Raw genomic sequence first — 72,089 nt, 5'->3', positions numbered from 1 at the left:
TTTGTGTCAGGAGAAAGACTCATGCTGGTTGCTCATGCTCTGCTTTTTATAGCTGGGTTGTAGACCCTTGGGGCACTCCAGAGATACCAGGTGTTAGTAATGTCTGGTTATGATGCCAGCCTCTCAGTAGCTTCGGAAATCAGATTATGTGCCCTAGGTCCCTTCTGCACGTGAACTCTAAGCTTCATTTCCAGGGCCCATTTTTAACCTTGACCCAAGCTTATGCCTTGCTCTGAGGCACAGAGAGAACCTGTTTCTGAGCCCAGGAAACCTCAGATACCGATATCCTTCCCAATGCCATAACGAGTAGCCTCGCTCACATCAATTCTCCAGTCCCCAGTGACATGCAGATGGCCCATTAGACTGCATCAGGGTTGGAGAGGCGACTTTTATTTAAATCTGTCAGCCTAAGATCTAAGAATCAAGTCAGATTAGGCTGCCTGATCCAGAGCTAATGAGTCAGAGACGGCTGGGGGAATGAAAGTCAAAAATCAATAGCCTGGGAAGATCTGACGGTTTTACACGTGCCATCCATGTATTTACCAACTCTGTACAAGGAGCAGGGAAGTTTTAGGAGCCTCCCCTAAAGTCTGGTGTTTAACCCTTGTGGAGTCTCTCCCATGGTCTAGTTTTATTCTCCAAGACGCAGGTGCATTTTCACACAGTTTGCTCAAAGCAGGGTTGTTTTTTACCTGCATCCTCCCAGAGCCTCACATTTTCTCCAGAAAATGTGTGCTGGAGTTATCTGATTGCTTGGCTATCATGTAACTAAAAAAAATGTAAGAAAATTAGTTTCTCTTAGCTCTTGAAGAAGCTGGTGCCAGCTCAAACAGGAACTGAGGTTCCATTGCCCCAAAACTTCTTCCTAGCTTAAAGTGATTGAGAGGTCAAACGTCTTGGAAATGTAATGACTTTCATGCTGGAGGGCCAGGTCTCACAAGTACTAAAGTCCTCAGCTCCCATGTAAGTTCCCATGTCAGTACCTGAATACCTTTTCTTCAGGGTGCCTAGGAAAATCTTTCTCTACTGATTTTTGAAGAAAGGACAAATTACACTTTTGTTCTCCCTACACCGCTTCTGCTCTAATGTGAGTCTCAGGCTGGAGCTGGTTCTGCAGCTGGTGCCCTCAGCTCTCCCTGGGACTTCCAGCCAGCCCCTGCCCAAAGCTGTTCCATGGGAGGCGTCCCACTGTCCCTCCCTCTTTCCTTACCTCTTGTCCAGCACTGAGAGCAGGTGCTGCCCAGTGGTTTAAGCTGTGGGTAACTGTCCACCCCAGCAAGCAAGGGAAGATCGGGGCTTTCTCCTCAAAAGCTGTGATTAAAAGCACTCAAGTGATGCCACGGCTCCGCTAGCTGCTGGAGGGCTCCTCGGCAGGGCCTTTGCTCCTCAGCAGTCTGTGGACCTCAGTTGGGGAATTATATGAAGACATGTAGATTTAGCACTTTACACCACTCTTTGAGCCCTGCTGTGGGGCTCCCAGCCAAGATAGCACCCAGATCCTGAGCTGCCCCAGGTTGGGGTAATGTGGTTACTGCCACACAGGAGCTTTCCAGGCTCAGCAGAAGCTTGGCCCATTCTCCCTGCTCCTCACATTCCTGTGAGTACTGGCCAAGCACACCAGATGCCCATGGAGCTGTTTGTCTGTGTCCTGCTCTTATTGCTCCAGCTGTGAGGTGTTTATCCTCTTGGAAACTCCTGGGACAGGCTTGGAGAAGATTGTTTTCTGGCAGCAGGCTCCCTAAAATAGATCATCCTGAAGGCTTGGGGCAGGGGGGCAGAAAGTAAGCACTGATATCCAGGTGGCAGTGACAGGGGGGCTGGCCTATCTCTGTTTCTAGTAAGGCAAACTCATGGTCTTCATGCCATGCTGACTCCAGGCACATTGGGTGGGCCCATGGGGAATTTTTCCAAGTACTTTCCAAGTACCCCTAGCAAGCATAATGAAGGTCTAGCTACATTTCCCCACAGAGGCCTGGACTGCAAGTAGGGAAAGTATTTGCAAGAGGTAGACCTGAGACATTTCCAGCTCCCTGTGCCTGGTTCCTGGAGAGCCCCACAAAGCTGCAATCACCCGAGCATGGTTTGTGCTGCCTCTACGTTTGCTCTTGTTTGGCAAATCCAGCCCATCACAAGCCCTCAGTCAGGAGGCAGAACACTGCTCTGTGTGAGGCTCCAGGGCACTCAGCACCCCCTGCCTGGGAGAGGGTGGTCCTGAGTCAGCTTTTACTTCTTAGCAATTTCTCTGTGTCTTCTCAGGTGACCCGTTCCCTATGCAGACCCAGACAGAAGGAGAACAGACAGCAGAGAATAGCCGTGGCAGTTGGCTGAACTTCCTAGTCCCTGAGAACAAAACATGTGTTTTTGCCCTGGGAGCCATTAATTCCAGCTGAAGGAGAAAGCACAGCAAATGAGCATGAAAGCATCTCTCAGCGCTCTGCCTGGTGGTATGAAACCTCCTGAGCAGCTGCCACGAATGACTTGCTCCATGGAAAAGCAAGCCAGCTTCTCCTGCCTTTCTCTTAGTGGTTGCCAATGCTGGGGAGAGGGGCTGAGAGAGGAGCTGCTCCAGGACAGAAAGAAGAAAGCAACTGCACTGTGGCTTGGGAAGCTGGCCCCTACATATCTGCTCTTGCTGATGTTTAATCCACCCATTTTGTGACCATCAAAGTCACCTGAAGAATTAAAAATACCAGACCCCCTCACATCTATAGCAACAATCTGGGGTCATGTTTTCTGTCAGCCTGTAGTAAACATGGGACCCACTGTCAAAAAGCATTTGGTACTTAATATCCTAAATCCACTCAGTTGAAGGAGCATGAAGTAGCTGTGTCTTAGCAGAGGGTGGCTAAGAAGGTGGTATCTCCCCCATAAACATAGTGTCACCTTCTCTGCATCATGTGATAAGGAGGAGCACTGTGCCCCCTCTACAGCCATCATTCACTCCTGCACACATTCTTGCTCACGTCAAGGACCTGAAATCTCCCCATGATCTAGTGGCCAGTCTGATGCAAGGGGGGTTGAACCCCCCTTCTGTTGGGGTAGAGAGAGCTGAGGGTAGAGAGAGCTGAGGATATCAGCTCCAAATTCAGGGAGGTGCTGCAGTTAGCGCTTCGCATGCAAGCTCAGACCTTGCAGCCTGCACTGTGTTTAAAATAATTGCAAAATGATCCAGCCCAAAAGTGAGAGAAAAAATATGACTGCTGATACTAAATCACCCTGGTCTACATTTCCCTATGTCTGGTACAGCTCACAGCTATTTAGGGAAGAAAAAAAGAATGTATTTAGAAGCAATTTTTCTCCTGCCACTGTTTTTCTAACTCCCAGCAACTGAGAGCTTAGGGTGTCCCATGTCAGCAGGTTTGCTTGGACCTTATGGGTGCCTGCCCCAAATGTGTGTGGCCTCTGTCTGCTTGTGACTTTTTGTCCTGTGACAGTGAGTTCCCCAGCTGCCTTTTTGTGGTGTGTAAAAGCACTGCCTTTGATTTGTTTAAACCTGCTACCTGATGAATCATCCCTCTTAAATCCCTTCCTTCAGCTTCTCTGTGCTGTTCATTGGGGAGCCAGGTTCTTATATTTGGGATTCAGGATTTAAATCAGCCGGAAAGACTGAGAGGGAGAGAGAGCAAATTTTACATGCACATAACAAACACCTTGGCTAGCAAGGTGGATGGTATCTCGCATTTGTCCTAATAAGACTTATTGTCCTAAACCTTGTAAAAAATGTATTAGGTTATGTGTTAAAAAAAAGTAAGGGATGTACAAAATATTGCATCAGTAGAAATATTTTCCTGGGAAGTTAAATCAATGGTAAACAGTATATAGCAGAGCTATACAAGAACAGCCTGAATGAGCCCTAAATATTTATTATTAATACCCAAGCTGTTTATTTTTTACATATTAAATAGGTCATATATCCCATTTAATAAAGCCTCTGTGTATGGTGCTGGCTCTACTGGGCTGGAAGAAGATTTTCTTTTGAGGTCTGTGCAGACAGTGGGAATGTAAGAGTCCCTGCTTGGGCTGTGCAAACTGTGTTACTCAAAAACTTAGAGCCTTCAGTGAGATTTGCAGAGAGGCTGAAAGAATTTCCATCCTGCATGACTGTGTGACCTGTTCTGGCATCTCCCAGCACGTGGTCTAGAAATATGATCAAGGCACATGATCAGAGCAGGAAATGCAGGTTCAAACCTCAGCTCACCCAGGGATTCCGTGTCAAGATAGATAAACCACTTAACCTAGACTGTGCTTCAGTCTAGAGATGGGATGGCACCAACCTACCCTCCAGGATCCTAGAAGTGACTGGGAGGCACATGGTGACAGCAACTGCTCTGCTCCCTCTTCAGAGACATCATTAACAAATATCTGCAAAGCTTCCCCAGCTTTAGGAGCTGAAAGCTTGAAGTTAGCTGGATGCTTAAGTGCATCAGCCTTATTGCTGCCAAGTCTAGGTGTCAGGGGGAAAGAAGGGCCACACAAAGCCGCCTGTGTTTTAAAATCCTCATCCAACAGCATTAATCCCACATCACTCTACTTAGACCTTCGAAGAACTCATAAAAAAATGTGTATCCTTGTGGAATTTCCTTCCAAAAGCAGTAAAGTCCCTATTCCTGACCTCATAGGAACAGGAAGTATGGCACTGGACTTTGGAGCTGACTGTCTTCCCATTCTCTCACCACCGTCTAGGAGGGATTGGGCAAATCATATCCACCTTACATGCCTCACTTTCCTAGCTTCCAAATGAGAGATAGCCCCCCAGGCATCCTTTTGCTTTGAGAACTTGAGATGTACTCATAATGTTTCAATAGCAGGCCATGGCCTTTGCATGGGCCCAGGATTAGACTTGCAAGAAAGGAGAGGAGTAAGGCAGTGATATGAGGATACGAGCACTTGCTCATATTGGGATAAGAACAAGTCTTGTAGGATGGCAATCARTATTTGTTCAGTGACTCCAGACAGACAGGGGAGCTTCTGAAAGCAAGGTGTTTCCAGTAGATCTGAGCTATTCAAATTCTTCAATAGTGTGAGCAGCAGCTACTGAGCAGATTTGTCTCTGCTGCATCTCTGTGAATACCCAAGCTCAAGCTTGTTGCTGCAGGAGCATTAGTACAATTCACTGCAAATAGATTTGTTGCAATAGCAAAAGGTGGCAAAGGAAATCTGCAGACACTGAAAAGGTCAAGATCCCTCAGCTACATGTTGTTGGCAGTAGTGAAAGCTGTGCCTGGATCCCAAGGGATCCTTCTGAAAACTGCCATTTCCTTACAGCTTCCCCACTGCTATAGTAACACCACTGATCACTTACTCAGAAACAGTGTGGTTGTTCAGCCCCTCTGGTCCCACCTACTGAGATTCCCCTTCCTCTTGAGGGAAGCGTGTGCTCTCCATTCCTCACTGTGAAAGTCCACTCAGTAAATGGCCTTTGTTATTTCTCTTCTCCCTTTCTGCTTGACCTTAACCTAGAGGAGCACAGGAACAAGTCCTGGGCTCCTCTCAGCCAAAAGAGTAAAGCAGTCCTCCTGGGGTGGGCTTGCAGACTTCTGTCCTAGTGAAGACATGATGGATTTTTGCCAGTTCCAGTTTGCACCCAAAGTCCTTGCAGAGCTGTGCTTCTGGCCAGAATCACTTGTTTTCACAGTGGAAAATCCTCCAGGATCATATCTTTGCCTGAAAACGCCCATTCTTGCTGTGTCCACCACTGCAAGCAAAGATAAACTAATACCTTCTGAACTGAGAGCTGGGTCAGTATTTCCCTGCGCTTGGTGCTTTGCTGCTTGTAATAAAGGGACATTTTTCTTCAAAACACTGAAAAATCAAAAGGGTCCGGAAAAAAACAAGGACAGAATAGAGGAACATTGCTATCTTATGGTAAGGGTGGGAGGCTGAGGGTCTGCTGCCAGTTGTCTGCAAGAGAGCCAGATGAAGTTGCCTAAAGCAAGCCAGGGAGCGAGCTAACAGGGAAGCAGCATGGATACACATGCTGCCTCTGTTCTAGATGCAGATGTCCCATGTCCATGCAGACTGTTTACTCGTTAGCATGTTTACTGGCCTGGTTTTGCCTCTTGCATGTTGGTRCTCTTCAAGACGAGGCCCAAACAGAGTTTCTGGTGGCAGAGGCCAGATTCTGCTCCTCATGGGCAGTTCAGATTCAACCATCCTGTTTAGGAGAGGCCAAGAATGAACGTGAATTAACCATGTCATGCCACTTTGTCTAAGGGTAGGGACTGATCCCTTCCTGGGTTTATCTGGTAGCATAGATATATTCTGAAAGATAAAGTATCTGATTTTCAAGACTAGAAATCACATCATTCCCACTGCTTACAGCCAGCCCTGGGCTAGGCTCAGCACTGGGAGTATTTGCTCTCTAACCTTCTGGCCTGACTGCTGAATACTGCTTTTTGGCAATCAAGTCTGCGGATGACTTGCTTAAGGATCATACCAGCTGTTCTGGAGGTGTCCTCCAAGCAACCTGATTCCAGGGGCTAGATCTTTGTCCCAAGACCGTCTCCCTCTCCCATTGCCTAATTCTGAGATGGAGAAGGAATAATAATCCTCTGAGGTTATGGTGAAATTCATGTACTTTTTCTGAAGACTACTGAACCCCTCCTGAAGGTGCGTATGTTCCTATGTAAAACAAAAAGCACCTTTCCCACTCAAATCTGAATTCAACATGTGTGTTAGTCTTTGGCTCCTTGTCTTTGGAAAATGCATGCTCACTTCTGCATTTGACAGCTCCAAAGCTAGGACCAAGATCTTTTCAATGCACTGTGTAAATATTATTCACCGTGTATTTACATTGAACACATTGCCCCACTGTACATTAACATTTAAAACAAAATAGTCAGCCCCATCAAAAGCATCACTCTGAGGGTTGGCAGCACAGTGCAAACATCATGTAAGTAATTTGTTCAACATTGGTGATAATAAGCTACACAGAGCAATAAGAACATAAACACAGGCAGGGCTTTTTGTGAGCGTGTGTGTATATTTTTTTTCTCCCTTTTTCTTCTTCTTTTTCTTCATCTTTTTTTTTTTTAAAGGAACCTCTGAGGGGAAAAAAGAGACATGAATGATTCATAGATGGAAGGGGGGAAAAGACAGAGAGAGAGAGAGAGAGGGAGAGAAAGAGAGAGAGAGAGATTAAGAGAGAGGAGCTTCAAAGTGTCTGGAGCCGATTTGAAGTCCTGAGCGTTCCTGTGCTGGGTAGGCCAGCAATTCACCAGAGAGGTCCCGTCAAACTCCCCCCACTCCTCCACCCCAGACTCATCCCTGCTGCCTCCTCCTCCTCCTCTCCTGCAAACAGAGGCTCCAAATCACAGGTTCAAAGTTCACTATCATCTAATGATGTGAAGGCCTCCCAGAACCTCTGTGAGTGGCATCTGTTTATAGGCATGGCCCTTCCCTGGTGGTTTAGGCTGGCTAAAAAAAAAAAAAARAGGAGGAGGAGAAAGAAGGAGTGAGAAACAGTGGAATGAGATGCAGTGCTCCTTTTTCTTTAAATATGTATAAAAAATCTACTGGTAGTGAAGTGCATTTGATTCTGAATATTAAAAAAGCCCATTAGATTTAAATGTAATGAAAATACTAATCCTACTGCCTTGATTTGTATTCACTGGCTACCACAGATATACTATGGGAGAGCAAAAGAAAAATACAGCTCATGTCTAGATGGAAACTGTCTTTCTCAGCAGGGAGTGGTAAGCCCCCACGTCGGGGGAACAAAGGGAATTGGAAGGGGCACAGGAGATGACAGGACAGATTTTTTTTTTTTCCCCTCTTCCTCTCAAGTTCCCAGCCATAGGATAGATGGAGGCTTGGGGACTCCAGTGGGAAAAGAAGGCAGCCCTGTGCTGGTAAAACTGGTGGTATCACCACCAGTGAGGTTAAAAGTCAGTATTCTTTTGTAGGGAAATTCTGGCATTTTGGAACCTGGTTTTATTGTGCTCATAAGGAGATAAAGGAGCCTTGTTTACTGGGGAATGCAAGTCTTGAAACAATTTTCCCCCATTTCTTTAATGTGTCATTAAAATTTTGTTACTTTAATTTAATATTGTAATTAAATTAAATTGTATGATATCATGAAAAATCTGCAGTAGAAACAGAAAACATCTAGAACAAGTCCTGTAAGACCTGTTATTGGTTATGTGTCACAAATTAAATGATGAAATAATGAATGGCTAATACTCTAATTAGCATTACATACTCACTTTATTTTATTAACCAAAGACAGTAACATTTGCTGGCCTAATGAAGCCGTTTGATGTACTAATACTTTCAAAACAGAAAAAGAGATAAGGGCTCAGTACTAACTAGAGTAGCATCTGATTTTAGAAAAAAAATCTGAAAATATGTCCTGGCTAAAATAAGGATATCAAACACTGCAAATATTCCAGTTTATGAAATGTGAAGAATAGAAAATAAAATCAGATGCCCTTAAAATAATTTCAAAAAATAGAAGAAATAATATAGTTGGCTGTTCTCTGATATCAAAACATGTCATGACATGTCGTTAGTGCTAACATGTAATGAGGTATGCACCGCTCCGATAGAAAGGTAAATCATAGAGAACAAATAATGCTGTCACAATTCTTAGACTAAAAATTACTATTTAATTTCACAATGAAATTTCAGAGATTTCTTAATTATTTTTAGGAAGTCAACTGTTCTAAATCAAATTGAAATCCAAATCAAATGGAATTGCAAAAATGTTTCAGTTCTGGCTTTGGCATTTTTAGAATGAAAACATTAATTCTGATGTTTTCTAAAAGCTCCAATCAGAGAGCTGAGTATAATTGAAACCTCTAATGAATAGGGGCAGTGTAAGCAGTGATGAGCTCTTTAGAGTCATCCAAATGAAGCAAGAGAGGCTGCTCAAACACAGAATGGAGACGACAAAGAAGCAAGGAAAGAAATTCTGTGCAGGGGTTTCTCTTAAGTCTGAACTAGGGAGAGGAGACGTTCACTAAGGGGAGAGCTGAAGGGGAAAAACTCTCTTCTGAGCATGTCAGACAACCCTCCACTCATTGCTCTTGGAGATCTGGGTTGCTCCTTGGTCTCCCTTCCTTCCAGTCATCCTCTGCTTCGTCTTCCTTGCTCATTTTGCCATTTCAAGAAAAAAGGTAAAGTAAGTGCTTAATGTTTATCTTAGCAGTGATCACTCCTTGACACAGGATCCCATAAGCCATCCAAAGGCTAACCATGGCCAAGGGCTCAACTCTCCGCTCTGTTCTGGACAGATCCAAGTTTGGAGAAATAACTGGGGACCCCTTAACCTCTGCCAGCCCTTTGGCTTGAACCAAATGTTGCTTGATCTGAAGAGCAGGGACCTGAAAAGCTGTGAATTATTGCTCCACACTGCAGACACTTCCACAGTGCTTTCAAGAACATCAAGGAGTGGGGGAGTTATGGGTGTTTGGTACAGCAACATAGCTCCTCCATGCAGATGTCCCAGTGCCTGACTTGTCCATGGCAGGAGGAAGCAATGGGGACAAATGCTGCTGCAGCAGAAGGATCACAAGGAAAGGCAGCTGTTTCCAACTTAGAGTGCAAGTCCTGACCTACATTGTGAAAGACTGAGGATGGATGAAGCTGCAGTGGTAACAGGAGGACAGTGCTGTGTTCAGCTTCTCCTCGGCCTGTAACACAAAGGTGCTGTATCAGGCAGTGGCTATGGGGACTGGGGAAGAGGGATGGGGCTGTCATGCCTCTAGCCTTCCATGGCTCCTCCTTCCAGAGGAGGCTCAGGGTAGGAATAGCTCCTAAACCCAACTCAAAAATTGGATTCACATGGTTCTGGTAGCAGATGTGGGACTGGGGAAACTCTGGAGATGACAATGTTTTGCTTTTTGGCAGAATGAATACCAACCAGATAGCCACATGGCAGGTGTCCCTCAGTGGGGAGCTATGGAAGGCATTAGTCATCTGGCCTCAAAAAAATCAGCAAAATCAGGATTAGAGTGGGCTCAAAGCAGAACAATACAATTTTAGAGCAGCAATAGACACTGACTTGAATGGGTCCAGGTTTTCATTCACAGTTCTTAAATCAGTCTCAGAGTAGAGGGGTATTGCAAAGTAAGGGATAATATAGCATCCTCATGAGGTCTGGACACTACAGCAGTTGATCTGTTATCCCATGACCTGGCTCCTCTTCCTTGTTCTGTTCATGACACGTGAGACCTGGATGCCTGGCTATGAACTTCACCCAACCTACCTGCTAGGCTTCCTGTGAAAGATTCAGACACTCACAATGGTAGCTCAAGTGAGGATAGTGGTGAGTTATCCTAACACCAGACTATCCTGAAGTGGCTGAATTCAATGACTCTCGCCCAGCTTGTACTAGAAGACAGTCTAGGCCAGTATGTTGCCACTGCAGACTGTTATGTGATTTCCCCCCAGAGAAAAATTCCTGTTGCAATGCACAGACACAAAAGGAAGCACAATTAACTTCACTGGAGGAGTCTTAAGCCTGCTTTCCTTGAGTGTTGTGTAATTAAAACCTCAGCCTTGTTAATACATTAGTGAGATGTTTGCATATAATTCATCAAATGTTTATGAAAATGTGTAACAAATAAACCTGACAAACAAGTTGCTTAATTGAGATAAGGGATGGAAAGCCTTGTGAATTTTTAATAAAAAGAGGGAAAGAAAGCATACTATGTTAATCAGATGAAGTTATCTCATTCAATATTTTCAAGTGACTTCTGTAGTGCACATTTTATTTAATATTTATGCAAAAGGAATATCTTGATCTCCCAATGAGATTTGCATAGAAAATCCTCTCCTGCAACAAACATACCATTGGCTTAAGGCATTCCCAGCTATTGATCAAAATTTTTTTTGTGGTTGTTCTTGACAGATAACAACATTAAAACCTGCCTGGGACTTGCACTTTCTCTACCTGGAAGAGGAACAGCAAACACCAGCCAATGACTGTGTGTTTTTCACAATGTAGGTAGTTAACTCTGTCGTTTAGAATCAATTATGACATTGATACGTATAACATAGTGGCTAATTTAGTTTTGTTTCCAGCTGATCTTAGTTCACATAGAAGCAATGGCAGGCGAGCAGCCTTTCGCTTACTTCACTCATAACAACTGCCTGATCTTTTTTGTCTTTTTTCATTAGGACTAATGACCTTGGGGTGGTTTATCTCACCTAGCATGAGCTATCTGAAAATTAGACATCCAAATCCAAGCTAGACATCCCTTGCTGGTGGAGAAAAATGGGTCTCATCTGACCTGTCTTAGTTGCACATTTTTTTAATGAAACACATCACCGTCTGCAAGTTCAAAGGTCAACCTGAACTTTCTGATGATTGATTTAGCTTAAGTTTTAAAAGAAATATAATGGTTGAAAGAAAGAGGGATAAGGCTTGGGGATAGAGGAAAGAGAAAGAATGGAATAGAAGAGAAAAATGGATGGAAAAGCAGGACTTGGAGTAGGGAGAACCAAACAACTGTTACTGGTGTCAGTAAAGGTGAGTGGAGGATGGAGGTGTCAGATCTGTGGTGGTTAGAAGGTGGGAGGGTTGGAGAATCTCAGCCAAGGGACTTGGACCTCACGCTCAGACTAGCCCCTTTCTTGAGGCAACATTATCAAACTTTCATGCCACATCACTACTGCTTCAATTTTAAACTAAACTGAACATGGTGCTCCTGCAGGAGTAGTGTGGGCGCTGGAGAGAGATGAGAGCTCCCTGGCTCACCTTGTAAGCAGCTTACCCACCATTCATTTAAAAGCAGCTCCAACAAACTCTTTCACCTCCCTCTTCTTCTGTGTGGTCATGCTGCCATGAATCAGTGCAGGGTGCAGCTCTTCCTCCTCTTCCTGCTACCTTGGACATCCCTACTCCTCCTATTGTGTGTGGTACAATATTTTGGTAGTATTTTCTATCATTTAAAAGTGTGACATTTTACATTTTGAACCATGAAAAGCCACTGTTCAGTAAAAGTCCAGGCTCAGTGCTGTTTATTCTTATGCCGGACGTCACTGCCATCATTGCTTTACATTGGTGAGGTATCAGATCAGAAGTATCTATGTCTGGGGAGAGAATAAAGCGTTCAGTTTGTACACTGAGCCACCAAGTCTGGATTAGAGCGCCAGCACACAGTCTCACTTCAGTCAGCTTAGGTTTCCCTGCTGGACCCTTGTAACTACTGCACAATCCTGCTCTAGTCACAGTTTCTGCCATTGCCCCTGCCAGTTCCAGCTACCCGATGTGCCACACACCATGTGGGCTCTTCTCCTGCCAGTGGCTGGAAGCAGGCAGAGGGGAAGCTGCAATTAGGAGCTTGAAGAGAAGATTGCTCAGGGCCCTACACTGCTCACCTAAGATGTTCGACTGCACTCCCAAAGTACTCACACAGAGCAAGCCAGTGATGAAGAAACATAGACTACGTGGTTTAAAAAGCTCCCAGCCCAGAGTCAGCATTTCTGCCCTGACCTGCCTCATGTATTATTTAGCACTGGACTTGTTGATGCGCACTTATATTTTTTTTCCCAGTGGAGTTGATGATCTTCCTTCCCCTTAACAGCCTCACCACTCTCTCCCTGCACAGACACCATGATCACTGGACTGTGGATGGAGCAAGGCTGGGCTGGTGCTCACCACTCAGGAGTTAAGTATGTGGGGTTAGAGAATGGGCATCAGGGCCATAGCTGGCACTTGCAGCAGGAGAGGAAKAAGTGGGGGGCAGAGATGGGAGAGGGGTCTATGGGAGAAAAAAAAGGGGGAGATGTGCAGTTGGAAGTGAGTGGTGTTAATGAAATATTCAGCAGTGGTGGGCCTAGACGCATTGCCGAAACTGCAGAAACAGAGATGATTAATATTTAACAGGGTAAGCTGCCACTTGGCTGATTTCTACACACAGATTCCACCCCCATGTACACACACACACACACACACACACACACACACCCTCACACACCCTTCTTTCTCCTTCCCACCCTCTTCCTGCTCCCCCCAAACTCCTGCCTCCACCACACTTCATTGGCTCAAGCCAAAGACGCCCCCTGCCTTGCTGTGGTTGGGGGAATGTTCTCAGGCCACTCCATGTGGTCTGACCAAGGGAGGGTGGTCGAAGAGCTGCCTGGTGGGAAAAGCACCAGGAGGTGGGGGAAAGTAGTCAAAAGAAAGCACATCATTTATTTTTCATGGGGATGAGAGAGCAGGTTGTCCTATTTAGTCACATTAGATGCTCTGTTAACATAACAGGAAGAAAAAAAAGAGAAAGAAAGGATGAATAAATGCTTGTAGCAGAAGAAGGGTGCTCTCTGGTTGTCTGGGAAAACAGGGTCTTGTCTTTCAGAGGGTTAAGTGTTTTGGCTCCAGTTGAATCTCCCTTGAGGGGTCCCATGTAAATGATGGACAGCTAACAAGTCAGACTAGGGAGTGCATGAGGTTTTTCATAGGGTAGTTTAATGAAGATGGAGTGGCCCAGGGTATGGGCTGATACTTGGAACTTGCCCACCCACCCATCTGCTGCAGAGATAGGTGAGTCCCAGCAGACTGGAAGAGTTCCCTATAAGCATCCTCACAGCTCCCTCCCCGTCCTCTTGCAATCCTTTCCAAAACTCTTCTTTGCTTGGATGCCTTCTAAGAAACTGTGACAGTGGTCATGCTGTAGGTATGCTTACCATGCTGACTATAGTCTCCTTGGGTTGAGCTTTTTTTTTTTTAAACTGGTCTCCTTCTATCTGCTCCTTTTTGCTATGCATTTAGGTGGTTGCTCTTTGACCTAGGAGTTATCTCCATGTTCAGAATTTGCGATGCCCTTAGTAAAAATGAGTCTTAGCTCATTTGTGGATCTTCAAGGCTGTAACTCAACACAAATAAATAACAAGAAGATGTACGGCCCAGTTAGCCAGTGGAATCATTAATAAAAAAGTAATCTAGAGCAGATGAGGGTATGAGTATACATGGGGGACTTGGAAGGGTGAGCCAACTCTGACCTTGGCCTTTTGTTTCTGTACTATTGAGATTTCTGAGAGCAGGTTTGTGTCCCAGTCACCTAGGTTTGGAAGATGCACACAGAGAATAAACACAAGTATAGCATGGGATCAATAAGCTGCCTCCATACAAATTACTGCTAGTTTGAGAGCAAGATACGTTGCAGAAGAGCTTGTCTAAGCCAGCTCAGTCCATGAAATCAGGGATGGAGGATTCCAAAAGTAAAGTCTGAAGATTTCAATGCACTACTTTTAAAAGCTGATAAAAACAAAACAAAGGTGTGGAAAAAAACCTCCTCCCCCCCCCCCCAAAACGCAAAGTCACACCCGCGCTCCCGGCGCGGCGCCGGGTCCCCACCCCCCCCCAAAAAAAAACCCCCCGGGGGAAAACAACCCCCCCCCCCCCCCCCCCCATTCTGATCTATATTTGAAACCCTGGGGACAAATCTCCATTGAAAAAAGAGTTTGAAACATTTTGTTCCCTATATCGCTTGTTGTCTTTGCTCTTCAGCTCAAGGCAGAGCAGTGTCATCCTGGAGGAGCTCTATCGGCTTTAGTGAAATGATGTGGCTTTTTCCAGTCTGAATCTCACCATATGAACTAGAGGAGAGCATGGAGAGTGCCCTGGGATCCTTCTAGAGACTCTGAAGAAACAGAAGCACCTTCCAAGAGCAGTTCATGTCTTAGAGGGACAGAATCTACTGCTGACCAGAAAGGAAACCTCAGGCAACATGTCTTTTCAATTAATTATATAAGTTAAAGTAGGATGAGTCAGGACTATTAAGGAGATAAGATATAGTGGCCATTTGCTGGAGGTTTTAGGCCTGCACTGGGAGGGCCATGTCATCATCCCCTTATGTCACTGCACAGTTTGGCTAGATGAATGCCTCATATAGATCAGTGTGCATTTCACAAGCTGAATATCCATCATACCAGGTCTGTGACTACGGTTTCTCCACACCCTGGGAGGAGCCCAGCATCCGCCCTACACTGGAACTACAGCTACAGCAGATAAACCACAGGAATCACCACCAAAGAAGCAAGAAGTTGTGCACTGGGCTGTACAGTGTGCAATGCACAAGTGCAGATGAGCTACCTGCTTCTGCCAGACTCTCATCAGGGTGGCAGGGGTAAAAAAAACTTACCTGCTTTTGCCTTCTGCTGCTGCTGCAATATCATGACAAGGGTTCATCGGGACAAATGTAGCATGTGAAACTTGACTTGGGTAAAAGCTGGACCATCCATGGCAGAAGGAGGAACCACTGTCAAAAGTCCCAGAACTAGTGAGAACAGATGACTTGATTTCTATTGTGTAAGTGGGGATTTGTCCATGATGGTATAGTAACAACTAGAATTAGAAAGGAATAAAGAGTGAATTCTTCCTTCATCCCAAGTGTGTTCCCTCCAGGGCAAAGGTCAAGTGCATTGTGTGGCAGTGTTTGGATTCAGAATGAAATAAGTGACAAGGGCGAAAACCTAGGGCATGCACAGGGACTGAATAAAGAGGAGTGTGGGTTAGACACCAGAAACCACTCTCTCACCCAAGGGGTCATTAACATGTGCAATAAGTGACCTCATGACATAGTACAGGAGCAACAGAGACACTAATGTGAGTCATTTAAATGCTAGCTTGAGTGTATTCAGCTATTGATGAAAGAATATTTCTGAGCATAGCTATTGGTAAAGTGACCAGCTCTCCCAGTAAAATGGGGACTGGTTCACATGTTCATACAGTTTGCTGGGAGTTACTCTCAACTGTGTTTCCTATTTCTCCATGGAAAAATGGGCTTTGTCAGCTTCCGTCTTCAAATTCCCTCTCCATCCTGTATGCATTTCATAGGCAGCCCATTCAGCACTACCTGGAGCTAATGCTTTTGTGAAGGAAACAGGAAGCATGAAACACTCTCTGAGATCAAATTTGTCCAGACCTTTGCTGGAAGGGGAACTTAATGACCCAGTAAAATTATGGTAAATGGTGCTGAGTGGAGCCCTCAGAAAGTTTGTCCGTTGTTCTGAAGCTCAGTCAAGCCTAAACCACAGTTAAATGTCTGTCTTACTTGTTCTTCAGCACCTCCCACAGGTGACCTTGCCTACTGTCTGAACACAGTCTAGTCCAGTGCTGGCTGATTTGACCTGCTAGAAGCCTTTTACTTAAWGTCCAGTTTGATGGCACCAATGTAAGATACTACACAGCAGAGACTGTCTTTTCCTTGTCTAAGGAGGAAGCTAGGTGTCTCCTAGCATAATGGAAACATTTGCAGAAGAGGAGGAAGGGGTGGGCGGAGGGGGTGGGGAGTTGCAGCAGAAGTGCATTTTAGGCCAGGAGATTTTCAAACTGCCTAATACACGGAGCATGCCCTGGAACCTCTGCTGTGCTGCAAGTCCATATTGCATCTCTGCTGTCCTTAGCCCTGTCTTCCAGCATCTTCATGTGTGAAAGGGGGCTCTCAGATGCCAGCCTGTAGCCTTCTGAAATAAACTGGCTGAACCTCACTTTGTCTGAAATGAGTTCTCCACCGTGACCTGGCCCTTCACATACCCCTTTTCATCTGGAACAGGGCAAGGGACTCAGCCAAACTCCCTGAAGAAGGTCCTTCTGTCAGAGAAATGAGCACATACCCTACCTGAGTTGCAGGCTAGCCACAGGATTATGTAATTCTTAAGTGTGCTTTGGAGAGAGTAATTTGCATCTTTTCAAGCATTTCTGCAAGGAGTGAGCACGTCTTTATCTTAGTGTTCCGAACAAATTTGGTCTGTGTCATTTATGCCATCTCTGTGCACATGTACACCTGTCTGCCCCACCATAAAAATAATTAAACCTATAGGCCAAGCTCATCAGATCTGGCAGAAGTATACAGATCTCAACAATACTATATTCCTACATTTTTCATGGAAACTAGCAACCATATGGAGAAAAAGATTTTATGAAATAACTTGCTGAGGAAAGTACTAGAGTACTACAGAGACCCCAGCCCTCACCAGACACCTGAAAATCTACCCAACAGAGGTTCTGAATACCCCAATCCTTTTAGCTAATTAGACGACAGCAATTGCAATCACACAATGCAAATACATTGGAGAGCAGTGTTCATTTACTTGGTGGCTCAAAGAACCATTTGTTCACTTTGAAGATGTCATCACTCTTCATTTGGTGTCCTTGCAGAGTGAAGCACTCATCCTGCACGTAGCTTGAGTACTAAAGTGAGCCTTGCCTTATACTCTCCAAGAAGAAGGTGCCTGACTGGAGGCAGGAATATTTCCTTGTGATTGTGGTTACAAGAGAAAATGTTTTCTGTCCCATCCCGAGTCTCACAGCCTAGGACATGTTTTCACTACCATAAAACACACAGAAGGAACTTCTCTAGTATTCCATTGTGGCCTCAGGCTTGTTTCTTAAGAGTTCCTTAGAATATGGACTGGTATCATTTATTTATTTATTAGTCAAGGGTTCTTTTGACTTAATCTCCTGTCACCTCTTTCTGAGCAAAATTTCAGATAAGCTTTCCTACATCTCAGGCCCTTTGGGGCTGGTCAGTTGTAGAGATAAGTCTGAGCTTCAGACTCAGATCTGCAGCCGGATCTGGGTTTGGGATTTTGGCTCAGAGCCATTCCAAGCTGTGATACAGCCATTCTCAGAAAATTTGGGATGTTCTTGGGAGATATATACTCAAAATTATGTAGGATGGCTTCACTCATTTGCTTCAAAGCTACATGAAAACAGGATGCCAGTACTGTTAAATCTGGACCTAAAACAGTATCTTGTGACTACAACTCCAGAGTTGAACTGTGACCTCATCCAAACTCAGCATCATGCCTTTTGAATGAATACTTTGTTTTTTTCATTTGTTTCCTTTCCAGTCTATAATGCTCTTGATTCCTTTGACACTGTTCAGTAACCAACACCTCAGTGCCTCAAGGAAAACAAAATTCTGCCCAGCATATTTTTATCCCTCGGACAGATATGACAGAAATGCAGCCTCAAAGGAATGGAGCGTGCCTTTATTTTTGCTTTCTTATCAAGATTTTCATCATGACACATGGAGAAAGGCTTCTTGGGGGTCCTGATAGAGAGAAAACACAAGGAAAGTCTTAAAGAAGTGACTTTTTAACTCCCCTGGCCACAGCAACGATACTTCAGAGTGAAATGTTTGGAAACAATTGATGTGCTCTTATACCAAGATGACCTTTGAGTGTGCCAGGCATCTTCTACAGGGCCTGTAACTCAAGCATTAATAATGGATTACCAAAATCAACCAGCTGCAAGAGAACCGCTTCTCCCTGCTTAGATAATTCTCTTCCCTGAGAAGAAGAGCTATTGATTTTGATACTGATTCCTTCCTCCCCAGTGGAAGGGCTACACCCCACCATCGCCCTCTGTGACAGCAAGCTTTCTCCTGATCTGCGCACACTGTACACATGAGCCACATTACTCTGCTCCAGCAATAGAGGCAGCCCTCTAGTGCAACTGAGACTGCCATTAAGGCTATGTGCACTTTTATTTTCATACCAGAAGAGTCAGTCAGCTTTGCAACTCAGCATTTATTTCTATTGGGTCTGCACCAAATAACATGTCTGAGCACCTGAACCTGGCTAGACCCACACTCGCTTTTCAGGATCCACAGCCTAAGAGGTATGGATGAACATCAGCTTTGATCTGCTGCCTGTGTGCAAGTTGGACTGTGCGAACACCCTCACATATATACACCCTTGCTTCACCATCTTCATTCATTCTGTTCTCTGGAGTCCATGTTCACGCTTCCATGTGTGTGTTTTACCACACGTGCTTGCACTTGCTAGTGCTGAGAGGGAGATGGGTCTGTTTCTCTGGGTACTGTCATCTTTATGTCCTGCTTGCACTGCCAGTGCCCCATGGGGAGGAGGTAGGGAGAAGAGCATGCTTTGAGCTTGTTCAGAGTAAGGAAGTCCCCCACCCGTGGAGAAAGCTAAACATTTGTTTCTATTTGGTTTGGGACCAGTCTGAAAAGGTAGTCATTTGGAAGTTTCTGTCAGCTATAAATAAAATATTTGTTTTTAATCTGCTTTCCAAAGAAAAAAAGATGTCTGCAATCACAGTCTTTGTGYGTGCATCTAGCCATCTGTCTTTCCACCCAGCGACATATGAACTCACTGACCAGTTTCAACCACGTGTAACTGTGGCTGATAAATACAGTGGCTGATACATGCAGTCTAAAAGATACAATGAAATAAAGCGATTGGATGTAACACCATAGCCCTACTAACAGTCTGAAAGAGGGCAAGTCTGCAGGGTATGTTCAACCTTAATGAGACAGTGGAGAATCCACCTGGGAAAAAGCCTTCCAAAAGCCCTGACGTGCAGGAGCTTCTAGTCTGAGTTCATACCTCACCATACTTCAGAGAATCCAACTACAAGACAAAACTGTGCGGAACTGGATTTCATTAGTTTCTCTACTTGTGGAATAACTTGTTTTCTTGGCACCTTTCATCTCTTTTCAAAGGCAAGCAGTTGAAACAAGGGTCTAGATTCATGACAGGATTTAGGGTGCTGCTGCAAAACGGTGGGAGCAAGGGTCCTTTTTTACCTGGGAGTCTACTGGAATCCAGCAGAGAAAGGATCTGAGTCGTGGCTGCATGGATGRGTCCTGAGCCCTCAGACTAGTGAGAGAGGTGACACTCAGCGTGGTCTGGAAGGGGCATCTTGTGAATCCAACCTGAGACATACAAGCCCTCTTTCATTCTAGAAATGAGTCATTTGGGTAGTCTGAGTCTTGTTCCTGGGGTATAAAAATAGCTGAAATAACTCCATGTTGCAAATCAGAAGGAACCCTTGGAATTTGCTGTTTCAGGGCATAAACATTATTTCCTAAAAAACAACAACAAAAAGAAACAGATGCCAACCTTTCACGGGCCACAACAACCTGCAGCCTGCTTGCTTGCCATGCCTAGCTCCTGGTCATCCTGTGCTCCATGGACAAGTCTTCAGACTGAAAACCAGCTCCATCAGAAGTTTTATGTCAGCTTCATTATGAGGTTACCACAAATTTACCGCAAAGCAGCAAAACTGCAGCCTTAAATTCTAGAATCTGAAAAAACCCCTGTCCTTACCTGACCTCTGTCCCACCACTGAAGTGTCCAGTAAAGACTCACTCAAATAGCTCAGCTACTGGCTTACCACAAGCTTAGGTGCTTACCATTTGACAGAACACTTTGATTTGCAGAGAGCCAGCTAATATCTGAAATCCTCACTCAGAGTCAGGTGGTAAGATGGGAAATCCAATCATTTTATACCAGTCAGTGAGTGAGCATTGCTGAGCATATGGGTTAGTCAATAATTGACTTTAATTAAGTAAAAGTTATTTCATTAATATCAGTTTAAATGGATACTCTACAAAATCTGCCTGGGGGAATCACAGGGTTAGGAAAGCCTTACAACATATATTGTTGCAATATAACTGAATAGGGGCTCAGATAACAGCAGGATGAGCACAGGATAAATAACCAGAGTGACAGAGGGAGAGAAGGAAAAAACAGCAGCAAGGACAGTCTCATTAGCTGTTCCTGACGCAGGGGAACAGGAATATTAGCTTAACCCAACCCTGAATAACCCAGCAAGCCTTTTTGAAGGGAAAAGCACAGTCTGTGGCACAGATGTTAGAGAATATTGGACTGAGGCTGTCTAGAATTGATTGTTTAGCATAACTTGCTTAGCATTAGTAGCCAAATTTGCTGAAGCCTTAGGCCACAAGCTGTGAAATTTCTCCTAGATATCACCTAGTTATGTGAAAGAGGGCCCCAGAGCTGGTTCAAGCTGGAAAGATAAAGAAGTTACAACCAAGAGCAGAAGCTGCAACCTTGAAAATAGGATAAGCAGCAGCCTGCCTAGAGACAATGAAAGGGCCCAATGAAGAAGGGGAAGACCCCAGATCTAAATATTACTATTGGTCCGAACTATTGCATGAGGGGTGGGAAACTTAGATTGTAAGGGTATAATGGAATTTCTCTGCTCGGGGTCCCTCTCCAGAGGCACCTAGCTCGAGCTGTAATTATTGCACACATGTCATTAAAATTTATTTCATTCTGATCTAACTTCAAAGTTCTGCAGGAACCTAGGGTTGGACTCTGTTATGGTGGCCGGTGAGCTTAATTTTCCCTAACAATGGATAGGAACAGTTCCCACAGATTATATCTACTATCCATCTAATTTTCCTTGGTGAGTCCTGCAGATGCTAGAAACACCATTAAACCATGCCATTTACATCAGGCTCTGGATCCCGAATGTCCCATTCCACCCAGGAGTTTTACTTTGGTCCATGGGCTGAGCGAGGTGTTTCTTGGCTGTAACATGCCAGTGTCTGGCATGGGGCATGGTGAGGACAGCTTTTGCTCTGCTCTGTCTCTTGCCCAGCGATCTCTGCCATGAGCACCACCTCCTGGAGAGCAGTCCTGCTTAAACATGCTCCACAACCAGTGTTAAGGCCTCTAGGTCTGGGAGGCAAGGCCATGTGGCCCTTACTGCCTAGAGGTCTGAAGGCAGCACTTGCCATGCTGATGGGCACAGAGTGACCTGTATTTTCAGCCTGAGACATGTTAGGTTTGGTGAGATACTACGCTCCTGGGCACAAGGGCAAACCCTTTGACACCTCAGAACTTGAGCTGCTAAAACTGGGATGTCATTCTGGCTCTTTTAAGTTTTGAAGAGAACTTGAAATATCTAGTTGGGTTGTCTTTTCCTTCTTGTAGTCTAACTATTCCTCTACCGAGTAGTCCCAAATGCTTGTGGTGGTTTGGCTTGGTGCAGATTAAAAATCCCAAGCAAACTGTTTTTGTTACGCTCCCTGTCTCACTCCAAGTATTTTTGTCCTAAAACTATGAGCAATAAAACTGTTATTTTTATCTCAAAATGGATTTGGTTTTCAGGTTTTCTCTGGGCTGAGGCATGGTCATCACACTGGAGCTCCTGATAATCACACTACGCTCAAGCCTGGCTGTCATGCTTTGGAGAGCATCGAGCTAGTAAATGCGTTTTCCTCTAGTTTAAGCCAGTATTTTGGATCTTGTCACATGTACCACAAAGCTGAAGTCTGCTCCTGGGTGCCAGCATCCAGCCAGACAAAAAGTGCTGTCAAATCATATACTTGCATTTACCCTGGGGTTTGACTTATGGAGTTTTTGATCTTTCTTCCACGGGATGCAGAATGAGCCTGCAGGCTTCTCTGACTGAAAAGCTAAGCACCAGAGAGAGGGGCACTGCCCCAAGAACTGAGTACAAATGCTGGGAAATGACCCTGTGCGTGCACAGGGAGATTTTGAGGACTTGTTTGTGTAAGCAAAGTACACTGTTTTCAGGCTCTATTTCTCTTCAGATCCAAGTGGCAAGGACCGAACAATCTTTAGACTGCCGCTTTTGTTTTAAAGGGAAGGGTGTTAGGAAGTGTGTTGGCAGCCTCTTCTTTAGTATTGGCTGTAACAGTCCAGGAGTGGAAAGCTTCTGATTAACACATTGTGCACGTAACTGGACATGTTGCCCAGTTTTAATATGCTCTTTTATCAGGTCATGCAGTTCCTTTGAAGGTTCTTTGCATAATTCCAGAGCACAATATCTACAAACATCTCCTGCTTCCTCCTTTCTCAGTCACTTACACATGCGTTGACAATCTAAACAGTATATTGCCTGATCACCAGGAAGTTTCTCTTTTGACTTGTGTCTTCTCAAATTAAAACCAAAACAAAGCAAAACAGGAGGCTTTCACAGTGAGACTCCTACCCTGGAAACCATGGCCAACCAAAATCACAAATCTGGCAACTCCTTTCTCACAAAGTGATGCTCCCTTGACAGGTTCAGGGCTGGTGTTCACCCCAGTTTGCATTACCATAAATAACTGAAATTTTTGTTTCAACTCTCTTATTTAGTACATTTTTTTTAGAAATAGAATATTTATTTAGAAATATGACCTAAAACTTAACCAAATTAGGATATTTTATTCCCAAATGAGACTTTCTATACAACAAAATAATAAAGCATGAGTTACAGTGTGAGCAGTTACTGGGGAAAATATATGCATCACCCAGGGATCCCCATGGCTGTAGGCTTTCCCTGCATTATTCTGAATGGTAAGTAGATGCCATATGGAGCTTTCTGCATTTTCATCTCTACATACTGGTGTGGACATGGCCTTTGGCATTTTATCAAGGAAAGGCCAACTTCACTAAATACTGTTGATCAAGGAATGTGCTATTTATTAAAGTGATGCTTCAGCCAAACACAAACTATTGGGCTCAGTTCAGCAGTGAACAAATGAAACCCCATGGTCTGTAGTGTGGAAAAGACGGATGTATCTTCTAATTTTAGCCATGTAAAATGGAGAAGTCTGGGTTTTCATTACAGCTGATGGAGATCGAACAGTCCCTTTGGCAGGTGATTATTTCCATCCGTCTTGCAGATCTAATTCAGGGTGGGTGACTCAGCTTTGGACAGCACCACTGTCTCTCTCCGCTGATTCTAGAGGGAAACTTAGACTCAGATGCCTGATTTTCAGATGGCTGAAGCAGTGTGAGGGGTGTTTTGCCTGTGAGGCTCTAAGAGAGACCTCTGGCCTGCAGTCTTAGTTTTAGGGATGCGACTGAGAAGACATCTGGTAACCCTTAGCATTCAGTCTCCAAAACATACAGTTAGATGGTAAATGAATTTGCCAAGCCTCATAACAGAGTACACAAGATATGGATATATAGATATGGACTGTGCTGGTTTTCACTCCTCTTTTTACTGGTGCTACAAGAGAAGGTAAGATCCCACTAGGGACTGAGCAATAGCCCAGGAGAACAGAGCAGGTTCCAACTGGCACCTTGCATAAAATTTTGGAGTTCATATGAGGGCATCTGAACTACACCAAAAGCAACTGGGGGAGGGAAATGGCATTTTTGGCAAAAGTTGAGCTCCCAGACTCCCCTCATAAATTCAGTCATCTCTTGGCACATATCCCTCACTGATATGGGACAGTGCTGGTGCTGGGCTCTCCAGCAAGAGATGCTCTGTATATCTGTAGAAAGTCTGTTGCTGTCCAGCAAGCAGGAGATGTAACCTCATCAGGGATCCTGGGCAAGAAGGGCCCTGGTGCCAGGCAAGGAGGATGGGGGAGCTGGAAAGAGCAGAGGTGAGCCCTGGCAGTTGGTTCACCTCATCCTTTGGATACTGCTGATGATCCTTGCCTCTCTAAGGATCCCCTCAGCAAACCTGGACAGGTCGGTTCACATGCCCCCACCTTGAGCAAAGCTGGAAGCCACTCTCCCAGCTTATGAACCTCCCAAGCTGTAGAAATACTTCAGACAATGCTGCCCTCTCTTTCCACCCCCGTCTGGGGGCTTACTCAGCCCCCACAGCAGTGACCACCTCTTATGTTGAAAGCAGCTGGATTCTGGCATGCTCCTGTAATGAAAAAGAAATCTTTTTCTTTCCCCTTCTTCTTCTTCTCCTGCATTTTGATGGGGCTTGAGATCTCTCGGAGGAAGATGCTTTTCCCTTTTTATCAATTAGGAGCACACACACACTCTCTCTCCCACCCCTACTCTGCTTTCCTCCCAGCTCCCCTTGGCTGCCTGGTTCAGACAAAGATGTGTGAGTTCTTTGATCTGCCTGGCAGCCACCACTGGGGGATTGGCTTGGAGGTTAATTACACACAGGCTGTCTCCAGCTGTGGCAGGGAGCCATTCGGCTGGAGAGGGAGCTGTCCCTTCTCCCCCCCAGCTACAAACTTCAAGAGGACAGGAGGGCAAGGAAGGTACCACTGAAACCCTTTTGATATGACAAACGGGCTCCTTGCTTGCCTCTCTGGTTCTTGTTTTGTTTGTCTAACTGGTTTTTGAAATATGGATGAGCTCTCAGTCCTGAGGGCCCAGCCACTGTCTCAACAAAACCTTGTCTTCTTTCCTTCCTCCCCACTCCTTCCATCCTGGGCAGAACTGGAGTTTTGCTCTCTCGTCTGTCCATCTTGCCTTCCTGTTTGTCCTTGTCCAAAGAGCTCTCTTCCCACCCGCCCATGACTCCGCCCATTTCTCAAGGAGAAACAAGGGCTGAACCCTGTGCTCAGCCCAGTGGAGAGCAGTGCTCTTCAGATGTCACACAGACAGGAAACCATGTCCAGCAGAAGAGAGTTGTTTGAGTTGATGACTGACACTCTGGAGGCTTGAATTCAATCYCTCTCTTTGTGGCTGAATTGTTCTGTGATTATCTTTTTTTTTCCTTCTTCTTTTAAAGCCACTTAAATCCCTCCATGCCTCAGTTTCCCAGTCTTCATAATAAAGGCAAGAAACATTTATCCTCTCCTCAGGGTTGGATTGAGGCTGATTGATTTGCTCGTCCAACATCCTAAACAAAGTAGTGCTGCAGAAGAGAGCTGTTGATATAATCCCCTCTGTATTAACAAAATCCTTCCCACAAAGAGTTTAAATAGATGCTTCAAGGCAGGGTGTGGCTGGGTTTTAAATGTTTTTCAGTGATTCATAGGCTCCATTGGCTTCCAGGCTCCCCCAGCATACCTAAGTGTGGGGCTGGAGTCAGTGTCCTATGCAGTGAGCAGAGGGAACCTCAGGAAACGAGATCAATAATTCAGTAACATCAGAAGTTGGCAATAGTCTGTATCCTCAAGGGCATCATGCAGCTTAGACTGCACCCATCTGGGAGTGCAACCACGTGCTTGGATCTGGGCCCTCTTCAGAGCAGATTTAGGCAAGATCCGAATTCCTCATGCTAACCATTTCTATTGCAACTGACAACTACAGCTGGCTCTACTGTCTTGAGAATTTGTGTGAAGTCAACCTGCCATTGTGCTTGTCCTGGGAGTGAGTCAGAGCCAAGCAGATGGAGGACACATTTCTATGTGTATATTTTTACTGGCATGTAGAAGGCAAGTGTCAGCTGTGCATGGACCTGTGGGTGCATCCAAAGCCCCCACACATCATGATGGCATTTGAACTCTTTAGGTGCTGATTTGTGCCTATATATAATATTGGTATCTTGGTTAAAAAGACAAGGAGCTGTAGTTTAACCTCCTCCTTCATTCCCTGTCCCTTCCCTCACCACCCACACATTGCAGGGTTGAGGACACATTGCTTTGCTGAGCCTTTCACCCTCCACTCTTCCACATCGAGAGCCACCCACAGCTGCAGAGGGGTTGGGGTGCTCTTGCCAGGGCATTATGCATGCTGGAGGGAGGGCTTGCTTGCCCCTCAGATTGGGCCAAGCTACCTGCTCCCTCGATTGGCAGATGGAGTGGAGAAGCTGTTCCCATATGCAGCAGCAAAGTGATTGTTCTGTGCTGTGGACCTTTCACAGATTTGTAATGAATAGGGACACTGCTAACATTTTACAAAACGCTCTTTTTCCCTGGGAGATGGCCAGCACCGACACTTTGAAGCTATTCCAGAGTCAGCATATTCAAAAAGTGAGACTAGTGGAAGGAGATGGGCACATGACTTCCCACTTTGAGGCACGGGAGGAGGTGGCTTTTTTCAGCCTCACATGCTAGACAGATATGATGAGGCTAGGGGCTGTTTGGGTGAATTTCAGAATCCCATTCTGCCCTTGCTCATGACCTGGGCGGGGCTTTCCCTAGGTGGAGGTGAAGAGAGAACAGCAGAGGGTGGATGTGATGACTCACTGCCCCTGTCCATGATGTCCAGTCCTTCCTTATGGGTTGTGTAGAAAACAGACCACTAGGTCCAAACTCTCTTGGGGCTAGTGTGACGCCCTCCTCTAGCTCAAAATACCTATTTAAAAAGCCACTGTGTGGACAGGGGACACATCTGGTGCTTGAAGCCCCTCCAGAGACAGCACTTGAGGGGTAGCACCCATCACCTCTAAGTCCCCACTGTTCTTTCTCGAAAGGCTGAATTGCGAATGCTTGGCCAAACCAAGTGCCTCCAATCATCTGTCTGGGAGCAAACCCTTTCCCCTTATGAGGTCATCTCCCTTTCCAGTCTTTCTCCTCTCTCTTACTTTGCTCCTCTGTCACCCTCTGTCTCCTGCCCCTCTCCATCCTGCCAGCTCTGTCTGTCCTGTCCCACTGAGCTCCTGCCACGCCAAGGCAGGAGGTGGGGGAGGGACAGATGGGAACTCACTCTTCTGCTGTCTGAATCTTGGCCTGACCCTCTCATGATAAGGCTCGTAACAAGAGTCGTTGGATAATGAGGGAGGTAAGAGCTCCTAGAGGAAGTGAAAGGGAGACCACTGCCTTTTCACATCCTATTTATACTGAATTAAATTCATATTTCAGGGCTTCTGCTGGTCATTTGTAAGGGCAGGAAGGATTTTTTTTTCCCTTTCTGACTGTGTAGCTTGGCTTCTGGGTGGCTTTTCCCTGTTTTGCTCCAAAGATTCCCTGGCACAGTAAAGTAAATCCTAAAATCATAGCAGACAGAGGTGTAAGTCTGTATAAGACACATCAACTATTGTCTGGCCCCAGGGTATTTGTGATGCTTTCAGTCTTCCTTGCTCTCCTCCTGGAACACATGACTATTTTATGCAAGTTTTAAGCTCTTTGGAGGAGATTTGGGAAGCCTGCAGAAGAGCTGGTGTTTTTTGTGGGTATGGAGACGTGCAGTGTGGTCTTTTCCAATCATTACATGACCCATTACATGACTGCTTGCAGCCGAGCAAGGCTGAACCAAGCTGGGTGTCCCTACCCTTGTTTCCATTGCTCCTTTTGTCAGCATGCAAATAGCTAACTCCAATTAGACTATTGTCCTAAGTGCAGAAATAGCCCAGGCAGTCTTCTCGTGGATATGTGGATACAAAAATGAAGCACTCATGTTGGGAAGTCTGAGCTGTGGATGGACAAACTCTGCCCTGTGATACCAGCTCCCTCCAACATACAAACTACATCTCTTACCAGTCACTTCAGGACTCAGATACCCAACTCTCAGAGTGTGATTTATGTTAAATCTATGTGGTGGCACTTCTGCAAATATCAGGCACTTGTTGCACTTAATTGTGACCCAGCAAAGCTATCCAGTAGAGATAGCTATAAAATTTATGCAGACTTGTCTTGCCGGCTTCCCCTCACTGAAGTCTGAAGTGCTCAGATTCTGACATTACAGAAGATGGGCTGTATTGGCTCTAGCCGAAGGACTAGTAGCCTGACTCCAGAAAAGGCCGCTAGCAGATGATTAAGGAAGGAATGTAAGATATGATGTGTCCTTCCCTCCTTCCCCTCCCAGCTTCTGTCAACAGGGCTTTAGAAACTTATGTTGAGGAATCTATACCAGGCCTCCCCTGCAGGAATTCATTTAATCCGTCTTTGAAACCATTTATACTTCTAGCCTCCTCAGTATCTTGCAGCAGGGAGTTCCACTGTTGCATGAAAAAATGTTGTATTTTTCTTAAACTATCTGCTAATAATTTTATCAGGTGTCCTTTGTCTATGTATTGTAAAAGTGGGGGATAGTAATTCCCTGCTTCTTTTAGGCTGTTCCAGTCATGAATTTACAGAYCTCCTATTTGCAGACAGCTCTTTATCAAGGGCCCCAGTCTGTTTAATCACTCCTCACGGGGAGTCCTTCTCTGCCTCTGATCTGCCTCCCTTTCTCTGCACCTTTCTGAGACAGAAAGCCAGATCAGATCAGCCACAGTGTTCAAGACATGGCCCGTCACACTCAGCTCAGTGACACAGCAGCTTATTCTTTTCTCTCCTTCTCTCTCATAACTTCTGAGTTGCAATTCTCACCTCAAACAAGGTGTTGAGCTGTTTTCAAAGACCTCTCCACTTTACCTCTGAACTGTGGGCAGGTCTGGTGCACAATCATAGCAAAATGTCTTCTCAGCTACTGGATTCTGGCTTCTCTTCTGGCTCAGGGTAGCGGTGGTTCTGTCCATTAATGCAATGTCAGCTGCCATCATCTCTGCACACTTTTCCACTCCTAAGCATATCTGGCAGTTAGGATATGGAGGTGCCAGGAAATATATAGAGAAGTGCAATTAGAGAAGAGGTTCCTTTCAAGCTTGTGTCCTCCCTGGACATTTGAACAGCAAGGGAATCAAAGCAACACACTTCTCCTGCCAGCATGCCTGACAACTGGGGAATCAGTGAAGGACACCTATTCCCATTCAGGTACAGGTACAAGTATGGTACAGGTATGGTGCAAGTACAGGTACAGGCCAGATATGGTGGTGACATTTTGGGGGTTCAATACAAGATCCAGAAGCATTTTCTCTTCTTAATGCATGTAGAGATGTCTGGGAGTCAGCTGGGAAGGAGAATTACTTTCCTTCACCCCCACCACGTTGAAGGTGGTGCCCCTGTGGGATTACTGTCTCTGTGTGTCTCTCTGTAGCTACTCTGTTCTGCTTCACGTGGCAAAGTTGTTCCTGTGAAGACTGCTATGTCCTAGGAGGGCTCTGCATACACAGCACTTCTCTGGAGAAGGAGCTCTGAAGTACATAACTTCGAGGGCTCTGCTACTGCCAAGGATGGGCAGACAGGTGGACCTGCCACAATTAGGACCTCCCTGTCCCTCTGCAGGCAAGGCTGAAGTTCTCAAGAGATAGATGATGACAAATGGGAAACCAGCCACCCAAGAAATGCTGGGCAGGAGAGGAAAGGGTACTGGGAAAGCTGGGACCTGCAAGGTCAGAGAAGGTGAGCAGAGGTGGAAAGATCTCAGGGTTAGAAACAAAATATGAGCTGCTCTGAGCTCTGGCTGTTAATGTCTCTCCAAGGCAGGGAGGAAAGGGAGACAAGGAGTTAAACAGAGGTATGGATAGTCTTCTTGTCCTCAATGATGTGTTTCTCTTGTTGTTAGTGTTAAGTCTAGAATCCCACTTGTGTTCTCTGTAGCAATGTGATTTGCAGCATGCACAGGGTTTTTTTGTAGTGTGACCTCCCATTTAACAGACTGTCCTGGAAAAACTTTCTTCCTGGAGCAATCATGAGCAGTGACACTGCTAAGCGTGGTTCCTGCTCTGTGCACACGTGTTTGCACAGCTCTCCCTCATCATGCCCATGTGGATTCTCTGATATCTAAGTAAACACATGTTTATGAGTCTTTCCATCCCTGGGAGTTCTGACATGGTGTCCATCCTTTTCCTTTATATCTCTACAATTCTGTTAGATCTGATTGTAATTAGCCACGGTGATCAAAAGCTATTAATGATAGACTGTGTTAGACAGTGAGGCCACTTAAGCCTAATTTTCTCATGCTGTGAGATTACTGATTTTTTTTTACAATTTACCACCTTTCCAGGACTGTAAAACCTCCATTTACCCTTCCATTTCGCATTCCCCATCTCACCTCACCCTCACCTTTCACTTCCCCCTCCCCTCCAACCTTTTATCTATGTATCAGTCAAAGTTTGAATGAATGAGTAGCCCAGGACAGCAGCTGCAACTGTTTGCCTGGGAATCCATTTAAGAAGAGTATAGGACATATTTGTTACTATAATTTACTAATTGAGTTTGCAGCAGAAGACACACCAAGGGCTGTGCTTGGACCATCTCCTTTCTCCCAGGCTTCAAAAGAAAAACAAGTGACTCAGCACCCTGACAGACGGAGACCCTGGGACCCCAGTATTGTCAATAAAGTGCAGCAGTGTCCAGATTCAGACCATTTTCTATGGGTGCTTAACTCAACACTTAAAGTCAATACTCCTGCTTCTCTCCATGGTCATAGAGACAGCCACAGTCTGGCAGGTCCGTGTGAGAAGGCAGTCTGGACTGCACAGTGCTCTGTGGCGAGAGCCCATCACTGGTGCTGGAGGTCTCACAGAGCCTGTGTTACCACCATCTTTCTCCAAGGTGTTCTCAGGGTCTCACAGATGAGTCACTGCTTATGCTGACTTAGCCAGGCAGCGTTTTAGGGGAACTCAGTATGTTACTCACCATTTGTTCACTGAAAGTTTCTCCTCAACTTGTCTGCAAATGAGTGTGAAAAAGAAAAAAAAAAAAAACACATCTAAGAAGTCCAGTCTCTTTTGTTTTACTTGACTGGGGGACCTTTGTGACCTCGGGGGCTGCTGGGGAGGGAACAGAGAGGGAAGGATCTGGGGAGACAAGTCAGCTCAGAGGGTCTGTACATGCATTGAGCTGCATGGGACCAGCTCCCCAAGGCACTGACAAATGCGTAGTACACCGTGGGTACAGAGGTGAGCTTCAGTGGAGTTACAGAGGTCAGCAGCACCCACAGCAGCACCTGGTTTGTGCAAAGAACAGTGCAATCTCCTCTTGTGTGAGGTCAGCAAGCTGTTAGCATAGCCCAGTGCCTGCATCCCCTTCTGGAGCTGGAGCCTTTCTCCTGCATAGCCAGGCTTTGAGTGTCTCTTCCCTGCACCTTCCCGTGAGTGCCACATCTCTCAACTTGTGCTAAGCGAGGGCTCACTGCCCATAAGTACTGCTGTAGCTCTTTGCTCTACAACGGAGAAGGTAGGAGCTGGGGAGCCCCCAGAGAGCAAGCACTCACCTGGGGAGGGTCCTAGCCTGGGAAGGAATGGTTAATCTCCTGAAGCAATGAACACTGTGGGCTTTTTTCTGCAATAACAAGAAGTGGAGTGTGCACATTGCAGCGTGATTATTACCTGTTTATTTTTTCATGAGGCTTCTCCACTGTGTGTCACTCTAGTGTCATCATCCGTAAACACATTGATTTAACCATTACTTTGGAACAGCACTCGCCTGCTCCACAGACTGGATACCTGTCCCTTGGGGGGACCAGGAGTGACAAAATGGGCTCAGAGCTCATCCTAAGGCTCTGGTTCACTCCTCCTGCAGTACTTGTCCGTCCTCTAGCTCCTCTCTTTCCTCTCACCTCTTTCTTTCCCCTTTCTGTCTTCTTTACACCTTGTGCTCCACCTCCCACTCTCATTCAGTTTCCAGTTTCTCTGTCCCCTTCACTTCTGCTACCTGTATTCACCTGGAACTGAAAGACAGTCATGTCTGCTGCCCCAGCCTAGTGGTTTGCAGACTCTGCAGCAGCTCAGAGCATCACTGCTTTCATTCAGCTGCACACCAGCAAGCACTGCTTGATGAATATTTCTGCCACTCTGCAGCTCCAGAAATCACCCAGCCATCCCTTCCAGCCTGTCCGGGCTCATTGACACTGTGATGCATGCTTCTAAGAGAGCTTTCTTGCAGAAGCAAATGACTTTAAGACCACAACAGCAGGGCTGAAAACATGTGGCTGCACACCAAGGGTATCTGTGGACCTGGAGGGTGGGAGTCACCTACCCTCCTCTAAAGGTGTGTGAGAAATCAAACCCGTATGCCCTGCAGAGTCTAAGGAGAGAGAAGTCACTGCAGGGGCAATTCATCCTGAGAGGGTACCCCAGTGAGGTCAGCTGAGTCGCCTTCTGGAGCTGTTTCTCCCTGCTGACTGGCTCGGGTTTAAACACCTCAGTGCTAGCTACTGGAAGTCAGACAAGCTGAACCCACCCTAGACGACCTGCTCTGCTGGCCTCCACTCACATTTGCAGGCACTGGCATATGGAGCACCTGGGGGCACCAGGCTGCTGTCAGAGTCAGCTGAGAACTGGGAAACAGACACCATTGTAAAGCTGAAATCCACACACTGTAGATTAGGGGAAAGCTCTCTGAAATTAAGTGAACATCATCTCCTAAGGTGTTTGCAGAATTATAACTGTTCTGTGATAAGATAAGGACCTTCCTTTTTTCTCCTAACCAGGCACCTATAAAGGACCATTCCACAAGGAAGGGAACTTTCTCCAGAGAGCTGGTAAGTTGAAGACCATCACGGATGGAGGATAAGGACCCCTAGGTTTTACTGGTGAGATTGTCATATTATGCATGTTGTCCCGAGCATTATAAAGGGTCTAATCCTTGCACCAAAAGTGAATACAAAGGGCTTGATGCACAGGATTGTGGAACAGCCAAAAGACAGAGCACTCTTCCACACTGCTGAAGATCAACTCTGTTGTACCATTACGTTTGGCTCACAATTGTGTTTCTTTCCACAGTTATTGCACTCCCGTCTCTCTTTCTCTCATGCAGTGCAGTTTGGCAGGTGGGTCTGTTAGACTTTAAGCCAGTGCTTGCTGTCCTCAGTGCCATGGTGGTGCAGACAGAAAGCCTCAAGGGAGGTTCCTGAAGTATTTTGATTCATTTTTGTGTCTTCAGCAAAGAAACTTGGAAAGTATTGAGAAAAAAAAAAAAAAGGAGGAAGTTTTGGAGATTTAGAAGAACCTTTGAACTTGAAGCTTTTTAATGAATCCATTTTCCTGATTCTTTTTCCCAGCCCCTGTTCTGATCCCCATGGCAGACAAGGGCTAGGGAGTCTTCAGGTCCCTCATTCACACCACACCAGTGGACCAGTATGGTCCTCTGAGGGGAAAGGGACAAGAAGGACAGCTAGCGTCATTTGGGAGCAGAGCTGTGCCCCAAAGGGGATGTGTGGCAGAGCCAAGCACATCAGTTACCAAAATAATTACCCCTGAATACCCTTGTGCTCATTTCAGGCTGAGGAATCGGTGGCAGGTGGGAGAAGTTGCAACATTGTGCAGCCTGGTCTTAATGTTCAGATCCTACTGAGATCAGCAGCAGCCATGCACAGGGTGATGTTAATCAGCAGAGGGAGGGGGACTGCTCAAGGTAGAACATTGATGCAGCTCCACAGTGAGTGTGACCTGCTGAAAAAATGTCCTGGGGCAGAGGGGTCAGCAGTGTGTATCAGCTTTAGCCCTGAGACACTCTAGGATATGTTGCTAGGGCTCTGCTCTGGACAAGTTATTTTATCTGCTATGTGCTTTCTCTTTGCCGGTTCAAAATGGAGACAGCCCCTACCCCAGTTCTGCAGTGCCACATGCATGAATCCATTAAAAAGTCCACAATGCTCAGATACTCTGGAGCGAAAGGATCTATCAGTACCTTGCTAAAATGGCTTTGCTAATCCTCACTGTTCAAGAAGGAGTTGGTAATGCTCCCTAAGGGACCCTTTTGTTCTTCTGTCAAGGCCTAGGCCTCTTAGGTGAGTGTAACAACCATGAATGCTTTTGCAGGAATGCTCCATGTGCATTATTTATTATTGTCAGGATTGTTACACTTAATAGTCACACTCACCTGCTCACTGTGTACTGCATGGTGATATGATGTCTTTGCAGCTACAGCCTCACTGATGTAAGACCCTGTTCTGCAGTGGTAGGGATTAGCCTGAATGTGGCAGGGTCATGGCAGAAGATGTATTGGCAGGAACAGGGCCTTACTTGGCCAAAGAGCAAGCCCAGATGTATACACAAGCAAAGGCTTGCAGGCTGCAGACAGCACTGCTGTAGACAGAAAGAGAGGAAAGATTTCAGAAAGGCCAGTGGCTAAAGGGGGAGAGAGAAGAGGGCTTGTGGAAGGGAAGGGAAAGGTTCTTCTAAGTGTCTTTAGCAGCATGGCAGAAAGTGCTGGATCTGAAGGCCATTGAAGGATTCCTGTCTCTGGATCAGGGTCAGGAGGTGCAAGGAGAGAGGGTGAAAGGAGTAAGAATGGAGTTRGATTTAGGAGTCCACTTATGATGAAGACTGAGAAGCTCCAAGGGACATGGCCTCCCTCTCACAGAGGTGTCATAAAGGTTGACAATGGATGGCAAGGTCCTTCTAGGAACCTCCCAGCTCATCTGGAATTGGAGCTTGGGGGGCACAATAAGCCTGGAAACTTCTCACAGAACTGTGCAGTGCTGTGAACCCATGCGATACTTAGAGAAAGTCTTGCCTGCCACTAGTGTCAGAGGAGAAGGGATGTCCCTGGAGATTGTGACCTTCTTGGAGAAGAGCTGAAGGACTGGGCTGCCTATGGAGGGTGGGTGGATGTCCAGTGGAGATGCCCGTAACAGTGGCCTCATGCGGTGCTGAAAGGGTGAGCCAGCTCCCACCATGGTCTCCACACCGTGCACCAGGCGATCACCATCTGGTCCCTGCTACCCGTAGCAGTCACATTCAGCCAGACAAGGGACACCCCAGGGGAAACAGCAAGAGCAGGATGTGGGAGAGGAAAGGGGGAGAGGGAGGCAATGAAGGAGAGGAAGAGAATGCAAAACAGAAGAGAAAGAAGAAAAGACAGACTGGCAGGGAGCAGAGCAAGAATACACACTGGAATCCAGAATTGTTTTTTCTTCCCAGAAACTACCCAGTTTTAGCAAAGTTCTTTTCTGTCTTTAATGAATTCTGTCTCCCTTCCCCCTGACGACCCCTGAGAAGATGGAACATTTCCAAGAGCAGGAGGGAGGGAGTGGTGAGTGGGGTTTGGAAATAAAATTAAAAAAAAAAAAAAGACTCCTCTTTAAAAGTCACTTTGCATCCCCTCCCCGAGCGGGAAGGGAGCACGGGTCATGTCAGAGCCCTCCGCCGATGTGCCTTGCCTTTGCCGCTTTGCTAATGACACTGGAAATATGCTAAGGAGCTGACTGCGAGGGGCTTTTCTAATGCGGTCACTTCCTGGGACCTCAAAGAGGCTTTAATTGCAGGGCTGCAGAGATGGCAGGTGTGCTTGTCATGTCTAATCAGTAAGCTGGGCGCACTGGGCCGCCCACACCAAGAAAGCGGGTTTCTGGCACTCCCCCTCCCCTCTTCGCCCTTGTACCCCCAACTTTTCAACCGTTGCACACCTGTCAAAATGATTATGGGAATGAGACTCCATCATGGGAAGAGAGAGCAGATTTGAAGGAAATCCTCTTTCCCCCTCACTCTCTCCCTTTCTTTTTTGTATGTGTTTTTTTAATCTTTTGCTCACATTCTCCCAGCTCAAGAGGGATTAAGAGAAGGGGGGAAAATCCCCCTGGTAAATGGATCCTAAACATGCATTGTTGTGAGCGGGGTTTTTCTCTGGTGCATTCGGGAGTCATAGCAAGAGCTCTATGCTGGGAGCTCATGGATAAAGCTGTAAGATAGCAAACAAGAGGCAGTGCCTGTGAGAAACACCATCACATCTCTTGTACGCACACAATTACCCACACCACACACACACACACACACACACACACACAGAGTGATTCCCCAATACATAATAAGCCCACACAAAAATCAAGTGTACAGCTGAAATCAGTCACACAGACACAAACACATGCCTGCAACCACCTTCACACCAACATACACACACACACCCAAATGCTCCAGCACATGTGGATTAACAACCACACACTTTTATTCACATACATACACACTCTCCCCAACTACAAGTGCAAATACTCACTCAGCCACACATGCACACACATCTGCCACTAAGCAGCTTTTCTCTCTCTAATACAAGTGGATCAAACTCTCTTTTATTCAATTCCTCATTAAGTAGCAATTAATAGTGAACAAAGTGTATAAAAGCAGTGCCCATCCGTGTACTGTAGCAAATGTCATGTTGTTGTTTGCAGAGGTAGTTCTGACTGAGAGGACGGGTTGCCCCTTGTCACACATGGACATCAGAAAACCAGTAGGCTGGTTTATACATTAAAACGTGTGTTAGAATAAATCCTGGCCTTTTTATTGAATCAGTCTTTTTTTGTCCATCCGTGTAGGACAGACTGAAAGACAGCAGCCAGGATGCAGCCATCCATTCAGATGCCAGCCTGCTGCAGACAGACAGCTGTCACTGCACATGGACGGCTGTCTCTGCAGACAGATGGAGAAATACTGGGCTCCTTTGACATGCCTCAGTGGGAGGAACCGAAAAAACCCCTCTAAGATCATGCCAGTTCAGGGGGTTGTCACCATTCTGCTTAACCTTTTAGCATGGGTGTTGAATGATGCTTGGGCTGCCCACATGATAGGACCCACTTCTAAACCTGTAAATAAGTAAATGCCACTGGGGAGCAAGGCAGAGGAGGAGAAGAGAAGCAGGAGTTGTTGTACAGTCTGTAACATGGTGCCAGGTAAGGTGGGGGAACTGCACTATATGTTTATTTCATAGTACATGGAAAGTGACTTTTAAAGCATCTCAAGCGATTCTATGATGCCAGCTGAGCCCAAAGCTGCTCTAAACCTTAGTCACCCTTATCCTGGGTTGTTTGGAAATGAATTGGTTTATTCTGCCTGCTCCTTCCACCCCTTCCCCACTATGACTCCCAAGCCTTTGCCACCTCCTTTTGCTCTCTTGCCTTCCAGCTTACTGCTTTGCTTCGTGGGACCATCTCTCCTGCTGCTCTGTCCTGCTGGATCTTGTGTCTGGTTGTTGCTCTTTCTCTGCATCTCCAACACATGCCACACTCCRTGTCTCCCTGTGGCTTAGGAAGCATCACCCAGTGTTACTGTTCTCTCCAAGTGCTTCCAGTTCCCAGGCAGGGCTGTCTTGAGATAGCAGGAAGCCCTCAGCAAGATTTAGCAGCAAGCCTCAAACTTACTCTAAACAGAGAAAATGTGCCCTCCTCCTTTCCCCTCTTGAAAGGTTGCTCCAACAGCTCCTTCCACCTCCCACATCAACTCCACAACTTCCTTCTCCCCTACCTAACTATAACGCGGACTGAGCACCAACTTCTCCCTTCCCCCCCTTCTCCCTCTCCTCCTCAAACCAACCCCCTCTCCCTGCCAGAAGCGATGATCTCTGCCACTGTCACACTGCCCAACAACTGACCTTGCAAAACAGGACCTCAGTCCCTACAGCAACTGTACCACTCCACAACATTGCCTTTGGTTTGCATAGGGCCTTGGTAGATTTACTTCACAGATTCACACGGTAATTCAGGCTGTAAGGAACCTCAGAAGGTCTCTAGTCCAAGATTTTGCTCTAAGTAGAGTCAGGTATGAGATCAGACCAGTTTGCTCAGGACTTGATCCAGTCAGGTGTTGAAAATGTCCAAAGGCAGAGTGACAGCACAACTTCTCTGGGCAACCTTATGGTGAAAATTTTTACTTATAGCCAATCTAAACTTCTCTTGTTTCAACTTATGCCCTCTGTCTCTTCTCCTCCCACCATGCCCCACTGTAAAGAGCCTGGATCCACCTCCTTGGTGACATCCCTGTAGGAACTGTAAAGAAGCTGCCAGGTCCCCCCAAAGCTGTGTCTTCCCCAGGCTGACCCCTCTGCCCAGCTCCCTCAGCCTTAGATGGCAGGTGTTCCAGACCCCAACCATCTTGGTGGCCGGCCAGTGAACTTGCTCCAGTTTGTTGATGCCTTTCCTGTACTGGAGGGAGCTAATGACTAGAGGGGGATAAGCACTTCCGTCGCTTTCACTGGCTACAATCCTGTTCATACAGCCCAGGATGCCGTTGGCCTTCTTTGCTACCAGGGCACACTGCTGGCTCAAGTTCAGCTTGCTGTCCACCATGACTCCAGGTCATTATCAGCAGAGCTGCTCCCCAGCCAGTTACTCCCCAACCTGTATTCCTGCAAGGGGTTCCTCCTTCCTAGGCAGGACTTTCCGTTTGTTCTTACTGTCTTGGCCCATTCTTTCAAGCTGTTTGGGTCCCTCTGTATGGCAGCCCTGCCTTCAAGCATATCAGTCGGTCCCCCCCCAGTTTGGTATTACCTGCAAACTGATGAGGGTGCAGTCCACCACCTCCACCAGGACACTGATAATGATGTTAAACAGAACAGGCCCATGAACAGACCCCTGCAGTGCTTCACAAGCATCCCATTAACCTTAGCCTCTGAGCCCAATCATCCCATCCAATCACACACTGTCTTACCCTTTTGGTTGTCCACCCATCCAGACCATGATATTCTATCATGAACAGAAGAATATTGTGGGAGACAGTGTCAAAAGCCTTGCTGAAATTGAGCTAAATGACTTACTGCTCTCCCCTCATCCACAAATTCAATTTTTTAACACAGAAGGCAGTCAAGTTGATAAGGAATGATCTACCCTTGGTAAAACAATGCTGACTGTCCCAATCACCTTACTCTTTACTGCCTCTCAGTGGGGGATGGCACTTACAGGATGGCAGGTCCTGGCCCTGAACACCAGCCTCGTGCCAAACTCTTCTATCTTTTACTCCAGCCATGAGGCAGGCAATGTGCCCTGGCAGCCTGTCCTGGGATGCCAGCTATCACTCACATTGGTTAACAGGACATTTTGACTAATCTCTGCATCAACCTTCACCTCCTTCCCTGTGCACACGCCACAGCTGTAACTTATACCTGTCTGCTAGTACATTCCTTTTCTGCTGTGGGCTTCTTGCTGTGTCTGATCAACTCATCTCTCCAATATCTTTTTTATGAGTCAGACTGAACTCTGAGAGTCCTGTACTTCTTATGTTTTCTAATCATTCTTGTAGCTTTTCTTGAGCGCTTTCCAGTGCAGCAGCAGCTTCTGCTGCTATTACACTGCACAAGCAGTCACAGCAGTACCAGTGCCAAGCCAGTATCTCCCACCTTCTTAGGAGCAGCATCATACAGCACGTCCTTCTCTCTGTCTTTCTGATGATCATCTTTCTCCAGAGCAAGGGGAGAGCACTGGATGGAGGGGAAACATTATACTCAGGTATTTGCAATTAAAGATCCCTCAATGCCCCAGAGCTGCTCTGTGCCAATTAGCAAGATATGCACAGCAAGAAAAAAAAGGGAGAAGTCCCRAAAGTTTTTGAAATGCCAAATTCCTCTTAGGACACTTGATCTTATATAATTAGTGGGCAAGGGATACAGGGGATGTGAGACAGAATATCTCAATTACCACCATCAGGAGCAGGACACAATGACTAATGATCACCCAGGAACTCTTTAGAAGAGGTAGAGAATGGACCTTACTCCCCCAAGCCTCATCTTTGCTCAGTTGTGCCATTGGCTTTTTATGTGGATTGGGCAAAGCATTTCCACAAGGAAAAGGGTACAGGAGTCTTGATAAGAAGCTGTTGTCACAGTTTCAGTCAGTGCTTGGGGTTGGCCTTGGCCAGTACCTGTCTCCTGTGAACATGCAAGTGCACAGGGTTGCAGGATCCAATTTACATGGCAAAGAGAGCATGCAGTCAAGTTCAAAAGGATGGCTACCCCTCAGGCTTGCTGAAGGGAGTGGTGCCCTGTTCACACCACCAGAAGAGGAGAGATAAGGGAGAGGGGACAGGTAGGGGAGAGGTGAGATACCAGAGGGACCCACAGTGATGACTAAGATGGGTTCTGAGGAGAAAAGGTCTGACTGGGAACTGTTGGTGTGTGGTGGGCAGGTCCCATTTTCCTGAAGAGCACTTCTGTGTTTAATTTGATTGGGTTTCTCAGTCTGCATATTTTGGCTATCCATGCCTTAGTTCAGATGGGCAGCCCTGTCCCACCAAGGGTAAGTTGAAGCCCACATTTCAGTGCTTGGCAGACTAGTAATAATCCTAAGTGTTCTGATGTCCTACTGACCTGGAGTGCAGGCCTCTGTTTAACACCCCCTCAACTCTTGCCAAAGTCAGGAGCACAAAATAAAAAGGAAAAGCAGAATTTCTCCATGTGGGAGGCACCTCCACCAAAGAAGAAATGGGGGAACAGAAGAGAAAACATAAGTGAATGAGTGAGGACAAATGTGCTCATTTTGTCTATTGAAAAGATTCTGTTTAATAAAAAATTGATGACATTTTAGTCTCTGAAATAGGCCTGTTCCCCTTTAAAATGAATCCGATCATTCTATTTTTCATCTCACTTAGCTCCTTGCTGATAATCAATCAGGCATTCGTTCCATTGCCTCCATATTGTGGGATCCACCAGAGACTCTCCTGCATGCAGCCCCTTTTGAAGTGGGCTCTGCTCAATGAAGAAGGGAAAGGAAGGGTTAGTCCTAAATAAATAAACAAACTAACTAGATTCTTTTTTGTTTTTCCTACAAGGAATAATGCAAAGGATTTCAAAGAAGAGAGGGAAGAATCGTTAAACCAAAGGAACAAATAGTTCAAACTTCAGCCTGAGAGCACAGGCACTTCAGAAATCACCCAGGTTAGCCAGCTGCCAGCCAAATCTCTCACGGACACTGCACCTGCTTCTCCTTTTCTGTGTTAACCAGCAGAGTCATGGGCCAGACACAGGAATACCTGCTCATCACCTCTCCTAACACAGGAATCTGGGTCCTTGAATTTGCAGCTGGTAGGTTCAAAAAAAGTAAGAGCTCATGGTAACTCACATGCCATAGTGAAGCTGTGGCACTCTTGGCCTCAGCACACTGCTCTTGCTAAAAGTTTACGCAAGTTCAGAAGGTGACTAGCCAAATCAGAGAATAGAAATCCACCAGGTGTATGAAGATGGTGAAGACATCACTTCTGCCTGAAAAACTTCCCAAGACAAATCCTGCTGGGAACTGGGAAAGTGCCCTGGGGAAGTGTCCCTGCATGCCTCCCCTGGTACTTCCTAAAGGCCTGGATCCAAGACTGCATTCTGCAGGACCAAAGGAGGTGCCCCTTAGGGACTGACCATTGACTGGGCTCTGACATACCTCTCCATAGAGCACAAAGGCAGATTTGAAGACCTTGTGAGATGGAGAATCTACTACTTCCCATGAATGTCTAGCTACCTTTCAAGCTTTTCACTTTGGAATTGGGGTCACTTTAGGCACTGGGATGAATGAGACATTCAAGAGGGTGATAAGTGACTTTATCTCCTCATAAAACACTTTTTAATGTATCACCAGTTGGGTGCAGTTAGGGCAGAATAAAAAGCTACTTCTGGCCAGAAAGGCAAGTGCTTTGTATTGCCTTCAGTGGGACTGTGTATGCAGGGAAGGAGAGACAGAAGTGTTGTATCTTGAAGCTGTATGCAGGAACAGCAATTTCTCTACCAGTCCAGCTTGCACCAGCATCACTGGAAGGGCTCCATCTTCCTCAATGGACGTTGGCTTAAACTTGTGTCTTTTCATTGGATTTATGGAGTGAGCATTTAATTATGGGAAGCAAGATTAAAAAAACTCATTCTGGATTACCATAGCTTTTTAACTGTTTATCTCAAATCTTCCTTAATTGGAAGAAAAAAATACCTTACCATGCAAGTAGTTTGACTGGCTTCTTGTTCTTCAGATTCCCAGTGAAGTTATCCAAAATTCTTCATAATTTTTGACAGCCTATTAGACCAATGTTCTCTTTGATTTTTGTCTAATCTTTCTTGTTTTCCCTATTTTTTCTTTATTCCAAGGAAAATTTCTTTTCCTCAAATCTTCTGGTTTCGATAGTAAAATCGGGGGGGGGGGGAATAGAGCTATCATGGAGAAGTTTTTGTTCTGTTCTGTTTTGTTTTATTCTGAAAAACTGGGGCATTGCTCTTCCTCAGAAACAAACATGATCTTGGAAAGGGTAAGCATTTTGCAGAGGGCAGCCCTAAAACTAGTGATGTAAGATTTTGACAGAAATGGAGATGTTTGCAAAGCACAGCTGGCATTTTTCAGTCCCATGTACTCACTACTCATTTTCTCAAGATAGTCTCAGACTGTCTGTACAAAAACCATATTTCAGAGAATCCTTAATTAGCTCTTATTGGAGAACAGATAGTTTCTGAGTCCTTGTTCAGATTCACAGGCAACATTAAAGTCCTTTCATTTAGTGTCTGGCAGTCACCAAGACACTGAGGGGGTGTTAACAAATTATCACCTCCTTCTGTCTGTGGTTTGTCTGGGTTGAATTGGGTCTCTTGCACATTTCAGCAAGCAAGATTTAAAATTGCAATCCAGTGTTTTACAGGCAGTGACTGAAACAGGCAAACTGAATGGATGTGTTTCTCTGTACAGAAGTATGCATCTCAGCTTTTTGTACATCTTCTACATAGATTGTTGCACAGTTCTATGAGTAAGTGCTATCAACATGAATTTTGTTGGAAGAATTCTGTGGAATGTAGAAACATTTCAATTAAAATTATTGTCCTTGGGAAGCATGAGAAACAGTCAACATCATAAAGCACAAAGAAATTCATCCTAGTGGATTACTAGGCTAGTGTGTGGCTAGTTCAGACCATTGCACACCAGTCCATCACATACAAGACAGCTTTAGTCTGTAGATTTTCCAGAGTTTACAACGTAACTGATACTCAGGGAAATTAAAAAACATAGACGTATGTTCGGTCCCCCAGCAAGTCAGTGACAAAGCTAAGAATGATGCCCACTCTCCTAAATCCTATTTTGATGTGCTTTATCAAAGTGAGCAGACTGGTTGATCTTGATGGAAGCATGTCACGCAAGGCCTCAGTGAAAATGAACATGGACTCCAAGATTTGGTCCTACAGATTTATTTATGTTGATATGCCATCCTCTTGTTAACATAGGTCTTGTTCTTGCTGTGTTGGCTGGATTAACCAGACTCCACTGAGAAGTTCTGTCTTCATTCAGTGGAGTAAGAACTCAGCAAGGTGTTACTGGACAAGTTCAGCAAAGCACACAGGAAAGCACACAAAACACACAAGGTGCTTCATCCAGTCCTTACTTTACTCTGTGCCATCCAATTTACTTAAAAGCAACTTGGGAAATGTTGTTAACAGATACTTTTTCCCCAAACTATACCTCTCAACAATTCAGCTGAAAGATACTGCAGCTCATGCAAGTCATTCTTTTTTAAAAAAGTGTTATGATCATAACTATTAAAAAACAAGAGCTTAGATAAGAAAAAATGCTATCAGCTCCAGTTAACTGGTAAAGATATTTAGCAGAGCAGGAAGCCTTACAGGAACTGCTTTCATTGAGATGGTTCTTCTGGGAGCGGCTACTCGCTCCAGCCAGCTAAGCCTGTCTCTGATCGAGGTATTGGGAGTGACAGGACCTCAGGCTGACCATGAGAATAAGCTGGCAACCTTGAAAGAAGAGATCTTGTAGATGACAGACTGATGTTTGTCATGGCTTGGAACAGCTGAAGGGCAGATGAGTGAGACTGGAGCAACCTGCTTAAGAGTGACAAGAGGAGAGGCAAAGGAAGCCTGCTATTGTATAATGGGTGATGGATCTATTGGACACACTGAGAAGAACAGCTGGAGCTGTGGACAGATCATCCCAAGTACTGGAGGCTTCATGATCTTGTAAGTTAAGCCATGAAATGACCTGGCCTATAAACTTCAAACATACAATGAACTACTGCCCCTTGCACTACACACATCTCCCAAGTTTGCACTCAGATCTACAGGCATAAGCTGTTAGAAGCTCCATCTCAAGGCCTGGCCCCTTTCAGAAGGAAGAGGTACCGGGGAAGGACCTTCCACCTGCTCTGGGAGCAAGAGCAGAAGAAGGGTTAAAACAAGTCAGACATAGCTGCAAAGAGAGGACAGTCTGTGAGGGCAAGGCCCGTTTTCTGCACCAAAAAGCGTTTCTGCAAGCTTAGCCTAATTGCACAGAGGTGTTGGCAGCATGTCAGTGCTGTAGAAAATCAGGGGAGGTTAAGATCATGTTAATTTGTACACACACAAGGGGATCGGGAGGACTGGAAGCAGGGGAGGGAGTAAGGGAGGGTGGATGTTAAGAGAAGGAGGAGGGAGAAGACTCACATACGAAAATGTTGGGTTTATGTGTGTGGGGGGGTCCATTTCCAAAGCAAGAATACAAATGATCCCAACAAAGCCCAAGCTGTCCTGAAACCCTGTAGCCAATTAGTGCACATCAATATTTAATCAGATCTCGCTATTGTGCAGCCTGGACTGTGCTACCCCAGCCCCTGCCACACTCACTCTTTCCCATCACAGACACACTGTTATGACACATAATGATATTGTCAATGAATAATTTAGAGCAGTTTTTCTCCTCTTCTCTCTCTGTCTCTCTCTCCCCATGCCCTTATTAACAGAAAATGTGGAACAACTTCTGGGAGGAGGAGAGGAAAGAGCTACTTCCGTTCTGTTACTTGAGGACTGGCCCAGCCTCCTGCCTTCCTCAGGAGGTTGTAATCGAGTGATTAATGCTCCCAGGATGGGCTGGAGGTGGCCTTCTCTTTGTGGAGGGACTGGGCAATAAGCTAATAGAGAACACTGAATTGCAAAAGCCTGTTGAAGCCCTTGAGCTATGTAACCCCTTGGACTGAGCCACCTTAAATGACAGTGCTCATGACCAGAAGGGAAAGCACCAGGCAAAAGTGATAGGAAATATCTAAGAAATATCTCTGTGCCTGAGCTGGAAAGCAGATGGATCTGTCTTCATTATTAGCACCTTGGCTGTGGCAATACAGGAAAGCAGGGTCCATCCTAAAATGTAATGGGCAGCATTGGCAAAGACTCCCTGTGAGCAGATAATTTCATGGGTATAACCACCCATGCAGACACCTGCAGGCAAACTGATAGTGATTCTTGCAGGACCTTCATTATCCATTTGCATATGAATAAAGCACAGAACTTGTGCATCCCTTCTTCATGTGTGATATCTGGCTGGTCAGCTGTGGCCAGGCATTATTCACATGCAGGATGGGATTGACCAGCAAAGTTGTATGGTGTGGCCAGGTCCTATAAGCAATGGTGTGAGCAGATGTTTTGCCTGGGCTGCAGGATGCGGAAGCAGCGGTGTCAGGGATGCTGTGGTGGGACATGCTCTGTGGATATTCTTGGTCCTGTCTGTGTGGTCAGCAAGAGGCCAGTTGCAGGGGCTGCAGTCTAGGCACAGGCCTCCCTTGCATTGTGATGGGGCCAGGGAGCACTGGGTTGTACCTCATCATCTTTCCTTTTTTAGACAAGCAGGAGTTTCTGTGAATTCTCACTAATGCTGTGTTGGGGGAGAGGGACAAACACAGCCTCACTTCTGCCCTTCCTCTTGCTGTCCCCCCTTCCCCTCAGTGAATCTGCAATTTCCATCCTTAGCCTTTCCTGTGGTCTCACTGCCCAGCTTTGCTATCTGCCTTGCCTTTCTCCAGGCATCCTCAGCCAGCTCTTCCTGCTGGCTGCTGGCTAGCCTCCTACCCTCTGCAGCCAAGCCCCAAGGAGAACCTAAGGCACTGGAGTATCTCAGGGAGGACTTTCTCCTGGGGCTGCCCCTGGATGAACCCAGCTCTGAGAACCCCAGCACCTGGCCTACACATAGCATAGCTGAGCTCTGATAAACCAGACTATAAATGATGTTCAGTGCATGGTATTAGTCATGGAAATATTTTGATAACATTTATTCATATACATGCAGGGTTTATAGGCTTCACAACTCAAGCAGGTGCCCAAATGGCCCTGGGAGGATGCTACCTCACTGAGCAACAGTGAACAACAAATACAGCAATATTTACCGTCTGTCAGAATAGAATTTATAGCCCGGATAGTGTCATGACCCAGTGCCTGCAGTACTGAACCCCAGCCGCAGGGGCAGAGCTGCCAGTCCTCTTCTGCTGTTTGCAAACTGAGTAATGTCCTGACAGCCAGGACCTGTCTCTCGCTTCCAGGCTCAAAGGTGCAGAGGTGCCTGGAGTGGCTCCCAGGATCACCCCAGGAACTGGGAAAACATTGAACTGAACCCACATACCCACTGAGCTGCCTGCTTACAAACCTTGTTCCCCTTTGCCTTTACCTTCCTGCAGCTCTTGAGAGGAGGGCTGGCAGAAAGGCATACGCAGCAACATAGCTATTGCCTGAAACCAGATGCTTCCTGCTCTTCTGCTGCTTACCTATCCTGTAGTGCAACTCCCTCTATGAAAGGAGTCTTGATCAGTGTTCCTGGAAAGGGTTAATTTGTTGGAGATGCGCTGATCCTTATGCTGATCCTTCAGGAAAATKGTGGGGCAAGCATTGTTGGAAGCACAAGGCTTAGAAATTATTTCCTTTTTAAAATTAATCTGAATCCAATGAGGGAAGCTTTTGAGTTTGGACTGTTTTTCTGCCATCTCCACTCTCATTCCAATCCTGGCCTCCCATCAATAGCTTTTGATCCTGTGTCTGCCAGGCTATGACTTTCTCCTTAGTAGGTTCTGACCTTGTTGGCTAATGTCAACCTGATGAGGTGAGAAGTCTCAGGGGCATAATGTTCCTAAATATTTGGTGAATATAGGCAGAGGGGTAGATAAGGGGGATTATATTAGCTCCTGCATTGTGGGGAAGGATGAATGAGATGGGTGATGTAACTCCTGTTTGTCAAGTCCAGCATGAATGACAAGAGAAGGAATAATTCTCTCTATCTGTGCTKCTTCTTCAATTGCAATTTAGAAGAACTTGGCTAAAAAGTCTTCTAGCATTTTTGTCACCAAAAAAGAGAGGTTCAGTTCAGCTGAGATTACTTTGGGGAAAGAAAGACTTGTTCTGATTTCAACAACTAGAATGTAGGAAATTCAATCATCCTCTGACAGGAGTCTCTCTGATATAGAGGCCAAATAACGACAGACAATAATTCAGACCTCCTGTCCATACCTGTACTGCTTACCAGATTTTTGGTGTCCTTGCAAGCTCATGTTAATTGCTCTGTCTGCCTCCAGGGATCTAAACCAGACTGCTGCTCTCACTGGGACTGAAAACTCAGAAGCAGAACAGTAAAGATGTCTGTTCCACTACCTGTGTGTTGGTAGTCCTCCAATGTTGTCTCACAGTTTTGCAGCAGATGATGGACTGGTAATTTYAGGTCTTGAGTTAATTAATGGGAAAAGGGATGGGCACAGTATGATTCTAGGGATAACTGGAAGAGGCCTGGAGCTGACAGGGAGCCAGAACAGGGAAGCAAGATGAACAGCACTAGATTGTATATGAAGTCCATAATGGTGTTGTCATGAATTTAGCAAACTGACAAAATAGTCTTTACACAGCATATCTACTTCAAATGTCATTAAAATAATACCTCATCATGTTTAAGAGCTCATCAGCCAAGAAGTAACATCTGCCAGTAGGAACTGGATCAGCTTTGTTTTTCAGATCTAAATGATGCTTTTCTTAGGAAATGAACTAGACCTGAACTGCTGTATTTGAAATGGAGTAAGAACCAGAACAAGTCTATCCTTATCAAAATAAAGGTAACCCTGACACAGATAAGCTCTTCCTCAACTCACCTGGCAAGAATTCAAAGAATTCAGGAATTCAATTTCTGCATCCTGGAAAACTCAGAGATTTAATTCCTCAAGCCCTGTGGAAGTGTGGTGGGAACAGAATAACTCCAGTGGCCCAGCTGTGAGCCACTGCACAGCAAACAAGCCACTTTGCCACCCTGTGGAAGGTGTGTGAGGATGGATGGGCAGAGCTGATTTCTCACTACATGGCTAGCTGCTCACAGGAGGTTACTGCTTACTGCAGGGCAAAGCCAAGCAATTCACAGTGCTCTCAGAGTGAGGGACGACACAGATGGAGCAATATCTCTAAAAACCTTGCAAAATATTTTTGCTGCCTGTAGAGCCTTAATTTAAGCATAGGTGTGTGAGGCAGAGGGAGTTTTGTTCATTGCAAAGAATGGAAAAGTCCTCCTGAAATCAGTAAGCTGTGGTTTTGCCCCTTGCTGAAGGGGTTGAAAGTCTGGTTAAGCTTTCCAGGCACGGCACTGAGGTGAATGGTTAAAAGTGTCCCTTGCTGTGTGCAATCCTGACACACAGACTCCATGGGTAACTGTGGTCACTGTGCCTCGATCAGGCACTTTCTCATGTTTCATTTGCATGCTCTAAGCTAAGTAAAGCTAATGTCTGGTTACATCCCCCAGGATTCCTCTCCTTCCAGATTTGCATGTGGTGCTGGAACAACCACAGTGACTCTCTGCCCACCCCTCCACGTAACCAGCACAGCATCAAAGATCCTCCATCCTGTCTTGAAATCATTACTATTGGCAAAATAATTGCAACAACAAAACTACTAAAAGCCCTGTTTGCTCTCCTTTCATCTCAGCTCAGCCTTCATAATATGTACTTTTAAAAGCAAAGAGGAAGAAGGGGAAGAAGTCTTATCCCTATCCTCATCTTTACCAGGGCATCATTGGCTATTCTTATGCTATAAAGCACAACATTATTTGAGTTTAGGGGGATTTTTTTTGTGTGTTTGTTTCTGAAGCAATGAGTGTCAAAGTTGATTATTGATTGAGACTGGGCGATCTGAGAACTGCATGAGGAAAACTGACTGATTATTCAAACCCCTTTCTCTCTTCTTTTCCTTTCTTTCTTTTGCACCACGATTGGATTGATCGACCCTGTCTTCATTATCTTCCCTTCTCCTTTCTCTCTTCTGGCCCCTACTGGGGATTCCTGACTAAACTATGGCAGGGCTCAATTGATCCTCTGCAATTCACTCACTCCTCGCAAGGAGGAAAAACTGCACCGCTGCATAATTCAAAAAGCAAACACGGGGAGGAGAGGGAGAGAGGAAAAATCAATATGGCTACAACTGATCCTGCAGATAAATGAGCCAACAAGCGCTGACAAGAGGGAGGATCCCTGGCAGCACCAGGACAGAGTGCAAAGAAAGTTCAGCAACTCAGAGATGGGCCCGTCAGATGACCTCGAAACCCTTTTGGAGGAGGGCAGCAGGAAAAGGGGTCCCTTGTGTCACTCAGCAAACACCCTGGAGTAGGTGGAGGAAGCACAGGGAAAAGCAGAACGGACTCTCTGTCTTTGCCATGCTGTGCTGCATTCAGAGCAGACTCCTCACTCCTGCTGGGAGCTGATATAGTAAGTGCAGCTCTGACTGCACTTGGTAAAAATGACCTCTTGCTCTGCTCCCTTGTTAACCTTCAGGGTTCATCCTGCCTCTGTCCCAGCTTGAGCTATGCTGTTTCCATACTGCTCTCAGCATCCCAGAAGCATGGCAGTTTTCTTGCTTGTCTGCTGCTCCACCGAAAAAGTTTTGCCTTCCACATGCTAAGGCAGTTGTAATGTGGGAAACAAAACAGAAATAGAGGCTTGTCTGCTCTCCAGACCCACAGGAGACCCTCCAGGCTGTGAAGTCTCAGTCATGCTCTCTCCTGACATCCTCTGAACACCAGAGCAGAAATTGCTTCCCAGTGGAGAGAGCATGGCAGTCCTGCTCTGCAGGCCACTTGTTGCACTGCACAGGCATCCTGACTCCTCAGGATGCAGCTGCCATGCAGGTTTTTCATAGGGACCTGGAATATAAAACCTCCAGCAACAGCCCAAAACATAATAAAAACAAGTCAAAGACTAAAGTTTCCCTAACTGCATAGGGAAGGTGGGCTGACTCCAAGGTCTGCTGCTGATTTAGAGATTCTGATGGGAAAACGGGAAGAATTTTTCTCCTTACCAGTGAGTGGTGAGTAGGTAAAGGGACTGGGATCTCCCATAATGGATATGTTGGGCAGGTGAGCATGGAATACCCGTGCTATATTAGGGGCAGTCTCCAGTCACTCTCCCCAGGTATCTTGTGCAGGAGAAATAGGGGGAAATCAGGACAATGACATCTCTTGGATGTTCTATGTGTCCTGGAGGGATAAATGAGCCAGGGTAATGCCAAGGCAATGGAGCCATCATTTGGCTGTCTAGTTTGCTGGTTGTGAGTGAATAACCTCACTCTTAATGCCCTCAGCATGTGTCAAGCGCCAGGGCTGATTAATGCCCAGGAAGGACTGTTATTAAGGGGATGGTGTCTGGAGGTACTGAAGCCCTGACTGCACAGGCTGATGATGTCCTTAGTGACTCCTCTAGTCTCTTTCTTCCTGGTACGTGCCACATACGTTGTTATGCTTGATATTTAAACTGACTAGGAACTGGTCCTACACATGCTTTCAAAAAGCCCACAGAAATTGTGTCCAGAAGTCTGCAAACCTTTTGTCTGGTGACTAGGTGGCTGACCTTTACCTGTCCATGCCCGCTACCTCAGGACCAAGAGGGGGTGGCTGGTTGTCCTATGGAGGAACATGCTAGCTTCCCTGCTGCTAAGTACTGCCAGAATGGCTGAAAGTGACTGTTTCAGGTATTGTTGGCAAGGGGAAGCTGAAATAACAGATGCACTCCCATCCCTCAACAGGGGGTACTACTCTCTGGGTCTTCACAAGGTCCCCAGTTCACCACCCTGCTCCTCTATGTGAGAGTACATGACGGTGTATTGCATGAAGGGTAAAGCTGGAGAACTGAAACTTAGCCTGGGCTTGAAATCAAAGTCTGGATGAGAATGGCAGGATAAAGGACATTTCAGCCAAAGCCCTGCCCGAACAACCAGGAATTTGGGTACGTTCACTCTCTGAAGCTGAATTTTGCAGCTTTCATTCTTTTCCCTAAGCAGCTTAGCTAATAGTACCTAGAGGCACAGAGAGCTAATAGATTAAATGACAAAAAAAAAAAAAAAAAAAAAAAAAAAAAAAAAAAGGAAGGTCTGGGCAATAGACACAGTGCTGTTGGATAATCTAGCAATGATGTAGTGAGAAAACCCTTGCTTGTACCAATGCATTGTCATTGTCAGGCAGTGCCCAGTCCTCTTCTGTCTTGTAATGGATCCCTGGAAAGCCCCTGAGTTGGTGTCTCACAAGTGCAGGGAGCTTTGCTGAGTTGCACTGAGGTTTCCTGCATCCAGGAGAGAGCAAAGGCTTTTAAAACAACAATGTTCTCTATTTTAAAATGATTTAAGAACCCAAAGAACAGCCCAGCACCGGGTTTGCCAGCAGAAGGAATAGATTGTTTTCTTAAAAGCTTTTAAATGCATATGATAGAAAGGGGAAATACAACTGAAAGATATTGCTGCGGTACCAGCTTCCACCTTGACCACATACCACTTTAACTCTTCTTTTATTTGCACACTCTTGTTCTGTGGATGAGATCTTAAAGGATCCCAAGTGAATTAGGCACCCAGGAGAGGATTTTCAAAAGAACTTGGGTGATAAAAGAATATGGGAAGATTTTGTGCTTAGTCATTCAGGTGCCTGAATGAATCCTCCTGAAATGCTATGGTTATTCAGAGTCCAACTTCCTTGTGCAAATCTTGCCTTCACCATTGTCCTCAGATGATTGCTAGGTGAGGTCCTCCTTCCTGGAGTTTCCAGCCCAGCCCCCTCCAGGCACAACAAAATGCTACTTTTCTTTACAGACATATTTGTGCTGACACACTGCACCCACTCAAGACAAGAAGCAGCTCAGGCAATGCTGCTGAGTGAGCCTAGCAGCCAGCTGAGCCCCAGTAGCCTGAAGAAAAGCATTGACATCCTGGTGCAGGATGACTTGGCCTGCTGCAGAGTGCAGACTTTATTTCTCATTACCCACCCACCCCCTTGCCTTCAGAGCACTCACAGCTGCAAAGCACTGAATCAGCATGTCTGAGACTTTTCTTCRCTGTTCTGGTGCAGAGCTTGGGTGAATCTGTGTCCTAGCACTAAAACGAAGAAGGCCATCCTGTGTCCACGACTCTGATTCCAGATGCATCATATTGGTGCAATCTGCAGTGCTACCCTGAAACATATTCCCAGTTATTCCATCTGTGCCAAGCACTTTGCATTGAGTAATGTCCAATTTTCTGCTCTGCTAAAACTCACAGCACTGATCTATACACCCTCCATTTGGTTTTCCTGTGTGTCTCCAGCAGCCCTGTGCACATCCCTGCTGTTCTCTCACATTAAAGCTGCACGTTGTATGCTGTTGGCTTTCAGGCCATTTGTGTTTCTTCCATCTTCTAGGCCAAACAAGACAGCAGTTGCCCTGAGCTCTCTGGCCTTAAGAAATCATTGGAACTGTGGAAAGGGACAGACACAAGTTCTTAGCAGAAAGAAATAATCCTGTTCCTGGAAAAAGCTAAACTGTTTCCCTATGTACTTGGTGCAGTTTGGATGCTAGGAAAGGCTCATTGAGCCTTTTATTTTGGTTCATTACAAATTCCTGTCCATCCCTAACAGACTCTGATGGTGCAGGCAGAGTGGAAAGAGGTTGTAGGACTAGAGAAAAGGTCCAAATTCCCCAAATTATTTATGTTCCTAGGTGCCACTTGGTCACCTGCCCTCCATCAGTGTTGCTGGGATTCAGTGCCCGGGTTTGGAGCATAAATAGTGCTAAGAATCATGGTCAAGGCCTCTGTGAACCATTATCTTATGTTATACACACAAGAGTGTACTTTAAATGGCAGCAATTGGTGTGGCTTTCCCTACATTAAATTCCTTGTATGCCATGCACTCCCCCTGTCTTTCTGCCCTCCAGGGATGGCTTTTGTCTTCTGCCGATATGCTACATGTCTCAACTTTTGTCATCCCTCAGATTGCCTGAGGCAATGGAGGTGACCTTGTTGCTGAGCTTTCTTTTCCTTTTTACATAGGAAGCCTCTTCCACCTTTGAGCAGTTTATCGCTATGCTGTGAAGCTCATTTTCCCGTCTTGTCAGAACAAGTCTAGCTCAAGCAGGATTTGGCCTTGAGAGAAACCAATGGGAAGGTGTTGCAGCTCATGCAAGCAACATCTGCCACCCAGCCTGTCCGCCCTGGATCCTCCCTGAAGCTGGAGAATGTGAGTATGACCACACTCTGTTGTGTCTGTGCCCAGCTCCAGGATTGGCACATATCCCCTTCCTAAACATCCATCTGCCTTCAGGTCACACACTTTTCATTGGGCCAGTTCCTTTCTGCCCCCAAAGCCCTTATGATGGACTACAGAAGATAAACCAGGTTGCTAAAGGTGAGTTGTTGTGGTAGAAAAGAGAAAGGTTGAAAGGTGTAGGGTATTGAACAGCTGCAGGAATAGGGTGGGGAAGATTTGTAGATACTCTGTCACAAGGTTAGCAGAGCTGAAGGAAGAAGGATGACAGCTTAGTTGTTCATCAAGCAGAAATGATCCTGTACCTCTGACATCTTTATTACCTTTCTCTGTACCTTTTCTAGTCCTTCTACATCCTGTTTGAGAAGGGGGTTGAAACAGTGAAATTGCCTCAAGGAAAGGAAAGATTTGGGCAAATGAGCTGATGATCACAGTTTTAGCTAAGATGCAAACTTTCAAGGTATTCTCTACTCACACATATGTTGATGCATGTGAGATGACCAGCAGAGCAATAGTCCATCCTCTGGCTATGTCAAGATTGTTGCCTTATGGTCAGCCATGTCAAATGGTCCAGAACAGATGTATGGAGTGGCTCACCTATGCTTGTGAGCAAGAGGAATTCATTTTTATACCATTGACAGTCTGGGCTGTGTCCTGACCTGAACCCTTTCTAAACAGCTCCGAGGATGTTGGCATATGGTAACTGGTCTTGGAGCATGATGGCTATTTGCTTGCTCCTTGATTTTTCCTGGGAATGGAAGCTGAAGAACATGTGGCAGCTGACGAACAATTCATGGGGACTGCTGGCAGCGCAATAGCTGGGCAAACCCACATGACATCCCAGGGAGTTGCTAGACCTGTGTTGCTAAAGGAGGCTGTCACTGTTTCCAAAGGTAATAAATACTGTTATTCTTTCTAGACTTGAACTAGTCTGGAGGTTGGTCATGTAACCATATCATGGGAAGATTAAAAGYTTTTCTTTGTCTTCAGGATATACATACATTCACCGAGGATGCACCCACAAATCTCACAGTGCTGTTGCAAAAGACACCAGTGCATAGTGTCTGAGTACAAAGTAGAGTGTGCTGGTGTGTGGAAAAGGCATGTATGTTTGAGAGTACTGATCTCTTTAGTCTCCTGTTTCAAGCCCTGAATGCTGCTTGTTGCCTCCCATAAGGATCACACTGCTCCTGCAGACACCATCTCTGGCTAGCCACCCATGAACAGAGGGTCCAACCCCAACAACTGCCACATTGTCCTGACCTTCACTGGCCACATCTCATGACAGGGTGATACGAAATCCAGACATGTGTGTGGTAGTGGATGTGCTCTGTTCACTCTTCCTTGTACACGTAAGAGCTGGCATGTTACTTAACCTGAAAGGGGACAGTAGAGGCAGAAACAGGAAAAGTGTGAGCACTTCCAGGTTGTTCATAAGAGAAGCAGGGACTGAGGAGGGGACAAAAGACACTTCTCTCCTCAATTGGCTGTGCTGATTTCAGACAGTAGCTGAGAGAAAAGTTAACTCTCTCTTTCTTTGAAAGAAAAGTGGGAATTTTCTCTGCCCTGCCAAACCAAGATGGCCAGCATATGGCTTGTCCTTCTTTTCCGCACTCTCTTCATGGAGCACCATTTAACTGATAATTGACAGTGAAAGACAACAGTGGATTTTCTGCAGAGACTGTCAATGCTATTTGTCCATTGGGATCTGTTTGCTAATAGTGATAGATGAGAGAAAAGGGGAAACAGGCACAGTACGTAGATAATTAAAAATACTTCACTCCAAAACATTCCACTTGAACTTTTTTCCAACACATTTCTTGGGGAGGAAGATGCTGAATTTGAAAGTTTGCAAAACATCTGGAAGGGTTTTTTCTTTCTTCGGCCAGAGCCCAGCAATTCAGATTTGCTAGGCATGAAGGACTTTTCAGCTATTCTTTTTGATCCAGCAGCCAGGAGAGGGAGCTCAGCATCCTAGTCCCGGACTGAACTCGCTAAACATCACTGAAGACAATGTTGATGATTCTTTTGTTCAACAAATAAAAGAAGTGGCCCACGAGGGAGCCGAGGGAGCCGTGTTGGCAGCTGCCTTATAAGGGCTTCAGGGAATTGTGGAAAATCAATGCTTGCCAAAGGCAAAATGGACAGTACCAGCAGAAGAAAACAAAAGTAACATCCAGGCTTCTGAGAGATTATTGCATGCAGAGGGCCTGATCTTGGAAATGTGGGGTGTCTTCAGTGCCCACAGCCATCAGCAAGATCATCAGGCAGTCAGTATCTGGCAGGACTAGGAACAGTAGGAAAGCATGAAGCTGAACCTGGGATGCTGGACTTTTGTCACTGACTCTCAGAGAAAAGCCCTCTTGATAAAAATGCTGGAGCACTGGGCACTTGTAGTTCTTATCAATCTCAGCAGGAACAGTAGGATATTCAGTGGATTTTATATTTTGGTGATTAAGTATGAGGATAGTCACCTAGCTTTAGGTGTCAAAAAGTGAAATTCAAAGCATCAGAATGGAAACAGATTCCCAAATGTACTGAACATGGGTGGAAAGTAGGCACTTTTAAGTGGATAACTATTCAGTGCCAGCCTACCACTGAGGCCAGGAATTTAGTAAGATTCAAAGTGAGACATTTGTATAGATAAAAAAAGAGTCCCATATTCCTCATGCAAGACTCCCTGAGTTTAATGTTCAGTTTAATCAGTTCTGATTAGCAGTGCTGTGATTCCTGGATTTATTGATAGTCTTATTTCTTTATTTCCCTTTAATCTCTAGGATCCTGGGAAGAACAAAGTGAAGACCTGGCTTGGCCAGCCTGTTGATGAGTTAAGAACGTCACCTCGGGTACTTCAGGGATGCTCCTCTGTGCTGTTTCTGAAGGCCCCACAAACCCCTAATAGGCCAATTTCAATCCACACAGTGCTGTTGTGGTCCCCACATCCAGGAATACTGGCAGACCAGGAGCCACTGATCTTGGGCATATCTTTTTATGGTGCATTTTTTGTTCTATTTGTCCTGTAAGTGATTGTTTTTGTGTATCTTTTCTCTCATGTTCAGTGTAACACCTCTGCCAGATGCTCTGTAGTTGTAGACACATTGATGGGAAATGCTCCATGTCCAGAAAGTTGAGAGGAAAAGGAAAATACAGCTCCCTGGTGATGGACTTGCTCATGGACCATGTCTCATCAGCCATCTCCAGAGCTATTGTAATCACACAGCACAGACTGATCCATGCTCCAATATCACTCATCTCCTGTACAACTTGGCCTTTAGAGAAGAAGTGCTAACTGAGGTATTTCAGATGCAAAAAAATGTAGTAGCTGTCCTTCCCTTCAGGAAACAAGACTGTCTAGTATTTCTCATTCACCAAAACTGTATTCAGAGTCATAGTTTTGTTGGGTCAGTAGTGCCCCAAATGATCCAACATCCGTAAAAGCTGATGAGAGGCTCTCAGACTCCTTCCAAATCCTGTTTGAGTAAGGACAGCACCTGCAAGAAACCACAGCAAGCCTTCTTCCGACAGATAAGTTTTCTCTCAGGCTATACTGAGAAAAAGTTATTTTGAGAGTGCCAGATGGGGTATGAAGACATTTTAACAATACCTGTCATTAAAATATCTAGCGCTATTATGATTGCTGGCACAGACCTAAATGCTTCCAGGCTGAAACTCACACCTAGCCTGCAGATCCCTGCAAGGTCAAACATTGCCTAAGCCAAATGATAAAGAGAATAATGGGTGCAGGCCTTGGGCTTGGAAAGAGACAGCTTCGGAGAAAGCTCCTGTTGCAGCTGATCATTGGAAGTCTTGGGTCTGTTTTTAGCTGAACCAGTTCTTTCTTTCTCTGTAAATACTCTGTTTATTGCAAGAATATGTCATGTTAAAATCCCAGCAGGCAAAACCAAGGGATTTCACCCTCCGTCCCCGCTCCCATGAAATGCTGGCTGGCGTGGCTGGCATTCCACCATCAGTGTCCTCACCATTTAAAGCAACATTTCAGCCACCCTTGAGAGCATTTGCTACTCTTCGTCAGTCAGTCTTTTTCTCTGCTTGTATGAATCTCATCAACATGGAAAAAAAGCAGCTTTTTCAAGGATCACCTTCATCCGCTTCCCCATGTCGGAGGATTAGCAATGCCTCAAGGGACAGGCAGCCATATATCTACTCATCAGCAGTCCAGCTGAGGGTTTGCACATCCCCATCTCTTCTAGTTTATGCAGCAAAACTAACATATTTAACTAACATAACTGCAGTTCTTTCTTTGGGTAAGTCCTTGCTGCTGACGGCTGTGCCACATGATGTGGCATGTGATAGTGTTTACGAGAAGATTTCTTCCCTAGGATCCTTCCTAATCATCAAAAGGTGGAGTCTCTTTATTGAGATCCTTCTGCAGGACACGTCTTTCACAGGGCCTTTGCATTCAGGTATCAATAAGGTGAATAAAGTAATTATGTGGAAGAATCTGTAAGATATTCAGTTCAGGGAGGATGGCCCTCCTGGTTCTTCATACAATATACTTTTCTGCACTGCAGGTATTGGTGAATAATGCATAAGCAGGACTTGATTCATTGACTTTCACCTCTTTTCTACGCTTGAGGAATGTCCCCAGCTGGTTAGCAATCTCCTTTTGTTCATCAATTGTAGTCAGTCTCATTAGCAGATCTGTGGATCCATCATGAATATTCAAAGTTGGAACTCATTTGCAATTGGTTGGCTATATCACATGACATATCTCTGTCTCCTGGTTGGATGGATGCCCTGGCTGTCTTGTTCCCATTCAAATAGAAAGTATGTTTTCTGGGACTGTTCATACATTGACTTTGAAATTTGTTTCCCACAAACATTTGTCCTCAAAACCCAATTGCTGGATGGTGGAAGAAAGCAGACATAAAAAAACCATGGGCATTTATAATTGAAAGGGAAAGTCGTTAGATTTGTTGAATCTCCTACTGGAGGTGCCAATTAGAGCCTTCTGGATCCTGAATGGAGACACCTGTCTATTCCTCACCAACTCATTTTAGAGAGGAGAGCAGTAAGCATTTCCAGGCACTACTATGTCAAGTCAGGATTGGGCCTAGAAGCAAAAGTTACATGAATCCAGTTCCCCCATCCTAAAGCCAGCCAGGTCCCAGAACTTTTAGAAACTGAAAGGCTGAATGAACACATCAAATACCAAGACAGTTTGCAGGAATATCAACTGGAGGGAAAAAAAAAACAATTGTACCAATACCATCACTGGGCACAGACAGCTCAAGATTTTGTAGCTTCCAGACAAAGTCAGCAGCAACCGTCAGAATCTGTGTTTCAAGTCCGACCTTCTGCTTTTATCTATATTTTAAACCCCACACAAGGTATACAAGGCGAATGTTGCTGTTACAGTCAGAAAAGCCTAAATAATGGATGAAGAACAGAGACTGCAAGGCGGGGGGGAGGAGGGAGGAGAAAAAAAGAGAAAAAGAAAAAGAAAAAAAAAGGGAAGAGAAAAGCTTGAGGGGAAAAAAAGGCAAGAGAGAAAGAAAGCACAGAGCCCTCCGAAATCAGAAGAGGCTGACACCATCAGTGGGAACATTTTTTTATTCTGCTGCTTTGGTGAGGAACACAGAGAACTGATCAGCAGCTGTTGCTGGATCAGTTGCCATTTGCTACTCATCAATCAGAGTCAAAATTGAGCAGCTTCCATGCTGCCCTTGCCTACTCTCTGGCTCATTCTCTGGAGGTGACACAAATCCTCTCAGTAAGAAGGAGTTGAGAGATGTCTGAAGTTGGGCATGGTAAGAGAACTAGGTCTCCCTGATGTACAGAGCTGTCCTGTACACTGAGGTGCTAAAACATCAACAGAGTTAAGGCAACATTCCCATGTGATGTGCTTTCGCACTGAGATGGGGGTTTGAGGGAAAGGTTTGTCCTTCATGGAAGCAAAGATGGGGAACTGTCCATGCCCCCACCCTCTCCGAGGCAAGGAGAAGACAGGAACCTATTTTTTCAGTGGCCTAAGGGTGCCTTCCCACTCTTCCCTTTCCTTCCTGTACCATACCATACTGTACCATACTGAACTGTACCTTCCCTGATTATCCAAGTCTTTTGAGGTTCATGATTCAGGGAGAAAAATTAGGACTTCCTTCAGAAGCTGGACCAGAAGCATCACTGTGATGGGGGAAAGTAGCAGAGATTCTTTGACAGGCTCGGACACAACTGGCACATCCATAGAGATCCTTCAATGCTGGCTGCCTCTGGAGCAGCCTCTGTGACCATGCTTTTCTCCAACACTGCAGCTGCAGTCTGCAGATGAGCTCAGGCTTGCTGGTGGAAGCTGTGGTCACAGTGGTGTAGACATGCTCAAAGACACATCTCCTTTGGGGCTATGGCCCCCCTAGAGCTGCAGTGAAGACAGGAGGGGATATCAGAGAGATATCAAGAGTTCTCCCTCTCGTAAGGACAGGACAGCAATATTGCAGTGCTCCCCCATCTCTGCCATGCCAGCAGGTGAGGCCCCATGCACATGGGGTGGGAGGACAGGAGAAAGTGGAGCTACGTAAGAGAAGAGTGGGAGGTACAAGGTGGGGACATGCAGTCAAGGGTGGCCTATGGGGAGGGCTGCTGCTGAGGTACATGCTATCCAGCCAGATCTGTTCAGACAGCATGTACAGCAGTAACCCAGTGCAGTGAGCAGTGGCGCTGGGGGCTACCCAGCAAACACAGCTCCGGTGGCACTGCACAAGCCACCTGCCCCACCTCTGCTCATGGTGGGGCTGCTGGTCAGGCTGCAGGATGATGTCTAATAGAAGAACCCCCTTTCCTCCCCAAGAAAGATAAACCTCAGCCTCATGCTACTGCCAGCCTTTCAGTCACCTCTGCAGGTTGATTTCAGGGAGCTTCTTTCATCCCCAAACTGCCTGGGACCAGCAAGTACCCTGATGTTGTGACACCATGCAGTAATTAAATCCAAGGACTCAGTTCCCCCAAACTCCCTATGCCTAGCTCTCTTTCCCCAGCATCGTGGTCCTGGAGATATCCTTTTATTCACAGGAAGGTTTCCCTGATGAATTAAGGTCATCAGGGAAAATCACTAGCTAATGAGGATTTTAGTGAGGGGAGCCATGAACGCAGAAGTTCTCTGTATGGAAGTGTTTTCTGGGTGATTTACTTTTTTCTATAAAATGTTAATATGGAGACAGTGACTTTGTGCTTTTGCAGTGGGACTTGGAGAGGCAGGGAGGCATTTGCTTTTGGCAGTGTTTGGCTTCACCTGGGTTCCTCCAAGGACAGATAACCCCTGTTGCTGTGAAATCCTAGAGCAGAATTTAGTCTGAAAAGGATTTTTAAAATGGAATTAAATACTTGGAACTGCTTATGGGGGGCACTTTTCAACCTCTCCCACTCCTGTCCTTGGAGAGAGGCTGGTTCTGGTGCACAAGAGTTAAGAGCCTTACAAAGCAGAATGAAGCCATCAAGACTTGGCACAGAAGCAGGCTGCATTTCCATTCCCTGCAAAGTGCACAGTCACTGGTTCACAACTCCCTCCTGGTTTATTTTAAGAGGATTTTTGTATTCTCTGTAATTGCACTTATTTTTCAGGTGCTCATTGTTTTTAAGGAGCAAGCCTTGCTGGAGTGGAAGGCTGTGTTGGGAGCAGAAAGCAACTCCTTGCCAACAAGTCTGAGTCCTCTCTCCTTCACACACCCCATTTAGAGAGATGGTTCTTAGCAAATCATCTATGCTGATGATCATGGTTTGTAACAGGAAAGTGATTGCCTAACTCCAGCCTTGTCCAGGCAAAAAAAAGTATGATATGCTGTGATCTGCCCACAGTCACCAAACATTTGTATGTTGTCAGTGCTTAATATAAGGCAGATGGACAGCCTTACTTCCACCCACGCTCCTTGCAGAATGACCTCCCCTCTCTCCCTGCCCTCCTCAAATCACAACTGTCATGTCACAGATGGTCAGTCAGACCCTGGCACTGACCCAGAGTAATGCCATCACATCACCCACTCTCTTTTGCAAGAGTCAGTTCCAGCCTAGCAGGCTAAGGAGATATTGGCAGCCCTTCACCCTGGTGTTGACTGCAGACAGGACAGGTGGACAAGCATCAGCTGCTGAGGACGTCTTTTCTTGCATTATCATGGGTAGTACTGCAGTGGACCTTCGGAACTGGACAAGAGCTGAACTAAAGATGTGAGGTAGGGAGGGAAGGAGGAAAACAAGGCTGAAGCAGACCTAAAAAGAGTTTTTTTCAGGGATGGCATGAGGACATCTAGTAGGGTTGGATGGATAATTGTGATAATGCCAAAGGGTCTTCATTCTGCAAATAGCTTAAATTTATTTCCTGATAGATGAGACCTTCTTTGCACTGTCAGGCTATTTGAGGTGAACATGCAGGAACTTGCAGGAAATGTACATAGGCTGATGTGCCAAAGGGAATATAGCCGATCTAGAGAGGCCCTTGCCTGGCACAGTCTGAGAATATCTGGACTCGTGACTGACTGAACACTGAACCCTCACCACTGGGACCCACCCCACCCATGCTTCTTGGGGTTGTTATTCCCAGAAATTTTGACACTCAGACAGTGACTGAGTTGAGTGTACAACAGTATTAGAGACAATAACTGCCTGGCTATGGGCACTGTAGGGCAATCTAGTGATAGTAACTATGCACACCTCTTTTCCCTTTCCTTTCCCTTCTTTTCTTTTCTTTTCTTTTCTTTTCTTTTCTTTTCTTTTCTTTTCTCTTCTCTTCTCTTCTCTTCTCTTCTCTTCTCTTCTCTTCTCTTCTTTTCTCTTCTTTTCTCTTCTTTTCTCTCCTTTTCTCTCCTTTTCTCTTCTTTTCTTTTCAGTCAGTAGCTGTGGTGAGAGTTGACACTTTGAATGCAAGTACCATGGCAATAGTAGAAGAGGGGATAACTTGTTTAGAATTGCTCCTGTTATGCCTGCAACTTCATATACTACATAACCTGGGGATATCTGGGGTCAGCCAACTGCTTAATTGCTGGTTCTAAGAGATGATGGCAGGAATGGTACCAAATGGCATAACAAGAAATCGGGAACAGTGGCATGTGGGCATTGGTGCAGGGTAGGGACACTGGCAATCACTATAGTGGCCCCCATGAGCAGTTTCATCACACTGCCCTATCGCCTGCTGATCTGTGCCTCTTGCAGAAGGCATTCTCACCTCCATGGAGAAGGCCTTATCTTCTCATGGTCTAGACMCAAACCTCTGCTAAGCAAGGGATCTTCTTGGCAGTGGAAAGGATGCTTCCACAGCTGGACTGCACAAACGCAGAGATAATGGACTTAAACATCACCTCCGAAAGCACAAAATAGGAGACAAGCAAGAGAGGTGGCTCAAATAACAGCCTGTCTGGGGGAAAAGGAGGGATTATTCTCTCCTGTTGTGGAAGACCTGAAACTGAAGAATGAATCAGTCAGTCTATGCCCTTCCAGACTGGGGCTCAGTGCTAAGGAGGCACCATAGGTGCTAAGGAGGCACCATAGGAGTTGGTTTCTCCCATGGTCATGGACACACAGAGCAGAAGACATCATTAAAATCTGATGCTAAATGACATGGTTTTGTTTGATGTGACCAAAGAAATTCAAGGCTTGGCATTCACCTGGCATGTGCAGTCAGGTGGTCTAGCTGAGTAGGGATATATTGTTTTCAAGATGTGTGATTTGAATGTCAGGAAGTGATGAGTGGAAGGGGTGGACCTACTTAGATGAAGCTATTGTTTAACAACACCTAAAGCAAGAAAAGCCTTTAATCTCTGGGAGCTGGAGGCTTCACTCCTCCTTCCCACTCCTAGAGAGAGTTAAGAGACTGGAGAACTCTACTTTGATTTTAGAGATGACCTTTAGGCCACCTTCACCCAAACCAAGCTACATGAGCCAGTCCCATCTCTGTCACAGCTTGTGGACCACACAAAGCCACCCACAAAGTACTTATACTTTACACAGATACCTTCCTTAGCACCACAAAAAATCAAAAACTTTCTAGGGGTTACTCTTCTCATTAACTAAATTTGGCTCCACTTGTGGGCTATGACAAGAACATGTAGCAAGCAGGAAATTTAGGACAGCTACCAGAGGTTCTCTTCTGCTCAAGCCTTGCATGGCTGCACAGGTGTGGAACCAACAGCAGGACCAGGGCACAGACAGGCGAAAGACTGATATCCCATAAAGCTGCTCAGCATGGAGGGGGATGCAGGGACTGAGGTAAGTGCTTGTAGTGCAGATGATTGGCCCCTGCAGGCTTTAGGGTAGCTTAAAGATGACTGTGGTTATAGTGCTCTCTGCTAGAGCAAATAGCCCCACGTGAAGACACGTGTGGGTGTTTTCAGAGTTAAAACACACTGTGGGGTTCACAGCTGTTTTCATTTGCATCCCCATAGGCTTTCCTGTGAGCAGAGGGAGCACTTGTGCATGGCTGAGTTTGCAGGAGGATCGATGCAAGACACATTCACCCAGCCACCCTGAGAAGACTTTGTGGCTTTGGCCCTTTTCCAGGAAGGGAGCTGGAACAGCATGGTCTAACCCACCGGAGAGCAGGCAGAACAAAGCATTATTAACAAATGCACCAAGCAAGAGGCCTGCAAGCAGCTTCTTAACTATTCACTGGGCAACACTTGATCTGGTGAGAGTAAAATCCAGTGCATCTGCTCGTGAATGAGGGAGAGGGGAGAGTCTGGGAATGACTGACCCACCTATGCAACCTGCTAAAGACTGGTGAAGTCAGGAGTCACCTATGACCTTCTGCAACATGTTGTCCTTCCAAGTTGTAGCCCTGGTGAAAATCCAAAAATGAAGTGTAGGCTTTTCTTAATGCTTGTTTTTATCCTGGACTGAATAAAGTGGTCTAAACAGGGGGTGTAAATGCTTTGGGAGTTGGTCCCACGAAGACTCAAGCCATTGTTCTTAGGCATTTGCTGGCCTATCAGCTTGGGGACTTGTCTGCCTTGTCCACTTGTTCCCGTGTTGTCACCTCTCCTCTACTACAATTAAGGCTGGGAAGGTGAGAGAATGAACCAACTGGCAGACCTGAGCCAGTCAAAAAATAATTCAGCAAAGAAAGAAGCTGATTATTTTCCAGCCAGAGGAGTTTCTCAGTCTAATTCATCGAAGAAATGATGGTGCAGGCACACAAATGGAGCAGCGCTGAGATGGGACAGCTATTGCACAAGTCAGCTTTGGCACTATAAAGCTGTTTGCTGATCACACTCTTGGTTTCTCTCACCAGGAGTCGGCCAACTGACTTGAACAGAGTTGTAACCTGCATATCAAGACTGTGAGTGTGGGCGGGCTCTGAGCTGTATGGTGTTAACTGAGGTCTCCGTCATGCAGTCCAAGTTTGTCTTGGAGCTAGGGTTGGAGCTAGGGTAGGAGCTGGTCTCAATCTGCTTAAGTGAAAGTTCCCCATGTGTCTTTGGGGCTCAAGGTCCCATAAAGGACTCAAGTGCTATCTCACTCTGAGACATCTAGTTCCCAGACAGAACCCAAATGCATGATGGGCTCCATGGTTCCTAAGTCTGTGCAATGATTTAGGTACTTGTCTTGGAAAGACATCAGGCTGAGATCCAGGCAAGAGGAGACCCCAGACCAGGGCAGTTTGTGAACAGCACCTCCCAGTAGGACTTCAGGCAGGCACTCTGCTAAGTCTGCCCAATTAGGATTCTCCGCTAGGGTACACACTTAATATTATTTGACAGGGCTAAGCAGGATCCCTTTGCTCTTAGAAAACACAGCAGCCATCCCCTATTATGCACTTGTTCAGGGGTTAGAGCATGGAGGGTGTTAGAAAGCTAAGGTTCAACATCAGTTGCAGTCCATGGGCCATCCAAAGGACTGCTCTGGTCCCCAGAGCAGCCGGTGCAAGAGCTGTGCTGGGCCTGATGCACATGGGGCAGCAGGGCCAGGGTGAGTGCTGCTGAGGAAGATGTCTATGTGATTAACAAGGAGATAGAATCTGGGTCAAGGAGCATGGAGAGAGCTGTGTGGCTTGGCTCTCCGCATCCACAGGGTGTAAGAGTGATCTTGGCTCAGGCTGTCTTTACATCCAGCCATGCAGCACCCAGGCCACATCCAGGCACGCAGCACCCAGGCTAGTTGAGGTAGGACACTGGGGCCAACCTGCCTGCCCGGAGCTGACCATACAAGAGCACTTCAAGGACTGATCTGTACAGCACTGTCCCCCCAGTAGTGTCCTCAGGGACAGGTAAACATGGCTTTGTGGCCATGCTGTGTGTGCATGTAGCAAGTTCAAATTCAGAAGGCAACACATTCATTGTTTCAGGTCCTCTGCAGACTCAAGTAGGTGGCAGACTGGGCTTCGAGACCTTCCTGGTAAACATGTCACCTAGAAACTTACTGTTGAAAGCAATGAAGCTGAGCTATTCAACTGATCTCCACATTCACATGATTTCAGTAATTGGAGGCCCTACGCAGAGGCCACAATGCCTAAGCTTTAATTGAACCTTTGCTCTTAGCAAAGCCCAAAGAGCAAGGCCCTGTAGAGGGAGCTTTAAGGTTTCCTTAATTTAACCAAAATATCCTGCAGCCCATTTAATAGTACATTATGAAGTTTTAACATAAATAATTAACACTGAACTACAATTGACATTATGAAGCATGTGGTTGGCTCAGTTAGTATCTTATAACAGCCAGTCATTCACCAAGGCGGGGGGAGTTACACAGTTATCATGGCAAAAATCAACCATATCCACTAGCAAGAGGCTTGCTTAATAGAGCTGTTACTGGTGCAGAGCGTGACAGCTACTTAACAGCACTGTTCCAGACAAGGATCAAAGGAAAACATCGTAGTCAAACTGGATTACAAGAACAATTTGGGGAGGCAGGTCAAGAGTCCCACTGACCTTTGGCCAGGACTTGGGGATCAGGTACATCACAGGGATAAGTTTGCAGATGTGTGACAGCTTCAGTTCCCCGGACTGATGAAGTATCATGAGACACAACAGAGGACAGGCAGAATCTGGTCCCAAGTCCTAAACAGGGCAGCTTTCAAACACGTCCTCCTTCTGATCAAAAGGTGCAAAAGGTGTGCTTTCCCCTCATAGTCGGACCACTTCCTCAGCATGCTAGTCAGCGTGTTTTGTTCTGATGGGACTCTAGGTTTCAAATGAAAGCCTGCACTTACAGTTATTAATAGTTCCCGGCAATTTCTTCAAGAAGTCAAGACCAGAGGTCCATTCCTAGCGATCTGCCTATCTGAGCTTACCCTCAAATCCTGCCTGGCATTAGGAATCTGCTCACTTCTTGTTCCTAAGTGCCAGGCAGCGTTGTACACTGCTGTTTGCACTCCATAGGTGGTTGCACTTCTTGCCGACAGGCAGAGAGACTCCCAGAAATTTGGCTTTCAGCAATGTCAGTACTACATGGAACGATTGTCTCAATTTCAAGGTAATGGAGAACAAAATTTGACCCAGGGCTTGTAAAAACATAGAGAAACTTCCTGTGGAAAAGATATCATGTCATGTAAGTTGGTATCATGAGTAGACTGACCTCTTTCCATTCTCTGTCTCACAACAGAGCTGGGCTTGTCCACAAGATACAGGGACTACAACTTAGTATCTTGGTCAGCATGTCTCCCCCTGAATCCTCACAGCTGGTTTGCACTCCTTGGGGATGTGCCCCTGTCTGTCCATACGCCTTTACACCAGAGAAGACAGCAGCACAAAGATAACAAACATAGGGTTACAGTTTGTGATGAATTGGTCGTGGCCAGAGAAGTGACCCCACGTGCTGCTGATCAAGCTGGCTGCACTGCAAAGCTATTGGGTGCTGTAAACAGTTATAGAGCAGAAGATTCCCATGGTTTTAGCTACAGAGTACGTCTAGATATAATCTATTTTTTTCTTCCCTCTTTAAGCTATGTTGTTTCATAAAGACTTACAGACATCACAATTGAAAACGCACTTAGATCTGAACCAAACAGCACAGCGGGGGTAAGAAAAAAATCCGTGTGAGAACCTGGAGGTTAGTAAGCACTCCCATATGCTGGCTGCAGGAGAGAGGTATAGTGCTAAAACATAAGAGATGCCGAGCAGAACAGCCTGTGAGGAAGAAACCTAGGCAAAAACAATTAAAGCATCTCCAGGAAGAGTTATCAGAAGCCATTAGCCCTGTACACAGACTGTGTTCCCTCCCTGGCTCTCTGCAAGCAGACTTTGGTCTCTAATGGGAGAGACTGGAGCCTAGGACTCTCTTAGTGGATTTCTGCTGTTGGTTCAGTCCTGGTTTGTTCCACGCTCTGGCCATTGCCAGGTTCTGCACTGGAGCAGACTATCTTAGTTTCTGCTACATCCAGGGGTGAGCTGATCTCTGAGTCTGCTCCAGCATGTGCCCTTCGCTCCTCTTATCTGGTAAGATGAGGGTTGGATTTCCTTTCCTATCATGAACGACAAGATTAGATTAAGCTGCTGTTTTGGGAAAGTACTTCAGTGCTAAATGCAACCCAAGAGCTGCCCCCTCAAGATGAGCACTGAACAGGTTTGTTGGTGTCTCAGTAGTGATGTGATTCAGCCTTTCTCCCAGAGGCAAACTCTGTCCTACCCTGGTGATTTAGAAAGCATGAAGACTCCCTGATGACCCTGGTGAATGGCCTATTCCAGGAGGCAAAGCTGGAAACAGGTATGCTCAGGGGCACAGCATTTCCCAGATGTTTCAGAAATGCCAATTGGCTTTGCCAGTGAGAGTGAAGCTTTCTCAGGAAGCTAAGGGTGAGCTGAGGCTGTGAATGGCACAGCAGCCCTGCAAGTAAAGGCACGGAAGAGCAGTCTACCCACTACTCCAACCCAAGAGCCAGATGCTGCCTTGGCGAGTAGATGACAGCATCCTTCCCTCTGGATGTCATATTCAGGAGATGTCACAGGAGAAAGTTCCTATCAACACATGAGCCTGAAATGAAAAGTAGGCGAAAGGAAGGGAAAAGGAAAGGGCTGAACAGGACTGTGAAGGGCTAAACTGCAGCTATTTCAAAGGGATCTGACTGCCCTGAAGTCCTTCAGGTCCAAGAATGCAGAAGGAAAGGGACCTCCTGCCTCCTACTTTGTGTTGGTGCACTCTGGTCAGAAACCTTCCTTCCCTGAACCAGAGAAGATCCTCTGGGGCAGGATTTCTCTCACCTCAGTTCGACCCCTTGGGAGTTCAGCTTGTCCCTTAGTCCTTGGGGCAGTTGTAGCTCCAGAGGGTGTGAGATCCCTGTCCTCCTAAAGCTCACAGTGGGCTAAATGCTTCACTGGAGGTACTGATCTCTCTCCAAGGACCCAGAGATGCACTCAGTTAGTTTAACTTAAACATCTCCAGCAAGGTGAAATGAACCCTGCACATCTGTAGCCAGTAGGATCCATGAGCTGCCTCCATGAATTGGTTGCTTGTTGGCCATTTGATACAGACCTCCAGCTGCTTAGACCTGGAGGCTTTAGTTCTAGCTGCCACTTTAGTCCACTTCATGGGAAGGATGGGACTCTCTCACTATTGAAATTGCCACAGCACGATACAATAACAAACCTCCCATTCATTAAAGTCGGAGCAGGAGTAGGACTCAACTGTACTTCCCAGGCTAGATTTTCTGAAGTGCTGAGCAATCAGAGCGCAGTCACTGAACCAGTCCAGTATGGTTTGGGGGCAGCAGCTGAAAGAATCAGGTTCCAGGAGGACATATACATATATATATATATATAGGGCTGCAAGAGTAACACATCCCTATTGCAAAGCCCCCAGATAGGTAACATTGACATCAAAATAACTTCCTGCATTTCCCTCATGTTATTTCTTATTACCATCTGCCACTAATCATCCCTTTGACAGCATTCATGGGACACTTTTTAACAGAGTCTTGCACAAACAGCAGTGTGTGTTAAGCTTGAAGGAGCTGAGACATGGCGGAGAGAAAGGGAGACAGGAATATAATTCAGATGCAGTCAGCATCACTGGATGATTTTTCCAAAAATTTTCTTGGATCAGTTATTAAGAAGCACCCATCAGGCCTTGGTACAGAGATGCTCAAGCAGAGGTCACCATATACTAGAACAGTCCAGTTAAATTTACAAAGACACTAATCACTAAGCACAGCTGTTAGATGAGTATCATGAATGCCAGGGAACAGAGCTGAAAAACAGAGCAGAGAGAGGTGTCATGAGGAAGCACGTTTAGGATGCAGTACTCTCCCTGCCTTTGGAGGCTCTCATGAATTCTCCAGCAACCCAAGCAGCATTTGGAGCTTGTGACTAGAGAAAAAAAGTGGGGAATTGTTTCATCTCTCACAGCAGACTGATGAGCAGAACCATCTCCCAAGACATCTCACTGGTTCCCAAAAGCCATGAAGGGTGAAAGAATGTCCTTCTGCTGCAGGTTTCTAAATGAGCTGCGGGTACCCCAAACCCCTACCCGAACTGGCTACTGAGGGATGAAATGACTCATCATGACCTTGAGTTTAGGCACTGAAGTACCCATAACCACTAAATTCAGCACAGACAATGGGTAGGCTGAATGCAGCCCTTATAAAAACCCGGCATGTTACACACCTGTGACTCTCTGAACTACTCTGTTATGCAAGGAAAATACCTCTGTAACCCTTAAAACTCAACAGAACACTTCAGCGTCGATCGCCTGGTGCAGACAATGCAGTGAGAGCTTGCCAGGTTCTTATTAGAACATCTCAGCAATATTGATTTTTGATTTCTAGAGCATCTCCTTCTCAGTATGCTTTATAGCCATTAAAATCTGTCTGTGTCTAAAGGATCCCTGCCACTTGGTATTGAAATGCAGCTGTCACTTGGTACAGCACAGCAGGAGAGTTTCAGAGGACAGAAAAAGCACTTCCAATAGTGCTTCCAGTACATGCTGATAGCACTGGGCAGGAAGGCCATTGCATTACAAGTACAGATGCAACCCTATCATTTCCACCTGATCTCTGATTAAGACAACATTGTCCTTTCTTGTAAGGTCCCACACTACCGCTGTGTACCACTTGTTGACCTGTTTGTCTAATGCTGGAAACCAACATCCTTCCAGCTGTCACTGATCATGCTCAGATCCTGAGGAAACTCAGCACCAATGTCTCCAGCATCAGCTCTTAATCCCATCCTTCTCTCACTGTAGAGTGAGCTCCTTAGGCCTTTCCTGTTCCCTGACCTTGGACTGGAGCAGTAAAAACATTCAGCTAGGTTGTCAGCTCACATATGTGGCACATAGCAAACACACCACTGGAGGCAGGTATGTAGTGGGACATACCTGAGCTTAACATCATTCTTTAATTTTTGGGATTGTGGGGAAAACTTTCTAAATGGGACCCCAGCATCCATGAGGCAGTGATGTCCATTTGAGTGTGCAGAGAGTCTGAGGCATTGAGTAATGGCTTTGGAGCAGGTCATTTACCAGAGTTAACTGTTTACCACATATTAATTGTTTCTTGACTGCTTGGCCTAGCTGAAGCACTGGGCCACACGTGAGAGGACAGACTGCAAGGGCTGAGAGTCCTGCAGGGCAGAGAGAAGGAGGAGAAAAGAGCAGAAGAGACAGTGGAGAGATGGAGGATGTTGAGCGAGAGTGAAGAGGGAAGAAAGAAAGTCAAAAGGCAGAAACGACAGGGAACAGATTTGTTCATGGTGCGACTTGAAGTGTGGAAAGAGGCCTCCTCCAAAATGGTAATGACTGATTTCAGTGATTACATTAAAAAAAACCACTCCTGCCCTGAGCTTCCACTACTGTCAGTGGGACCCTGACCCAGTCCTACAGAGCACGGCTAAAAGTGGAATCATGAATTTGGTGGATCCTGAATGCTGATCTCACTTGGGATCCCAAGGTATATAATGCAAATGCAAATGAGCAAGAGAGACCTCCTGTATTGAAGTATTAATCTCAGTGTTAAGAACCAGTTCAAACTCAGTCTGGAATCATTGTGAGATACAGAGCAGATGTGTGGTAGATACTCTCCTATTGGATTGCAAAGCTCACCAGTCATTTCCTCCTTGAGTTAGATGCTCAGTTTTATGGAAGACAAACGTGGTTTTGCTTCAATATTTAGCCAACAGTAATGTGCAATGAGACTGGGAAGTGTTTTTCCTGGAGCTGATGATGAATGAGGCAGAGATTCTGCTGAGTAGCTTTATATAAGAATTGCTGTGTGCATCACTGAAAACAAGCTCTGCAAAACACTGATGCACATGTAGCAGCTGGATAGTCACAGAATAGTTAGGTATGACTTTATACACACACACACACACACACACACACACACACACACTTTTTTCTTGTGAAACTAAAACCTTCCTTGCTTGGTATAAATAAAACATCATTCTTAGTTATCATTTTCATATTTCTCAGAGAGCACTTATTTCTCTTGAGCTACTGGAAATGTTACTGAGATATTGTGGATGAAATATAGATTTTATCTCTGATCTCTCTATCTCCAGGTGCCTAATGTTTCTGAAATCTCATGGGAGCACCTCTGCTTTCTGCTCCACCCAGTGATCTAAAGCTAAGTCCCACAGCCTTCCTTAGACCTTATGGCTAAAAACACGTATAGGTGAGAAGGCCTTAGTCCCAGGAGTATTCCCATAGGGCTTCAGTAGGATTGCTAGCTGGTGGAGGACTATTCTTGTAGGTAAGACCTGAAGTGAGATCAAGACCTCAGTCTTTGTATAGGAAAAGCACCAGATTAAATTGCTTAAAGTGTTTCATTAACATAGATTAAAAAAATCTTATAACTTTATCAGAACCTCTTATTCTCACTAGTGGGCCTAACTTCATGATGCTATATTCCAATGTACTATGGCTTTGGTCTTGCTAGAGTCAAATGTTAAACCTGTTGGTAACTGCAGTAAGACTGAGCATCCTGTAAGGTCCCAGCTCTTGATTTTGGTAGCAACAGGAGGAAACTCAGAATTTGCTCCTTGGAAATGCAAACCAGGAGATGTCTCAAGAGTGAGTGGCAACAGGCTTTGTCTTGTTGCTCTTTGGAGCTCCCATCCTCTTCTGATCAGACTCAGAGGAAAGTGATCCAA

This window comes from Apteryx rowi, unplaced genomic scaffold, assembly GCF_003343035.1.
Source record: "Apteryx rowi isolate R43461 unplaced genomic scaffold, aptRow1 scaffold_942, whole genome shotgun sequence".
NCBI classification, from domain to species: Eukaryota; Metazoa; Chordata; class Aves; order Apterygiformes; family Apterygidae; genus Apteryx; species Apteryx rowi.
Note: the sequence above shows the minus strand (reverse complement) of the source record.